The 70,284-nt window shown below is 39.3% G+C and overlaps 1 protein-coding gene and 1 long non-coding RNA gene across 2 annotated transcripts in view; both read left to right on the top strand.

The window, feature by feature from the left end:
• Positions 1–9,903: 9,903 nt before the first annotated feature.
• On the top strand, positions 9,904–48,673 carry LOC137030013 (Fc receptor-like protein 5). The gene is made up of 9 exons (XM_067399926.1): positions 9,904–10,030; positions 16,002–16,037; positions 17,167–17,427; positions 17,538–17,825; positions 25,763–26,038; positions 29,138–29,410; positions 30,925–31,173; positions 33,536–33,645; positions 48,362–48,673. The coding sequence occupies exons 1-9, from the start codon at positions 10,000–10,002 to the stop codon at positions 48,407–48,409; spliced, it is 1,572 nt and encodes a 523-aa protein (XP_067256027.1). The 5' UTR covers positions 9,904–9,999; the 3' UTR covers positions 48,410–48,673.
• A 15,960-nt stretch (positions 48,674–64,633) lies between these two features.
• Positions 64,634–70,284, top strand: part of LOC137030015 (uncharacterized) — a 21,533-nt gene continuing 15,882 nt past the window's right edge. Inside the window, exon 1 of the long non-coding RNA XR_010896375.1 lies at positions 64,634–64,749. This is a non-coding gene — a long non-coding RNA (uncharacterized lncRNA). The remainder of the gene's footprint in view (positions 64,750–70,284) is intronic.

The raw sequence follows: 70,284 nt of genomic DNA, 5'->3' as shown, positions 1-70,284 counted from the left end.
CCCAGCAGTACTTGCTTCAGATTGTAGGCCTTAGCAGGCCTCTCCCTAGCAGCGTGGGTATCTGGCAAACAGCTATTGCTTTTTTTCAGTTTGTTGGCCTTAGCAGGCCACTCTGAGAATTGGCAGGCCTCCCTGTGGGCGAGCCCATGGTTGCAGGCTTTAGACAGCTAGTTAGACTTGCTATCAGGTAGTTGGCCTTAGCAGGCCTCCTTCATAGCCAGACCCTAATAAGCAGGCACATGACTGCTAGCAATAACTAAATTCATCCAGTGAACATTGCCATCAAGATGTTTGCCATCTGAAGCCGAATTCCCCACAGTATGGTTACTACTCTGCCAGTTAAGACTTGATACCAGGTAGTTGGCCACTGTTGGCCTCCCTGATGTGAGTCCCCAGCATTTGGGTATCGGTCAGCAAGGTCTTTTTGTCAGGTGGTTGGTCTCTCTGGCCTCCCTGAGACCGCACGCTACTATGTGTTGCTGGCTTGGCTAACCTAGTTCACCTTTGTATTCTAGCCTGTAGCTTGGTCGGCATAATAGGTCGAGCTGGTACTCTCCTCACTCTGAGGGTGTGTTTGAGTACTTAGCTTCCTAAGTCTGGACAGAGGTTAAAGGGAAGTACATTTTTAATCTCAAAACAAATGTAATATTTCTCCTTCATTGTCTTTTGATGAACAAAAACATGTTATATCGTAGTAGCTCAATTTATCAGAAATTACTACTCTGCTTTGCTCTTTGCAATTTTTTGTTTTTCTTTCTTCTCTTTCTTTCCCTCCTCCTCTTCCTTTTCTTTCCCTCCTCCTCCTACTCTTTCTTGCCTTCCTCATCCTCCTCTTTCTTGACCTCCCCATCCTCCTTTCTTTCCCTCCCCATCCTCCTTTCTTTCCCTCCTCCTCCTCTTTCTTGCCCTCCTCCTCTTCCTCGTCGCCCACCTCACATACTCACTCGTCCTCGTCCTCTCACATTGTTTCTTCTATCTATTCTCAGACTTTCTCCTTCCCACTTTCAACAACCTGTTTGCTCGCCGAATCAATGTTCAATCAATGACATCTGTTCTTTGTGTATTTGATTGTTGCCACTTGTGTTTACCAGTATGGATGACATGTGCATTAGAGTGCAGAATGTGTTTTGAGAATGAGAATGTGTTTAGAGTTTTGCTGAAAAGTCTAAGTGAGATCTGCAAATTTTGTTTTACCATGTGAAATAGTTTAAGGCATTGACAACAGACTGCACAATTAGCTAAATGAGGTCAGGCAACTGAGAACTTTGTTCAGTCAATAGGTTGTGTTTTAGCAATTGAGAAAAACTGTATATTTGTAAAACACAATACATATATTTGTTACTCCTCTGCGTTTTCGCTCAAAATGACCTTTTTATTTGCACATCACTTCTGTTTGTTTGTGAGTCGAGTTTTTCTTTGCAAAGCAGACCGTGTTTGTCCTAAAAATGCTGGATTTGTTTGTTTAATTATGGCACAATATTAACTACATAGGATTTGTGTGTAGAGATTTTCAGTGACAGTTCAACAAATCTGACTCATGTGTCAAAACAGGGGAATTGTGTTCATAGTTTAGAGAAATGGGTGTGCTTTCTGATAAATGGCATTCAAAGGCCCTGTCCCAAATGGCGCACTTCATGTGGACTTTCTGTCTCGTGGACTTAAATTGCGCGTGCTCGCCGAGTCTACGAGTCCGTAGGCCGTCCCATTCAGCATTTTAACGCTCTGAAGTGTGCTCAGTAGCGCCCCCTTTGTACCCTTGAAGTGGTCTTCAGCGAAGCCCGCATAGATGCAGGCTCCGCACACTTTAACTACCCAGGAATCATTGCGAAAGGCCAATTAGACAACGGATGGGAGGAGATATCGCTCAAGAGCAATTGATGACATGGCTGAGAAGAAAAATTTAAGTGTAGGTATCATTACGGTTTTTATGACCCAGGTGTACATTTTACCAGTTGTTACCTACAGTTTTGTAACACTCAGAATGACGTGTACACTAAAATCGAGGGAACCGTTCGTTCTTCTGGAAATAATATGAAAAATGACAGACCACAAACTTTGTTTCAATCACCCAAGTGTATTATACAATTTAGACAAGTCTTGACCCACAATACAACCAGAAAAATGTTTTTTAAAAAGTGTATGTGCAAGCGAAAGTCCAAACGTAGTATGTATGTTACTGAATCAGTCTCACCGGAAAATGTCCATGAATGAATGAATGAATGTCCGTGAGCAGATCCAACGTGACCACCGAACTGTTAAAAATCCTCCCTGGTAAGTAGTCCAAAGTCCCAAAAGCAAAAACACCCAGACAAAACTCCACAGGTGAGGCGGCAGTAAACTCCAAAAAAAAACAGTTCGGCAAATAATCCACAACAGAGAGTGAGGGAGCGAACACAGACGCTGCTCGATGCCGGTTTGCCGGCTAACTTTAAAGTTCCGTGCTTCCCACATGTGACACAAAGGCCACGCGGGACTTGTGGAATCTCGCGAGAGTCCGTTCACATGAGGTCTCACACACACACACACACACAAGCAACGGAACAGAGCACAGGGTGACAATTAAAATAAATGATCAACCATGCATTCGTTAATCCAACATAAGTATAAATATCACCCCTTATGTGGCATTGCTACATAAATTTTCATTTTCTTTATTATTTTTGCTGGACCCTCCCACTTGGGCGCTAGCTTGGCAGAGTATTTGTCGGTGGCTGACGAGAGGGGATGCGTCCTCATCCAGACGAGGTCACCCGGTTGAAACTTCGCATCTTTCCTCCGGTAATTATAATACCTCGCTTGTCTGGCTATTTGCACTTCCACTCTGCGTTTTACCTCCTCTGCCATCATAGTTTGTCTTTCAACGAGATTATATGATGTTTGATTTGGTGCAGGGGCTTTATGGAGGAGTCTTTCCAGGGGTCCCTGAAGTCGACGGCCCAACATCAGCTCAGCCGGGGTTTTGCCAGTGGTCTCTTGATAGGCTGAGTTGATAGCAAAACGAAACTCAGGTAACCAGTGGTCCCACAACTGATGATATTGCCCCACATATGATGCTATCATTGTTTTTAATGTCTTGTTGATTCTCTCTGTCAGGTTGGTTTGTGGGTGATAGCTTGTGGTGAGTTTCTGGATGCTTCCCCAGGTGTTACACAATTCAGAGAGCACATTGGAAGTAAATTGTGAGCCCCGGTCAGACACAAGATACTTTGGGACCCCCCATCGGGTGAAAATCTCCTCTCTGAGTATTCTCACGATTTTTTGAGTTTTACTGTCACGCAGGGGGAACAATTCTTTCTTAGTCTTCCCAGGTGTCCACCCAATGGATTGTCGTGGAAGTAATGTAGAAATCCAGGTATCAAAGCTTGAGGGACAACCATCTGGAATTTGCTCCCATTTTTAATTGGAACTTGCCGATATAATACCCCCTGATGTTCTTCAAAGGTAATTTGCAGGTCTTTAACCTTCCTGGTTTTAGGTTCTGCTTTCAGACAGCTGACTGTTTCGTCGCTCTCCTGGGCCTGCGCTATTTCAGCCAGTGAGTGTGGAATGTTTGAAGAATGTTTAGCAGTTGTTACTGCCAAACATGGTGCCTCTTTTTCCTTTACATTCCCAGGAGCTCGAGACAGCGCGTCCGGTCCCTGGTATAAGCAGCCCTTCCGATGGTGGACCTGGAAGTCAAACTGCTGCAACCGGAGGGTCCAACGAGTCAAACGGGAGTTGGCTGTTAAATACCCAGGCCAAAGCTGCATGGACTGTAAATACATCAAAGTGTTTTCCCTCCAGATAATGTCTCCATTTTTCCACCGCCCAAACCACTGCCAAACACTCCTTTTCAGATGTCGAGTAATTAAGTTCCGCTCTGTGAAGTGTTTGTGAGGCATAGGCAATTACTCTCTCTCCTTCAGGTGTTTGTTGGCAGAGGATGGCCCCCAAACCTACATCGCTGGCGTCCGTATGGACCTGGAACGGCTGGTTGAGGTCTGGTTGGATTAGGACAGGTGGACTTTGAAGTGAGGTCTTGATGTTCTCAAAGCTTGTTTTACACTCTGGGGTCCACTGCCACTAGACATCTTTCTTTTTCAGATTGTTGAGGGGAGCTGTGATGTCTGCGAAGTGAGGTATGAACTTGTGATACCAGCCAACCAAACCGAGAAAACCCTGGAGTGCCTTTAGGTCTCTGGGTGGAGGATACTGAACGACCGCTTTGGTTTTGTCAGCGTCAACCTCAACTCCCTTGTCGGAGACAATATGGCCCAGGAACTTCAGCTGTCTTTTGAAGAAATGGCACTTCTTCATATTGAGGGTAAGATTGGCCTGGGTGAGTCTTTGGAATATCATGTTTAAATGACATATGTGTTCGTGTAAAGATCGAGAGAAGACAATTATATCGTCAATATACACAAAACAAAACTGCCCCCTCAGCTCTGCCAACACCTTCTCCATCAGTCTTTGAAATGTGGCTGCGGAGTTCCTGAGCCCAAACGGCATAGACCGGAATTGGTATAAGCCTTTGGTGGTAATGAAGGCCGTCTTGTCTTTGCTGCCCTCCTCCATCTCCACCTGCCAATAGCCGGACTGCAGATCCAGGGTGCTGAACCATGCAGCTCCTTCCATGGACTCCAGGATATCGTGTACAAGAGGCATGGGATAAGCATCTGGTACTGTCTTGCTGTTAAGTTTTCTGTAATCAACGCAAAATCTATATGTTCCATCTGGTTTAGGAACCAGGACGACAGGCGATGCCCAAGGGGAAAAAGAGGGCTCAATGATCTGGTCCTTGAGCATCTGGTCCACGTGCTCTTCAATGATCTTCTTCTTAAAAGGGGAAACACGGTAAGCACGTGATTTAATGGGTGCTTCATCCTTCAACATGATTTTGTGTTTTTGCACATCTGTCTTCCCCAGGATGTTGGAGGTAGCACGTGGCCAGGCAGCCATTAGCTTCAGCAGCTCCTCCTGATTGTCTGAATCCCAGCTTGGAGCATCTAGAGGCAGAGGGGACAAAAGTGGCATTTCCCAGGTTGGAGGTAATGCTTTATATGGATTTACGGTGGCAGCGTGGAGCCTAGTTTGATCATCAGACATGGTAGTTAACCCCGTACGCATCTGGGTCTAGTAGAAAGGGTAATATCTATAACCTCCTTCTGTCTCCAGTCCATATCTATTATGAGCCAGCTCCAGAATGGCACCCGCAGCCCTCAAAAAGTCCAGTCCGGCCAATAGAGGAAATGCCAGGTGAGCATCTTTCATTATAAAGGTATTCAGTTGACATACCTTATTGTGCCACCTGTATGTGATGTTCCTCTGGTCTACTGCTTGATGAGCCTTGCCATCTGCCATTATGAACTTCTGGGGAGGGTCTGTTGTCCTTGTCGCTACCTCACCTCCTAACTGTTTCCACAGGGTTTCCTGCATTAGTGTAAAGGTGCTTCCGGTGTCAAGCACCGCCTTCATTTCTCTCCCCTGCACCTCCACCGGCACCAATAAGAGAGATGTTGCTGCGTGTGGTTGGGCGATGGATAAGCCAGCCAGGTGTTTGGAGGTATTTCTTTCAGATGGTCTCTTATCTGCCTTTTCCCTTGTATTTTGACTGCCAACCTTCTGCCAGTAATCCTTCGCCCCTAAACAATCCTTCTCCACCTTCGACCCCACTTTTACCAACTGTTCTACTGTCTTCACCGTCCCTCGTAGGCAGCCAGCCACCCCGGGGTTGATGTTATTAAGGATGCGGCTCACCACCTCGTCCTCGGAAATATCAGGTTTCCACTTTAAGCAGAGGGCCCGATAGTCATAGGCGAAGTCTCTTAGGCGTTGTTTCGGCTGCTGCACCATCGACCTCAGTTTGTCCTCGACCTCCGTGAGGTAATCCTCTGGTAGAAACGCAGCCATGAATGGATTCATCAGGTGGATTCGGGATGGAGCTCTTGTATTTGTCAAGTGGATGGACACACGAGAGGTATCTGTCTGTTCTACCATACATGCTGCTTATAGTGGAGATGCTGTGCAGAGGAGGGTGAAATCACAAGGAACATGGAGGACAAAGACAATTCCATGTCCTGCACCTGTGACTGCATACAACCAACACATGGGGGGTGTCGACCTGTCTGATCAGCTGATACAATACTACACAACACAGCACAAAACAATGAAGTGGTACAGAAAGATCTTTCTACACTTCCTGGACATTGCTGCCACAAACGCTTTCATCATACACAAAGACCTTTACGGAAACATGACCCATAAAGAGTTCATAGAACAGCTGATTGCAGAGCTCGTTGGTATGTCGTCACAGAAAGCAGCTCCAAAACGGACCAAAAGTGACCATGTACCGGTTCCAGCAGCAGAGCTGACATCAGATGCAAGGAATAATGCCACCGCTGGTCGTCGGAACTGCATGCTTTGCAAAGTACAGCTTGGTAAAAGGCAAGACACACCTTGGAAATGCCAGAAATGTGACGTTTACTTGTGTCTTCAGTTGAAAAGGAACTGTTTTCAAAAATGGCACACAGATGTGTGACTGTTCAGATTCTCTGTTCACCACCTCCCACTGACCATTGGGCTGCAAAGATTATCTGTGTGTGATCAAGCATGTCAAAAGCATGGGCTTTTTTATAAAGCTTACCTTTATTTGCCTGTATACACAAAATGTGCCTTTGACCCTTGTTTATATTTAAATTATGTTGTTAACTTTATTTCAAATAAAAAAGAAAAAAACAATGATATGTCTTGTCTTTGCATTTTCTTAGTTCACTCAGTCACATTCCTGAGTGAATGGCTCATTATGCGGCTCATTAGGGGCAGGGTCTTAATCTCCCCAGGTGTAAATCGCTTCATTATTCATGAAGAGTCACACCTCTTCGCATATGGCCTACCTAAACAAAAGATGTCTTTGACACATAAAACATTGTATTGATTTTAAATTTCTGAGTAGGGAGGATCATTTTGAAGCAAAAATTCTACACTAAAATATACAATTCTCAAAAGTCTTGTGAAAAAACATTTAATATGCATTTTGAGGCATTGTTTCAGTTACTTTTGTTTTTTCAAAAACTACGCATATACGTAATACTCTCAAAAATACATGTACATACTTGTTGCTCACATATTATGGTAGCCTAGTTTGTGCTGAATACAGTGTAATGAGACTTTTGTCATTAATATTTTTATAACCAACTGAAAAAAGCACAAATGTCAGGACATGTCAAAACTTCTCCAGGGCCCAAAATCAGCCTCAGACTCCAGAGGGTTAAAAGACCGTCAATCGGTTATCTTCCTTTTTTCCGCTTTCCACCAGCACAAAGCCGGCCCACGCAGCACCGTGCTCAGGGTTCCAACGAGCTCTGGACTTGGCAGTGGCCTGATTTCCAGGTAATTCTCGCACTGTTCAATGAAGGCGAGCACATCCGCCGTCTCACATGCATCACCAAAGGTGGGAAACTCCAGTCTAATTGGAGGCTGCGCACAGAAGGACGTTAACAGGGGGCACATCATATGTAACATTGACAAATTTAGTTGCAGGTGTCTTAGTTCTGGCAGCAGGTATCGGAGTCCTAGGGGCAGTAAAAGATGAAAAGGGAGTAGCTGGAGTATATGTGCGTAGGTGGGACAGAGAAGGGGTACTTGTGAGTCTCAGCTTTTTCATCTGACCCTCCCATTTTGCTTCTCTCCGCAGAAAACAGTCTGTAACGGCCCTCTCCAACTTCTCCAGACTCTTCTGGAAATATTCCTCCAGCTCCGCCAAGCTAGCGTCCACTGCCTGCCGAAAACTGGCCTCTCTATTCAAAGCACTTTCAATAGACTGTTTGAAATCAGATTCCCCAGACTGCACTTTTGTGTTCAGGGCCAATAAATCTACCTTTAACTTCTCAATATCTGCCTGCATTGTTTGTATTACATTGACATTATATACACAGCTTGATGTTACATCTTCATCATCACTTTGTTCATCAGGGTCAGAGATATACAAGGAACTTAACATTGATGTTAATTCTGCTGTAGGATTGCGTCGGGTTACAAATGGGCCTGCTGTAAAATCTGTCTCAGGCGTAACACCAGTGTTATCAGTATCATCCACAATATTTTCACCCGTAGCATTAGGCGTCTGTACATCATCAATCATAGCAGTTTGAGCAGCAGTATCTGTATCCTCCATATTTACAAATTATATATATATATATATATATAATATTCACACAAAAGAGAAAAAAAAACAATCCCCGTACGGGCCACCACTATGTAACACTCAGAATGACGTGTACACTAAAATCGACGGAACCGTTCGTTCCTCTGGAAATAATATGAAAAATGACAGACCACAAACTTTGTTTCAATCACCCAAGTGTATTATACAATTTAGACAAGTCTTGACCCACAATACAACCAGAAAAATGTTTTTTAAAAAGTGTATGTGCAAGTGAAAGTCCAGACGTAGTATGTATGTTACTGAATCAGTCTCATGAATGAATGAATGTCCGTGAGCAGATCCAACGTGACCACCGAACTGTTAAAAATCCTCCCTGGTAAGTAGTCCAAAGTCCCAAAAACAAAAACACCCAGACAAAACTCCACAGGTGAGGCGGCAGTAAACTCCAAAAAAAAAAAAAAAAAAAAAACAGCTCGGCAAATAATCCACAACAGAGACAGAGTGAGGGAGCGAACACAGACGCTGCTTGATGCCGGTTTGCCGGCTAACTTTAAAGTTCCGTGTTTTCCACACGTGACACAAAGGCCACGCGGGACTTGTGGAATCTCGCGAGAGTCCGTTCACATGAGGTCTCTCTCACACACACACACACGAGCAACGGAACAGAGCACAGGGTGACAATTAAATGATCAACCGAAGTATAAATATCACCCCTTATGTGGCATTGCTACAGTTTATACAAACATTATGGTCATCGACCAGTGGTTGATAGCTCAAACATAATAGCACGTTGAATAATACGATCGCATTATGATTCATTAAATAGAACCAAATGTCAGGGCTTTACTGAGTCATATGTAAACCTAGTATTTATATAAACCTGTAAATTCATCTGAAACTCACGCAGATGTTTATGGTGTTAAAATTGTAATCTTAGTTCAAATGGAACATTATGTATTATTACAACTGTATACATTATTTAAATAAGCATGTATATATTGTCTAATGCCCAGGTGGCATAAGCAAAAGCAGGCTGTGTAGTTGACATGGAGATAATATTTTGCAAAAGAAATGAAACCTGTTCTCGATGCTAAATATTATAATATTTGTATAAGATATTTGTGATATATATAGGGTTCCCTTACCGAGGTCTGAAAATGTAGTTTGCTTGGGAGGTAGGGGGCATGCTCCCCCGAGAAAATTTAGATTTACTTGCTGTACATATGTGCATTTTTAAGACGTTTCAAGGCCAACAGTATAACGGCTGATTGGACAGTCATGTTAATTTTTCTGAGTTTTACCAACATAGCCTGACAACATCTCATGACATGACAACATGACCGCAGTTCACTGTTGTTCAACTGAAGCTACATGACGTCACCAAAGTGTGGACTCCGAGAAATTCCACAAATCCGGAGTGTGCCATTTGGGACAGGGCCGAATTTTAGTTTATTGCCTGGTTATAGTGTTTAAGCAATCGAGAAAAACTGTAATATAAAGTGCGACCAAAAATTTTAAGAAGCAAAAATTAATATTTTAATATTTATTACATTTATTGACATGATAGATCATGCTGATGTTTCTCTGCACTTCTAAACCACAAGCCTTTTCTCACCTTTTCATGCCGCATTGAAACACAATGTCTATATAAAACAAAAGTGTGGGGGTGCATTCACACTTCACTTTGTGTTCCAGTGACATCATATACTTTGTCTCTAAATAAAGCCTGCCTACACCTGTGAATTTGCAGGGTTACAGGCTGAAAGGTTATTTCTGCATCTTTCGTTTTTGCAAATTGCCATAATACTTGAAATCCACAATACTTGACTTTGATAGTCCATTATTAATAGAATACTATGGAAATTGGTGCACTTTTGCTAATGCTCGGTAAGTATTTTCTATTTCTATTATTTTGTTTATTAAAATAAATATTATTTTAAAATTAACCATAAGTGTTTTATCCAGAGCATCAACATAAGTGATTTATCTTAACAACCCAGTTTTATTTTTATTTTTTAAATGTGTACAACACAACAACATTTTTGTTGACATTCACCATCTGACAAAAAAAAAAAAAAAAAAAAAAGTCTATAAACAAAGCTATTTGAAATATAAATATGTAGGGCAGTTATTGTCTTTTTTCGGTAAAATGGCAATAGAGCGTGTGACCTTAACCACTTGTGCTACACTCTCAAAAATATTTCTAAAATATTTCAAAAATTCTTTATTGGAATTGATGGCTCCATCAATGTAAACTTTCAATTCCACATAAAAGGTTTATGGTTCGAAAATGTTCTTCACTCTTTGTTCACAATGGTTCACTGTAATGTTCACTGAAAGGTTTTTTGGGGAGCCAAAAATGCTTCTGTTCCATGGCATCACTGTTAAAAAAAAAAGAAAAGAGAAATAAATCATCCAAAAGTTTAAGTGTAAATCAAGGAAAACCATGTGAGTAAAATGCATGTTGGCTTTGTGCTTCATACGCTATATGCTTTGTTTCTTGACTGTATTATCTCCCTCATTGTCTCTAAAACCATTTTGAGAGGATGGGCTCCCCATGCTGGTTCTTACTACTCAGTTCTTACCAAACTTTCTTTTTATGACTTATCTAGGATGTATTTCTTTGTCCCACTTACCTGAAGGCAAATTGGGAGTAATAAAGAGGTCATACAATACATTTTAAATATACCTTTTTTTTCCCTCCATTCTGAGGTCCACTTATAATGCTGATCAAGGTTTTTGCACCCCAAATCATAATTTAGTTTTGTCTAAATATTCCACACTGTAAAAAAAGTAATACGCTATATCTATTACATAAAATTTTGGCAACGGATTACAAGCAATTTTATTATTTAAATTCAACAAATAGAATTGAGTTAGAGTTAAAATCAAATGAATTACTGAAATGTCAACCATTTAAAATGAGTAAAACAAAACTTATGTCAGTGAGTTTTTTTTGTAATGGTGTTTGCTAATTGTGCACATTTTAAATGATTGACTTTAAGTAACTAATTTGATTAATTCTAAACTTAATGATTACAAGTGATATTATTAATTAAATTCAACATATAATCTGTTGCTACAATTTTGAGTAGATAGTGCACTGTAAAAAGTAATATGCTCTGTCTCTAACCCTTAAAGGTGCCCTAGAATTAAAATGTTATTTAACTATGCCAAGATAAATTCCAAGAGTTCAGTACATGGAAATGACATACAGCGAGTCTCAAACGCCGTTGTTTCCTCCTTCTTATATAAATCTCATCTCACCTCCGACGAACAGGCGAATCTCAACATAACACTGACTGTTACGTAACAGTCGGGGTGTACGCCCCCAATATTTGCATATGCCAGATCATGTTCAAGCTTTAGACAAGGGCAGGACGTCTGGATGTGCACAGCTGAATCATCAGACTAGGTAAGCAAGCAAGGACAACAGCGAAAAATGGCAGATGGAGCAATAATAACTGACATGATCCATGATATTATGATATTTTTAGTGATATTTGTAAACTGTCTATCTAAATGTTTTGTTAGCATGTTGCTAATGTACTGTTATATGTGGTTAAAATTACCATCATTTCTTACTGTATTCACGGAGACAAGAGCCGTCGTTATTTTCATTATTAAACACTTGCAGTCTGTATAATTCATAAACACAACTTCATTCTTTATAAATCTCTCCAACAGTGTAGCATTAGCCATTAGCAACGGAGCATAGCCTCAAACTCATTCAGAATCAAATGTAAACATCCAAATAAATACAATACTCACATAATCCAATGTATGCATGCAGCATGCATGACGAACACTTTGTAAAGATCCATTTTGAGGGTTATATTAGCTGTGTGAACTTTATGCTGTTAAAGGCAAGCGGGAGCTCAATGGGTGGGGAGCGTGAGAATTTAAAGGGGCCGCAGCCTAAATCGGCTCATATTTAATGATGCCCCAAAATAGGCAGTTAAAAAAATTTATTAAAAAAATCTATGGGGTATTTTGAGCTGAAACTTCACAGACACATTCAGGAGACACCTTAGACTTATATTTAAGTCTTTTAAAAAGACGTTCTATGGCACCTTTAAAATCAAATGGGCCAACTTTGATACTGTACTTTATAGACTTTGTAATGCAAATGTTTTCTTGAAGTGTTAAATGTACAGTGGCATGAAAAAGTATGTGAACCCCTTGCAGAATCTGAAAATGAGAATTATTTTAATAAAATAAGAGAATAAAAAAAATGCATTTTTTTTGTTTAGTACTGTCCTGAGTAAGATATTTTACATAAAAGATGTTTGCATACATAAAAGATATGTTACATATTACCACGCTTGTTTGTACAGCTTATTTTTAACCACTTCCCTTTTTTCTGTGCTTCTAATATGTAAAGCTGCTTTGAAACAATTACCAATTGTAAAAGCGCTATATAAATAAATTTGACAAGACAATAGCTGAATTCATAAGTATGTGAACCAGTGATTCTCAATACTGTGTGTGGTTACCTTATGATCCACGACTGTTTTTTGTTTTGTGATGGTTGTTCATGAGTCTCTTGTTTGTCCTGAGCAGTTAAACTGAGCTCTGTTCTTCAGAAAATTCCTCCAGGTCCTGCAGATTCATGATTTTGCAGATTTTCAAGCATTTTTGCATATTTGAACCCTTTCCAGCAGTGAGATTCATCTTTTCACACTGAGGACAATTGAGGGACTCAAACTCAACTATTAAAAAAGGTTCAAACAGTCACTGATGCTCCAGAAGGATGTTTCCTTCTGGAGCATCAGTGAATGTTTGAACCTTTTTTAATAGTTGAGTTTGAGTCCCTCAATTCCCTCGATGCATTAAGAGCCGAGGGGTGAAAACCTTTGAATTCAAATATCAAGGTAAATTGTTCTTAATTTTTCTGCCGGGAAACATGCAAGTATCTTCTATTGGTTCTGAAGGGTAGTACTAAATGAAAAACAATGGTATTTAAACAAAATAAGAAAAATTGTGACATCTTCATCCTGTTCAAAAGTTTTCACACCCCGACTCTTAATGCATTGTGTTTCCTTCTGGAGCATCAGTGAATGTTTGAACCTTTTTTAATAGTTGTGTTTGAGTCCCTCAGTTGTCCTCAGTATGAAAACACATATCTCATAATCCTACAATCACTGCTGGAAAGGGTTCAAAAATGCAAAAATGCTTGAAAAGGAGCTGGAGGATTTTTCTGAAGAACAGAGCTCAGTTTAACTGCTCAGGACAAACAAGAGACTCATGACCAACCATCACATAACAACAACAACAAAAAAAACAGTTGTAGATCATCAGGTAACCACACACAGTATTGAGAATCAGTGGTTCACATACTTGAATGGGGTTATTTTAATAAATCCAGCTATTGTTTTGTCTTGTGAACTAAATGTAAACATTTCAGGACAGTACTAAACAAAAAATAACATGCATTTTATTAAAATAATTCTCATTTTCACAGATTCTACAAGGGGTTCACATACTTTTTCATGCCACTGTATTTGATCTCAGTAATTCTGTCATGACAACTCTCTGAGTGTTTGGTATGGTAATGGATATGACAATGTAGATATATTTGGTCTTGGTGGAATAGATCGGCTATGCTGCTGCTACTTAATTGCTGCTGCTGCTGCAGAGCAAGTATGGGACTTGCTACTGCCAATACATACATGACCCGCTGCTGTGAGCAAGTAAGACATGCTGCTGCTGTACAATATAGCTTACATAAATAACCCCCCAACAGAGCAGGTGACATGATATTGGACAATACAAGCCCAGAGATGTCAGAGATCCCCCATCAATGCAGAAGGCAAGATGATTCACCCTAACCCTCCAGCAGATCTACCGCCAAAACATATGTACTGCTGCTGCTCTGAAGAGCCATAGGAACAGTGTGTATGCCATCTATGTGTGCCTGGCCCATTTTTGCCACAACAAGTAATTCTGGGCTGTAAGGCTTGGCTCTAGTGGCCTATTAGACTATGTGTGCCTGGGCTACCATGCCGAATGGCTTAAATGGCTTAGCTCTAGTGGCCTATGTCTATGTGTGTCTGAGCCAAAAGGCTCAAACATACCAATTAGAATGCACATTATGTGTGGCTTTAACAAATGGTAAAATGTTGCAGGCTAATAGAGATAAAAAAAACCTGAGCCACCTGAGCAAACAATAGTATAATGATGTAGCATCGTTTGATCGTTTGTCATTGTAACCCTTTATACTCCTAAAAAGTAAACTCATTCGGATGAACGGAAAATTAATGAGCATGACTCCAACATGCATCAGCTGACCAGCCCGAACACGTAGGTACATGAAACATCAGCCTTGAAGAGTTGTTAAAGTTGTACAAAATACTTGCTGTAGCTTCGTTAGAATGCGATACAAAAGTGAAAACTGTTTCCATTTAAAGTTCAGCAAGCTTGTCTCTGTATCATTATACACATGCATATGCGCTAGCTGCTAAAATGCTTAGTAATTCTCTCTAAGCATTAAACAGACTGTTGATATGACATAGAATTGATAAAGCAGACTACGCAAAAATGCACAGTGATATAGCGTAAAACCCATGTACTTATCTTAGATGATTTCTGAAGCACGCTGCGCTACTAAGCAATGCTAACTCATGTATTTAAAGATTAAGCACGCAAGCTCATATACAGCAGGAACCAATCATCTGTGACCTATAGATAATGATGTGATAATTAGCAGGTGTGTTAAAGGACCTATTAGTCTGCACCATCTAGAGTTTCATGCCAGAACTTTGTATTTCAACAGTTCTAAAATGAGCTGGTCACTGGTCTCTTTTTAGCTGAAAAAGACTACTTCAAGCAATGTTATATTAATATTAATAAACCGCTGTAAACCAACATTTAATTAAAGAACTCTGATAAACTGAGCATATTAAAACAGTCAAACCTTGAAGAAATATGATCAATTATTTTGTTATTTTTTGAAACAGATACAAAAACAAGTTAACTATCAAATAGAACTAATTCATGTCAAAAGCATATGGGCTGATGATGCTTAACATTGTAATTTTCGTTTATAGGCAATGTATTAAATGTTTAAAGGTATCCTCATTTCCTGTCCTTGCTTCTTTTCCTAACGTCTTAGCTCCACCCCATTGGGATGCGAACGATACACCTATGTGTCCTCGCTCATGACTCCTCAGCTTCCTCACTCCTCATTCATGTGCTGGAAATGAGGAAATAAGGAAACATCAATTTGAGTAATGAGAAGCACCCTGTGTAACTTTTGACCCTCTAGTGATTTACAACAAACTCTTATAGAGAGCTACTTATTTATCTGTTCAATAAAATACCTGTTGAGAAATAAAAACTCTGAATCTGAAAGAACTGAATCTCTCAGTTCTTGCATCTCCGAAAAGCCAAGCCAATGTTGACTCTCGTTTTATTACGAGCTCTGTCACATTCTCTTTTTGCCAGCAGACTTTCCTCTCCTCTGTTTTTTTTTTATTTTTATTTTTTTTAAATGGGTGATTCCCTGGAGGTTCAAGATTAAAGGGTTAGTTTAGTCAGAACTGATGGACATAAAAAAAATAAAAATAAAAAAAAAAGACAGTCTACCTTTAACAATTTTGAATGACCTATTTGCCTAGGTTTGTCTAGTTAATGGTCCTGTGGAGTGACAAATTATTTTTAAAATGTAGAATCCACATAGCCTCTCAATTTAAGCGTTCATAAAGATGCATGTATAATAATTATAAATTGTCAAAATACTAAAATAGTTCAAGATAGAGTAGCATGCCACACCACAGGATGTCACTAACACATGAATGTGCTTTGTGCTGTATTAATGGAAATGCCTCATGTCTGCATGGGTTTCTCCCACTTTTAGTGCTGATGTCACCCACTCTGTCTGGATACACTCAAGGTGATAATTTATGCCATTTTTATCTAAAATATTCTTGTACACTTCATTTGCATACATAAATATAGACTATTACTATTACTAAGGAGAATTTTAATAATTTTTTTTGTATGTTACACATATTGCATATTATTTATACACTAAAAAATATTTCAGTCTGTCTACTTCAAAATGTCATGTTTAATTCAATGTTACTTATTATATTGTATTATTTGTGAATTTACCAGCCATTTCTGATTGAAAATTTACTTCAGTGTAATATTGTAATTATTTTCACAGTGTGTAACATGCTCTAGATATAATTACACAATAATTGCAGATTAATTAAATATAAGTTATTTCTTAGTATCACTCACTTTCTTGTTTATGATTTTATTAATGCATGCTATCTAATAACATTTAATTAAAATTGTTACTTGCAACAGGTTCTCATCTCAAGACTTAAAGGTGCAGTAAGTGACTTCTGAGAAATGCTGTTGAAAATGTAAATCAACATCTAAACAAACAATTTTGTGAATATTTGCAAGATATCTGAAAGAAAAAAAAGAAAAAGAAAAGTGGATTGGACCCACCGAAACACTCTTGTAGCCAAGCAGCAGTAGTGAATATGCTCATGATGGGGTAGTAGAGAGAGAGGGAGCAAGCAGAACATTTAGAAAGACTGTAGAAAGAGAGGTGGCTGAGATATTACCAATGAGGAAAAGCTAAAGAAATATAATTGGAAAAAGAATGGTTATGTTCAGACAACAGTTAGGACCCATATTAATATTGGAAAAGCTTTCCTGCGCTGGAGAGACGTTAGAGAGCAGGAAGGCCTGGATGCTGAGGTTGCTTTGTTTCTGCTCAAAATGTAACATTGTTTTTTTGCAGTTTCACAGAACCAAGAAATGCTGTTGTAGTTGCTGAATCACAGCTGATTCATCCTTAATTGTGTGAGCCACTTGTTAGTGGTTACCTGTGTTGCACTGCATATTCATTATTTTGGGGCAGAGCAATTAAGGGAAGGGTGTGTTTGTTTGGGTGTAGAGTCAAAAATCAACAGTATTTCTCAGAAATCGCTTACTGCACCTTTAAGTGTTTAAGTGTTTCACAATGTTTGTATGACAAAATTAACCTTAGTTTGATTTTTCAGCAAGACCAAAAGTTCAAGTGACTGTAATGCCTAGTGACCATGTCTTCAGCGGAGAGACAGTCACTCTCAGATGTGACATAGAGGAAGAGGTTGACTGGACATACAGTTGGTATAAAGATGGTTTGATCACCCCCTGCACAGAGAGAGTGTATGAATTCACATCTTATGAGTCTGATAGTGGTAAATACACCTGTAGAGGAGAGAAGAAACAAGACTCGCAACAATCAGAGATCAGCGACTCTGTTACACTGACTGTATCAGGTTAATATAATATTCACCTGCATTTCGCTAACATCATCGTTCAAGTACAAGTGTTTATTTCTGCATTATACACTCACAAATGTTTTTATTTTTATTTTTTTTATTCACAGATCTACCCAGAGCAACAATTATAGCAGATCCAGACAGGTCTGTGTTCATTGGAGAGACCATCTCTCTGAAGTGTTCAATAGAGTCTCATTACAGTGACTGGAGATTTCAGTGGTCTAAATACAGCAGCACATTTGATGCAGGCGAACCAGAGAAAATCACAAGCAGAGAGAATCTCACTATTGAGAAAGTTTCTATGTCTGATCAGGATAAATATCATTGTTGGGGAGATAGAGAGAACAGACCAATGAAATCCCAGCAGAGTGTAGCTTTTTCAATCAAAGTGGAAGGTGAATGCTTTATTGTCTGTAACACTCATTCACTATTCAAACAATGGAATGATATTGTGACTATGTTTGTTAAACCAATTGGCAGATGGGAGGAGTGTATAAGAAAACAGATTGAAAACAATCAAAGAACCCATCCAATTATTAATAGTGAATGAGAATCAGTGTTTTTGCATTTCCATTTGGTGCCACAAGGTGTACAGAAATTCCATGCTACACTCCTTGTGAAAAATTAGTAAGTTCCTGTATAGAATGTGCATTTGTGTACTTCAGATCTTATAAGTATATTGCTATATAACATAAAATTAATTGTATAGAATGTGAAATTGTAGTGTACTTAAAGTCTTAATTATATATATATATATATATATACACAGTATAGCCAAGAAAAAACTAAAACCTCTAAAACTTAGCTAATTGCATTTTATTTAAATGGATACCCAAAAATGAAAATTTTATGTTTATCTGCTTACCTCCAGTGCATCCAAGATGTAGGTGACTTTGTTTCTTCAGTAGAACACAAATTATGATTTTTAACTGCAACCATTGCTGTCTGTCAGTCAAATAATGGGAGTGAATGGGAACTGCGTTCAGCATTCGCTTAGTGAGGTCTGATCATGCTCTGACAACGGCAGTGATGTCTCGCGCATATACTTCAATGAGTGCTAGACATTACTTCCGCTGTCAGAGCGCGATCAGACCTCACTAAGCGAATGCTGTATGCAGTTGGACATAGTGGTGTATTAGAGGTAAAAAATGACATAAATACTGTTTAATTTCCTGCACAAACCCCGATGATTTCGTGACTTAGGACATCAATGTGTCGTCACGAGCCGCAGGGTTTAATTTGGATTTGTCTAGTCAAGTTTTTTCGACTCTTATTGTTTGAGTTCCTATTCACTCGCATTATTTGACTGACAGACGGCAGTGGTTGGAGTTAAAAATCATCATTTGTGTTCTACTGAAGAAACAAATTCACCTATATCTTGGATGCGCTGGGGGTAAGCAGATCAATTTTTAGTTTTTGGGTGAACTATCCCTTTAAGCTATGCATTTTAAAAATGCAATTAACATGCAATTAAGTGTCTTAAAATGTTAAATTTAGTTTACATTCTTTTAAAGTATATTATTTCTGTGATAAGTACTCTTTTTAAAAGTAGGCTATGCTAAAGTGTATCCAACTTCTTTTTCACAAGTTACTGTTGTTAGGAACTGATGCAGTGTGATCCAGGCAGACGAGCAATGATTATGTCAGAGATCAAATTTTAAATAAAGAATAACAAATTAAGAAACAAAATGTAAAATTATAAAGGCAAGAAATGAATCAAGTAAATATTAAAATTGTAATAGCAAATAAGTATCAAGATAAGATATATACATTCATCTTAGTCAATAGATAATAAAATCCAAAATATTGTATCTAACAGATGAAGTTTGTTAAGATCAGAGTATAGAGAAAGAAAGGCTCAAAAAGAAGTAAGATATTTGCAGAATGAATAGAGAGACAAGAAAAAAGTCTTCTGAAACTAAACAGTTTACATGCTGTGCACTGCTTACAGGAAGGAACTAGGGAAAGTACCCATTCAAATTCTTGGTACTTTTTTTGCAACCATTTGCACTCAAGACAAGATGCACCTAGCAGATCTGATTGTGATCATGTTCTTGTAATATTAGCAGATATTGCATCATCTCATGTCTGCAGAGATGAAAACAGATGCACTTTGTTATAATGGTACATCATGCAATCAAGTCTCAAGGAAAAATACACAAAGAAATCAATTTGTACAGGGAAAATCATATAACATAAGGCATAAAATGAATCTAGAATTCATAAAAAAAAAGATTAATAAGATTCATAAGGACAAAATTATAAAATAAAAGAATAAAATTTGAATAAATTCAAATATGATTTATTTTTTTTCTGCATACATCAGGAACCATTCAATGTGTCGGCTGTGGAGGGGAAAGTAACGCAAGGTCTTGAGATGCTTTTTGCATTTTTTAACTTAAGCGTCATGTTTTTAGAATGCTGTGTCATATGTGAGAGGCTGCAAAAGATGCAAGAGCAACAAAGAAAAACAATGAAAAATCATTGCAGTGTTATACAAAAACACAATTTCCTATGTGCGACACGGTTAATGTTATCTTTTCAGCATAAATCTGACATGACAAGCAGTGAAAAGGCACACATTTTGTCAATCATGTTGTTTCGATTTCTGTGGCGTTGTTCTGTGTAACTTTGGTGTGAAATCACACTGGTCCGCAATCCTGCTCTGATTGGCTGTTATTGTGTTACATCATGCTGCATCTTCACACTAAAGCTGCCCATTTCAGAGGCTGCATTAAAGCCACTTGAAGGCAAGCCTGTAATCTAAGCTTAAAAAAGTGTAACTCCTGCTAATGCCAGGTTATGCAGGGAAGGAAACAAGAGGCAGTTTTTTGTTTTGTTTTGTTTTTTTTCAATGGAGGAGAGGCTTCACTATGCTGAATAAATCACTTTTGTGAGGAAATAACTTATTTATTGAATCAAAAGCCCATCAGCTAATCTTCAACATTAATTTTGGATTGATCTATTTTTTAGTTTACACCAAAAAAATGTTGTTTTATAAGAGAAGTCACGACAGGTAGAGTACAATGGGGCTAAAGGCGTCGCAGGGCAAAAAGCACCTTTGATTTTATTTTCCTCTAAACCACTAGATGGCACAAAAACTTGCCACGGCACTTTCCTAAACATCTGTTTTTCAAAATGCACGTGTAAATTTGTCTGATCCTTGATGTGATCGCGGGCAGCAACGCAAAGTTGATTCTGAGGTAGTTTGATCTAATATTTGATTATTTTTAAAATGTTGTTGATTTAAGTAGCAAATGAGAATCCATTAAAGGATTAGTCCACTTTTAAATAAACCTTTCCTGATAATTTACTCACCCCAATGTCATCCAAAATGTTTATATCTTTCTTTCGTCAGTCGAAAAGAAATTAAGGTTTTTGATGAAAACATTCCAGGATTGGCCTCCAGACGGTTCAAGGTCAAAATTACAGTTTCAGTGCAGCTTTAAACGATACCAGACAAGGAATAAGGGTCTTATCTAGAGAAACGATCAGTCATTTTTGAAAAAAATACAACTGTTTATGCTTTATAAACACAAAATATCGCCTTTAACGTATTTCCGGTTTCCGCATTCTTCAAAACGCTTACCGACCGATCGTTTTGCTAGATAAGACCCTTATTCCTCGTCTGGTATCATTTAAGCCTATTGAAGCTGCACTGAAACTGTAATTTTGACCTCTGGAGGCCATTGAAGTCCACTATATGGAGAAAAATCCTGGAATGTTTCCATCAAAAACCTTAATTTCTTTTTCACTGAGGAAAGAAAGACATGAACATCTTGGATGACATGGGGGTGATTAAATTATCAGGAAAAGTTTATTTAAATGTAGACTAATCCTGTAAATGAATGTTTGTATTTTCAGACAAAGGTCTTCTTAATGATATTCAGTTTTGTTTGAGGTAATTCAAGCAACATTTTTTCAATAACGGAAGAATATGTAAAAGTATGGTATTTGGGGTAAAAAGCGCCCCTGCTGTTGGGGCAAAAGGCACAATAATTAACATGATAATGAATAGCTGACTGACTTTTCCATTTGTTGATATGACATGGTTAGATTCACATAGCAAATATCATATCAAATTGGGTATCCATCTTAGAGATAAAACCCATATTTATAATGAAACAATCATATTTTAAAATTAATCATATCATAAAATATAATTTGTTACTACTGTAAATCTATATTAAATAGACTATAATGTGATCTCCTTCAATGCTTTCAGAATCTTTAGCTTTTAAAATAATTGTTTATGTATTTCTAAAATCTATTTTCATATTTTATTTATAAAAATATAATCACAGGCCTATTTTAAGGGCAGTATATTTACTGAACAAAAATGAATTCTTTTATTTATCAAAATGAACAGAAAACTTCTACAAACTTTGCTAAAGTTATTCTTTTGAACAAGTATTAACCTAGTCATTATTAAAAACATTATTTTAGCTAAAGTATTTGTATGAATACTGTGTGCCTTTTATCCCATGTGTGGGGTAAAAGGCCCCCCTCACCACCTCATACATTTATAAGATTTAAACAAAATTAACCACTTTAATAGGATTACACACAAAATGTTGCATCAGTGTTTAATCCAAACATATTGTAACGAAGGGAACTGGATGTTGGAGCGGGAGATCCACGTGCAGGCTTTATTAAAATGAGCGTAGTCGTACAGGCAGAGGTCAAACACCAGCAAACAGATACAGGAGGGCAAGGGAAAAGAGTGATCCAAAACACAGGCAAAGGTCAAGACAGGCAGCAAGTGATCAAACAAAGAAACAGTCCAGGGTCAAAAACACAGGCAAGGCAGGGAACAAAGAACATGGAGACAGGTGTGAGTGTGTGATTGGTTCCTATATATATATATATATATATATATATATATATATATATATATATATATATATATATATATATATACACATATATATATTACATACATACACAACAAAAGATTATTAAAACGTAATGATTTTAAATGTAAAAGTAAAACTTTAATTTGTGCACTTTTTAAAAGAAAGTCATAAAATGCCATAAAATTGTACTCTAAGTGAATTTAAGAGGACTTTTAAATTAAAATTTTATTAATATTATATTATTCTATTATAAGCCCAGTTTTTAAAAATTATACTTTTCAGATCTGAAGTAATGTACATTCAATAGAACATCTCAGGTTTCGACAATAACCATGGCTCCCTGAGAGGGAATGAGATGCTACATCGAAGACGCTGTGGGAATGACTCTGCATGATTGCATCATGGAGCACGTGTGAAATCACTTCAATGGCATGACGGAATGTTATAGGCGAGTGATGTCATGATCAGGAAACTATAAAGCATACCCAAACCAAACAGCACTTGCTTCTGATAGACTGAAGCAAGTTGGTCATAGCTCACAGGCCTGCCGGGAGTATGGCAAAAAAACGCAGTCTCGTTCCCTCTCAGGGAACCATGGTTACAGTTGTAACCTGAGTCTCTTTTTCAAGGGAACTCATGCTGCGTTGATTCTGTGGGAACTATACCCACGCTGCCATAGTACCAAGTGCCTGTCTGTGTGAAATCGTATTGCACACACTAAAATGAAAGCACCCTGGACCCCGGAGTGAAGGCCAGATCCAGGTTATAAAACCTCACAAAAGTGTGCGGCGAGGACCAACCTGCCGGAGGGAGACTGACAACAAAGCTGTGGAAGCAGCCATACTCCTGGTCGAGTGGGCCCGGACCACCAAAGGAGAAGGCTGGCTGGTCGATTTGTACGTGATATAGCCTCAGCTATCCACTTGCTCATAGTCTGCTTAGATGCAGGGTACCTTTCTTGGGATACCTGAAACACACAAACAACTGGTCAGTCCACAGGGCAGTGCAGCTCTGTGGACGTATGCATCTAATGCCCTGATTGGGCAAAGCAGATTCAATTTCTCCTGGTCAGAACACAGTCTTAAGTGTGAGGAACATCTCAGGAACCTCTTCAATAGGCTCAAAGGGGACCATGGCAAGACCTTCCAATACTACAGCCAAATCCCAAGCCAGCACACTCGTGGGTGCTGTCACGGAGGAAATTAGTTACCAAGGGTGTCTACCAACAGATTCACTGCCACTACATACACCTTTAACCCTCTACTGCACACATGTTGATAGCACATGAAAAAAAAAAAAAATCCACAGAATTTTTTGGTTCATTTGGGAACATTTTAATGATAAAAAAAAAGTTTGCCCCCACGCTCCCCCAACCCCAAAATATGTTTACATTGCCAATGTTGTGCGACAATGGTACAGAATCATAGAGAAAAATATCAAAAAAATATTTTTAAAAAATTCAATAAATCATTAAAGGTGCTCTAAGCGATCCTGGGTGGAGTAACTTCCTGTTGACGTTTGAAGTGTTGTCAAACAAAACAGAGGCTTGCTAGACTCCCCCTCCTCTCCATGCTTCCTGAAACAGACATGAACGCGCATTTAAATAATTCTTGTCGGTTATTGGCTGGAGCATGTTTATTATGTTAAGTGGTCCAGACTGCACCAATTTGTTTTAATTGCCATTTTTGGAGCTTGTGGCGAATACAGAGACAGCGTGCACCATGTGCTCCTGTGACCATGTGTCAGAACAGGACATCCCACCTTCAAATGGTGCTTGATACTGACTCCCACACCTTACTGGACTGTTCTTTGGTACTTTCTCGACCTTTCTAATTGGTTGTAATCATTTAAAGAAAAATTTACAAAACATAGGGCTTAAGAAAACATTCTATTGCCTGAGGGCAATGCTGTGCTGTAGAGGGTTAAGTTGGATGGGGATTACCCTGCAGTGAATTGCTCTTGCAGGAACTCCAGTACTATACCAACTGGGCAGTTAGCTGGGTCAAGCAGGCGACTCCCGCATCATGAAGTGAAACTCCACTTCAGGGCATACAGTTTCTTCATGGAGGGAGCTCTGGAATGGAGTATGGTCTTAGCAACTTCGGTTGAGAGACCCGAGCCTATGATCTGGGTCCCCTCGGAGGCCAAGCCCACAGTTTCAATAACTCCAGGCAGGGGTGAAGGACTGAGCTTGAGCTTTTTGACAACTGGTGCATACCTAAAATAGGATGCAACCTCCTCATCCTTCTTCGGAATTATGAAGTATCGAGTGAAAAACCCTGACTCCCTGTCCGGAGGAGGAAAACGTTCTATGGCCTCCATTGCCAACAGGGCTTTTACTTTACATGACCAGAGCCTGTTTGGGGCTTACTACTGCAGATAAAATCCTGCTAAATCTAGGCGGATGAGACCCGAAGTGAATTCTGTACCTTTTTTCTACTCTTTGCAGGACCCAATGAGATATATTTGGCAGAAGCTTCCATGCTGCCAGAAAATCTACTAAAGGAAGCAGTCTCTCGAGGCTGGCCTCTGGTGTTACACGAGTGGCCAACACAGTGCCCTGAAGTGGCAAACCGGCAGGGAACAACCAAACTGACCCCTCTGAGACCCTCCTCAGAGGGGGTGAGCATCTTGACACTGCTACATTTTCAGGCGGAGAACATGAGGCATGAACTTGCCGGAGACCGCTGAGCCCCGAAGCACACAAGGTGGAGGTATTGGCAGAACGGGCACCGTATAGTGAGGTGTAATCTATTTTCCTTCGGAGGGGACTGCCCTCAGAAGCCTGACACCACTGACATCATAATAATGGTTCTCAGATCCGTTTTATCCTTCGAAGGTTTCAATTGTGAGCACCACCCCGATTCCCAGTCTTCCTGAGGGGGAGTGCGGGTGGCGACGCTCAGCTTGACCATAGTGGACATAGTGTATAAAGCAGGCAGTTGCCTGACCTGCTGCCAAATACGCTTTACCCACCAGCGCAGATGTCATTCTAACAGGCTTGGTGGGTAACTTCGGAGCTTTAAGGGATGATGCTGACTCAGGGGAGAGATAACTTGCTAGCGTCTCTTCGACCCTGGGAATTGCCACATAACCGTAATCTTTTAGTTCCATGATGTTGGAAAAGGTGATATGACACTGGTTTCTTCAACTCCTCAGTGGAGAGGTCGGGAAAAAATGGTAAGCCCTGGTGAGGAGACTTGCTAAAGACACAGAAGCTAACGCTGTTTGGTTGGGTGTGCTTTATAGTTTCCTGGTCATGACGTCACCTGCCTATGACGTTCCGTCACGACATTGGATCGATTTCACACGACCCAATCACACAGAGACATTCCCACTGCATCTTTGACGCAGTGCGAGTTCCTTTGAAAGGGAATCAAGTGCTCCTCTTTTTTTAACAGGGTCAGTCAAATGACTCTTCAATGTTCTCAAAACTATTCACTATGGGAAATAACACATAATTTTTCACATGACAGAAAGGGCCCAAGCAGTTTTGATGATTTATCCTCAGAACTGGCTGACTGAGGGAGACTCAGTAACTCTGACATGTAAGGTGAGAAGCTCCTCAAGAGGATGGACGTTCAGCTGGTACAGAGATGATTATAACCTCCTGTCAGACAGCAAGAGAGGAGCTCAAGGCTCTTACACTATCAGTCCTGCTGCTGTAAAGCACACAAGAGTTTACATGTGCCGAGCAGAGAGAGGAGGTTATTACACAGAATACAGCCACACAGAGCTTCTCTGGGTCATCAGTGAGTATTTGTGTTCATGGATCTCTTAATTGTGAACCAGTAGAGCAGGTTTTGTCTATTACTGCTTGCTTTGACATACACTATATTCTGAAAATCAAGTGGAACCAGCTTCTAATCGTCACTGGACTATATAATTTCTAGCTGATCAGTAAGTTGTCAAACTAGTTAAGATGGTTGTGGGACTGAGTATTTATGGCTAGCCACCTTAAAGGAATAAGTCATTCAAAAAAAAAAAGAAAAGTTATTTACTCACCGTCATATCGTTTTAAAACTGTATGACTTTCTTTCTTCTGTGAAACATAAAAGTCTGATGGTTTTTTTTTGGCCAATGAAATTTGTTTCCCAGTGCTCTTTTATGTTCTGCAGAAGAAAGGTTTTGAATGACGCAAATGACAGAATTTTTTGGGGGAGACTATCCCTTTAATCAAGTTTTTTTCGAATTCTAACTGGTTTCAAAAACACAAGCTCATTGGAAAAACATGATTGTGGCGACAATTTTTAGCAAAAATATATTACACTGCTTCTAGCAAATTTCCTGAAATTTGAAATGTCCAGTGAGCACCACTGAAAGGTTAATACTGTATTGTGTTTAAAAATGGCATACCACATCCACCCTGATAGCATACATACACCACAGAAACGTGTGTAGCAGACATACAGTGGGTACGGAAAGTATTTAGACCCCCTTACATTTTTTACTCTTTGTTATATTGCACTCATTTGCTAAAATCATTTAAGTTGATTTTTTTCCTTATTATTGTACACACAACACTCCATATAGAGAGAAAAACACAGAATTGTTGACATTTTTGGAGATTTATTAATAAAGAAAAACTGAAATATCACGTGGTTCTAAGTATTCAGACCCTTTGCTGTGACACTCATATATTTAACTCAGGTTCTGTCCATTTCTTCTGATCATCCTTGAGGTGGTTCTACACCTTCATTTGAGTCCAGCTGTGTTTTATTGTACTGATTGGACTTGATTAGGAAAGCCACACACCTGTCTATATATAAGACCTTACAGCTCACAGTGCATGTCAGAGCAAATGAGAATCATGAGGTCAAAAGAACTGCCTGAAGAGCTCAGAGACAGAACTGTGGCAAGGCAATTCTGCTGCACTTAAGGTTCCTAAGAGCACAGTGGCCTCCATAATCCTTAAATGGAAGACGTTTGGGACAACCAGAACCCTTCCTAGAGTTGGCTGTCCGGCCAAACTGAACTATCGGGGGAGAAGAGCCTTGGTGAGAGAGGTAAAGAAGAACCCAAAGATCACTGTGGCTGAGCTCCAGAGATGCAGTCGGAGATGGGAGAAAGTTGAAGAAAGTCAACCATCACTGCAGCCCTCCACCAGTCGGGACTTTATGGCAGAGTGGCCCGACGGAAGCCTCTCCTCAGTGCAAGACACATGAAAAAACACCTGAAAGACTCCAAGATGGTGAGAAATAAGATTCTCTGGTCCGATGAGACCAAGATAGAACTTTTTGGCCTTAATTCTAAGCAGTATGTGTGGATAAAACCAGGCACTGCTCATCACCTGTCCAATACAGTCCCAACAGTGAAGCATGGTGGTGGCAGCATCATGCTGTGGGGGAGTTTTTCAGCTGCAGGGACAGGACGACTGGTTGCAATCGAGGGAAAGATGAATGCGGCCAAGCACAGGGATATCCTGGACGAAAACATTCTCCAGAGTGCTCAGGACCTCAGACTGGGTCGAAGGTTTAACTTCCAACAAGACAATGCACACAGCTAAAAGCACACAGCTAAAATAACAAAGGAGTGGCTTCACAACAACTCTGTGACTGTTCTTGAATGGCCCAGCAAGAGCCCTGACTTAAACCCAATTGAGCATCTCTGGAGAGACCTAAAAATGGCTGTCCACCAACATTTACCATCCAACCTGACAGAACTGGAGAGGATCTGTGAGGAGGAATGGCAGAGGATCCCCAAATCCAGGTGTAAAAAACTTGTTGCATCTTTCCCAAAAAGACTTATGGCTGTATTAGATCAAAAGGGTGCTTCTACTAAATACTGAGAAAAGGGTCTGAATACTTAGGACCGTGTGATATTTCAGTTTTTCCTTTTTTAATAAATCTGCAAAAATGTCAACAATTCTGTGTTTTTCTGTCAGTATGGGGTGCTGTGTGTACATTCATGAGGAAAAAAAAAGAACTTAAATGATTTTAACAAATGGCTGCAATATAACAAAGAGTGAAAAATTTAAGGGGGTCTGAATACTTTCCGTACCCACTGTATTAGAGACGTACCTGTACTATCTGAGACAATAAACCCTAAAGCTGTTATGTCATGTGAACAAAAGCAAACATAAGATTAAAACGCATTTTCTGAAGCAATCATGTTTTTTTTTATAGCTTGCTTATACAACTCTTTTAGCACGGAGACAAGACTGTCATTATTTTCATTTTTTAAACACTTGCAGTCTGTATAATTCATAAACAACTTCATTCTTTATAAATCTCTTCAACAGTGTGTAATGTTAGCTTTAGCCACGGAGCACTATCAAACTCATTCAGAATCAAATGTAAACATCCAAGTAAATACCATACTTACGTAATTAGACATGCTGCATGACGAACACTTTAAGATCCATTTTGAGGGTTATATTAGCTGTGTGAACTTTGTTTATCTTTATCTTTGTTTATGTGCAGATCTTTCAGTACTATCGCACCCAAACTCTGGAATTCTCTCCCTCGCTCACTCTGTTGTGTAAATAATATCTCTGAATTTAAATCATTACTTAAAATGAGAATTTTGCATGAGAATTTAAAGGGGCCGCATATTTAATGATGTCCCATAATAGGCAGTTAAAAAAAAATTAATAAAAAAAAATCTATGGGGTATTTTGAGCTGAAACTTCACAGACACATTCAGGGGACACCTTAGACGTAAATTACATCTTTTAAAAACATATTTTACGGCACCTTTAAATATTCATAAAACAAGACACATTTACTTGAAAAGTAAATCTGTGATATCAGACTTAATGTCTGAGAATGTTTTTTTTCACCCTACTGTTAAATTGTAATTTTTAAGCATAAACCTCATCATAATTGCCTAATTCAGCTCAATATTTTCAGCTCGATGGCCCCTTGCTTCTCCAATCATCAATCCCAGCAGATCTCAACACTTCCACACTGACTCTCTCTCCCTGAGCTGTGATGGTCAGAGTAGCTCTGGATGGAGACTGAGGAGGTACAGTAAGAGGCTGGAAGATTGTTCATCATTTGACTGGGGGTCAGAAACAGGGTCTACGTGTAGAATCAGCTCTCTTAAGACATCTGATACTGGAGTGTACTGGTGTCAGTCTAAGTCTGGAGAGCACGGTCAACCTGTGAACATCACAGTACATGGTGAGTCACATGACACCTCTTGTGGAAAAGAAGTGTGGGTAATTGTATATTATATGCAAATGTATTGTTTCAAATCTTAAAAGTACATTTTTAAAAACAATACTTTTAATATAATATTAATTAAATAAAAGGCCACTTAATTCTACTTAAAGGTACAATATGTAATATTTTTTCAGTAAAATATCCAAAAACCACTAAGCTAGTGTTATATATATTTTGTTCACTTGAGTACTTACAATATCCCAAATTTTTCCAACTATTTGTATATCGTGAGAAAATTGCAATTTTAACCAAGGCTCCGGGACGTGTGAGGAGTCGCCTGTCAATTGACCCTTCGCCGGCCCCTCCCCCAAAACGGCCATTGTCCAATCACACATCATAGCAACCGTTACTATGTGAGCAGGTCCGTCAAACATTGACTCCAACCAAGATGGTGAAGCGGTGCGCCCACGGCGTTTTTTAAATCGGACACTAGATTCCCCGAGAGATTGTCTGGAGGAGTTGTGTTCTTTCCATTCCCAAAGCCGAAAACACAACGTTAGCGGTGCCTACAATGGATAAAACGGTGTGGACGGCCCCACTCCCAGTTAAATGTGTCGAGCATTACGAAGCATAAATACGTCTGCTCAAAGGTAAGACTAACAGCTAACTAGTTACCGTGTTGTCTAGATCTACGTTACTAACTAGAGGCAAGAACACAAATTGGACCAAAGTTATGATTACCATGGATTATGATTACCATTGTGTTGGGTCTTTGAGCTCCCCAACTTTATTTTTCGTCAGTTTACAACAAAGTCGAACATAGCGCCCCAACAAGCAACTTTAAATAATTTTGTTTTTATCTTTCATGTAGCATTTTATGAACGGAAAACCTACCCCCGAGTTCCCCAATCCCGTAAATGCTGTGCAAGGGCCTAACCCAACTAAGGAGAAGCTTGGAGGCTGTCGAAAGTCGCCCAAAAAACGGTAGCTAGCATACCCTTGTATTTGAACAAAATAGCTACTCGCAATAGACAATAATAGACCATAAAACATGAAAGAGAACTTACCCGGCAGTGCAAGAGCATGACTGGTCCACAAGGCTGTGCTGGTTGCATTTGAGGTACAGGTCATGGGGTTTCTCAGACTTCGCTTGAGACCGGTAAGCATTAGCCTCGATAGTAGTCGTGTCTCCTTCATTTCGTATTTTTATATTTTGAATGTATCCCTCCACTGCATACTGTAACCCCTTTTGCCTCGATCTGGAGGATATCGCGGAGGTATTGCTCCAAAAAAGGTTACTGACAAGCACGGGTATACCTCTTCCCGTCATGGCAATCTGTCGCGCTGGTCGTGTAAGACCATTTGTTTGTCGGACGTAGCAACAGTAACTAAGGGGGACGGGGCTCGGCGAAAGGCTAATTGTGTAATACCCGCGTTACCCTCGGTTTCCGGTTTTATTTTGTAGAAACATTTTACTATTAGCATTTCGATAATAGTGCATTCTTTTCCCTGTTGTTTATACATTTTTTCAGATGGTGATGTGATCCTGGATACTTCTGTTTATCCTGTAACTGTAGGAGATTCTATAACTCTACGCTGCTTACAGAAAAGTACAAATGCTTCAAACCTCAGAGCTGTTTTCTATAAAGATAGATCTCTCCTTCAGACTCAAACTAAAGGAAAGATGATCATCCCTACTGTCTCAAAATCACATGAGGGTTTCTACTACTGTAAACTCCCAGAGGGAGGAAAATCACCAAAGAGCTGGATCTCAGTCACAAGTAAGACTGAAATTCATAAAGCAAGAGATAATATTTTCATTCTGAACTTGTAATTTTTAATCAGGATATAGAGGGTATGCACAATGTCACCGTTGACTGTTATGACTGCGGTCACGCCCACTGAGTGGCACAAAGACTGAGCGGCAGCATTGCTTTTCAGCGTGAATGCCTGCGAAAAACAAAACGCATCCAAAACGAGAAAGAGTTTTGTGATTGACTGTACAAATAGCGTTTGACACAAAACCTGAGGTATATATTTAAAGACTGCCAAAAGCTACAGAAAAAAAGAAGCAAATGGATCACTGCAATTCACAGAAAGAGCTGGACTCCAGGCAGATAAACATGGATTTGCAGATATCATTTTGTTTCAAATTGTTGGATTTTGAGGTAAAATCATACCGTATATATTATATTGTTATATATTGTGTTGACAAATATTTATCATCTTATATTCTGCATAATTGGGTGTTTTTAAATAAACACTGACAAAAACTATACAAGTTTTAGGGGTAGACAACATAACGATATATAACATTGATATAAGTGATGACTCTGATTTAGATCTACCTATATTGTAGTTATATAAAGTGTTCACAGGCAAATTTACTGTATGTGTTTCCCCGACGTCAAAATCAGGCACATATAATTGTCAGGAAACACAACTCCTGGCTGCATGTCAATATCCATGGATAAGGTTTATTTGACAAGTTGTAAGAAACACTTTCGAGTCCAACCTTTTTTTGTAATCGTTTGTTTTACTCGCATTTTCACAGTTTCCCCTATTAAATCCAGTCATGCAGCAGGTTCTTTTACCACTCGGTCTAGCTGAGGGAGCCTGTTCCGGCGGGAAAGTGACGTTGATGCATACCCTCTATTCTACATCAGGGGTAGCAACCCTGCCCCTGGGGGGTTACTTTCCTGCAGACTTAAGTTCAAACCCTGCTCCAACACACTTATGCTGAGTTCACACTGCACGATTTTTTGCACTGATTTTTACTTTTCTTTTTCTCCCTCTTGCTGCAAGTCAGTGCACAGACAATTTTACGGTGGCCGAGAGAGCTCAACGCGCTGCAAATGAGAAAACATCTTGATCAGTTTGACAACACATGCGCTGCAAACTCCACAACACTTACAAATAGTGAAACGCGCTGCAAATAAAGAAAACATCTTCATCAGTTTGACAACACATGCGCTGCAAACTCCACAACACTTACAAATAGTGAAACGCGCTGCAAATAAAGAAAACATTTTCATCAGTTTGACAACACACGCGCTGCAAACTCCACAACACTTACAAATAGTGAAACGCACTGCAAATAAAGAAAACATCTTCATCAGTTTGACAACACACGCGCTGCAAACTCCACAACACTTACAAAAAGAAAAACGCGCTGCAAATAAAGAAAACATCTTCATCAGTTTGACAACACATGCGCTGCAAACTCAACAACACTTACAAATAGTGAAACGCGCTGCAAATAAAGAAAACATCTTCATCAGTTTGACAACACATATGCGCTGCAAACTCCACAACACTTACAAAAAGAAAAACGCGCTGCAAATAAAGAAAACATCTTCATCAGTTTGACAACACACGCGCTGCAAACTCCACATGTTTTCTTTATTTGCAGCGCGTTTTTCTTTTTGTAAGTGTTGTGGAGTTTGCAGCGCGTGTGTTGTCAAACTGATGAAGATGTTTTCTTTATTTGCAGCGCGTTTCACTATTTGTAAGTGTTGTGGAGTTTGCAGCGCGTGTGTTGTCAAACTGATGAAGATGTTTTCTTTATTTGCAGCGCGTTTCACTATTTGTAAGTGTTGTGGAGTTTGCAGCGCGTGTGTTGTCAAACTGATGAAGATGTTTTCTTTATTTGCAGCGCGTTGAGCTCTCTCGGCCACCGTACAATTTGGATTGAAAGCTTCTTGCAGGCTACAATTTTTATTAACACTTCTGGTCTCGTGCATGATCTTGCGTTATTTCCTTTTCACTTCTCCTGTGTGTTTGGTTGTGAAATGTAGTTTGTGGACCAGACAGAGTTGTCACAGATTCTTTTTATTGTAAAGTCATGCAATGTGTAACCCTGTGTTGCTGATCCATCCTGCAACATGCACACAACAGCAACTGAATGCCACCCCAGATAGTCGTGCAGTGTGAAAAGAACAGTGATCGGTTTGACTTTGAAAATCGTGCAATGTGATCTCTGCATTACATGTTATACCTTAAACACCTTGATTAGCTTTTTCAGGTGTGTTTGATTAGGGTTAGAGCTAAACTCTGCAGGATGATAGCCCTCGAGGAGCAGGGATGGAAACCCCTGTTCTAACAATATGTTCTAACAATATGTGTATATTTCATATATTTCAGAGTCACAATCAAAATATCAGATTTCAGTCTTCAAAATGATAGTGTGCTTGCAGCCTCTCCATATTTACTTCTGTCTATCATTCTGGGTGTCAAATGCTACAGAGCTAGAGGTAAAATGTCCTTTTCTTTATTTCCTTCTCTCAAACACTTCTGAGTCATAGTTTCCCACTAGCCAACTTGAAATAAATTGCACCGGGATGTCACACACAGAAAGTTGAACAATTGAGTCAAAGCTTCCATTACTAATTCTAAAACGTCACTTTAGAACTAGTAATGAAGGAATGTTGAGTTGCTTCATTGAAACTCATTGTTATATGTAGAGTATTATGAGAGAGAGAGAGATCGCCTAAGCGAGTGTATTACCTGAATCTAGCTGATATTCTTCAGGTCAGTCTTATACTCAATCAGAAAATCAGTTATCAGTTAACAATATCCGCTGAGGAAAGCAATCTTTGTCCTTTTAACATCAGGCTGTCATCACTCCCATGACAGTGCTAGTCAATGCATTTGTCAGTTGCATCTCATAAGATGTTGTTAAAAGTAAAAACAATTTCTTTGTTTGTCCATTTCAATTTAAAAGTCTTTGCGACTGACTCACTCACTCATAAAGACTCTTTGCTGCCATCTCATGGTGTATTAATGTAACTCTCACTGAAGTCGAAATCACTAACAGATCCTTTCTCAATACCAAAACATACAGCATGTTATTTATAAAATATTTTGAAGAGTTTGGTTCCAAAACGCAATAAATGCCATTTTCAAAAAAATTGAGTTTCCGCCAAAATCAGTATTGTATCTGGCCGGTATTGAAAAGTCATCTATTAATTTTGCACAACATGCGATATCCGTCATGTTATTCTGTCATTTTTTCTCCCTTTCTTTCCAAAATACAATAAACGCCAGTCTCCTTCCTCTGCAGAACGCGATATATCTGCTTAATCAATCACAGCGCAGCATTCCATGCATTGTAAACAGTAATGGCGGCACTCTGACACCCGGCATCCTAGTTTTCCTTATCTGCTTTGTACTTTGTGATCAACAAAAACAGAAAAATGAATAATTCTGACGGCATTGATGAATCTGTGGTGGTTTCTGCGGTGGGGAAGAAACACAAGTCATCGAAATGTAATTATGTAAGGAGATTTTAGAAGATGAGGCACTCGAGTCGGGAGAAGGAAAAATGCCGGCTGTTGCTTGTTCCACGACAGCATCAAACTTCTGTTTGCATCAAAGCGTTTTAAAAGCCGTTTTTAATACCAATGTAACGTTACTCGGCAAATGTGTTTATTTTAACCGTGCGGTGGTGCCAGATACTTAATCGGTAAACGGAGACATAATTCATTTATAACATTAACAAGATGACTTGTTGAATTCATTTTGGGAGCGACGTATGAATGTATTTTTAGTAAAATGTCTGTATATAAGATTAGTATTGACAAAGCGTTTTTGTGAATACACACAAATTTTGTATCGGATAGGCATTTCGTCCACACGGATCCGGAGTTTTCGAAAGGTGAAACCTTTTTGAAACCGGGTTCCCAGAGTGGATAAATCTAAAAACGCTGTCTTTGCGTTTTCGTGTGGACAGCCTATCCGTATATTTTCTGAAACGATGATGTCATCACCCCACATGTCGACCCGAGTCAGACGCCGCTAACAGCACAAAACGGCAACAACAGCAATAACAGACTGTAGATGTTTGTGTTTGTGTTGCAGAAGCTACTGAGCCAAAATAAAGTGTTATTTCTAAGCTTTACTATAGTTTGTATACAGCGCGCAAGGTTTATGCGCATGCTCCAAGTCTTGTTCGCTGCTTTAAGTGCATCTCTGTGGCAGGATTACAGCACCACATAATCGTCTGGCATGTATACTACATCATTTTGAGTCATTTCAGTGGTTTCGTGTATACACAGATATTTTTTGAGACGAGGAAAAAAAAAAGATCGGTTTAGGGTAAGCTCCGGCTTCGTGTGGACGTAGCCTTAGTTTGTTGTGTATTTTCAATATGAAAAATGACTTTTATATTGATGGATTAATTGCATTTTGAAAAAATAAAAAAAAAATGTTGTGGATTTATTGCATTTTTGGGAAAAAAATAATCTGTTTTTATAATTGTAATGAGGCGCAGAGGCAGCGTTAGAATCCATATGCAGTTGTTTAATAAAATCCACAGCAAACAAGTCCAAATTGACAGGCAGATAGCATAGACGTGAGGCAGGCAGAGGTAGACACACAATAAGGCAGACCAGTCCAAACAACAGATCAAAGGGCCCTGGTACACAGTCAATACTCGGGAGAGGGCTCCCTCTGCTGGCTCCCTCTTTTAATGTTTTTATAACCAAAAGATGCAATGTGAAAGTTTGGAACGGAAAATAGTGGTTTTCATCTTGCCACTTTCTTGGTAAAAAACCCCCACTTTTTTACTCAAATTGCGTTTTGGAACCAAACTCTTCATTTATTGAACAATAATATTTAAATTAACAACAATAGCCGGGTCAATATATAATTGTGGGAGATTTTGAGTTTGAATAATTCTGGGAAAAAATATATTTATTTACAAAATATTATTATCTTCCCTGATAAATTATCCCTGAAATATTTTGTTTTTAGTAATTGCCAAGCTCAGGCATAATTGATTTCAGATATTTAGTTTTAAAAACAAGAAGTTTACTCATTATTTGGTCAACTATGTTACGGACAAAACCTATAAGTTTTAACTTTATGTAAATGGCAGACATTTAAAAAAATCATTACTCTTGGAAGAATATGTGTCTATTTACCTACCTTTTCAATTAAAATACCCAATTAATTAAGAAAATACACATTTTGTTCAATTGAAACCCCAAATTTCAAGTACTGAAGTAACCAGTCTGTATATTTTGTTTCCAAACTGCTTGATTCATGATAATTTTCTTGATTAAATTATGCTGAGGTATATATTTGACAGCTACTCAGTTTCTAAATATTTACTTGGAGATTAGGGAACCATTGAAATACATATATTTTTTTAAAAAACATAATGGTAACTTAATTGACAGCCCAGTATCATAGTTGACAAAAGTAACATAGTTGACTGGACATGACAAAGTAGGATGATGTATTTAACAAACACAATCCTAAACTATATCAATTATTATATGTTAGCTAATCTTTTATTGCATTTAATCAAGACCTGTTGAATATTTCATGACATAAAGGAGAAATACAGACGCACATCAGTTTAAACTGTTTGTGTCAAAACTAAATTTCCTTCTCATTTAAACAGTCAGTGCCCCCAAAATGCTTAGTTCCTTTGGCATTGTGTAAGCACTGCAAGTCAAAATGTTTAGATGTTTTGTCACTATGGCAAATATCCCTCATGTCCACCTTTCAGTCTTAGTCCAGTCCTTCACTGACAATGGTTACTGTACAGTTTTTGTCTAGCTAACGGAATACAATTGTGTGTAAAACTGAAAAAAGACAGGATTTTAGGGTAAGAGTAGCCTCCAAGGTTTGACATCATATATTGCACTCATACTGCCAAGGAAATTGTAACCATTATCATTCACACACATAAAGTAACTTCCATACATCAGAGTAAAAGGAAAATGTATACAGCATAATATACTGTAATATAAACACACAAACAAAAAATAATGAAAATTATATGCAGCCTATAGTGCTGTAAATAAAGCTGGAGTTTCACAACTAACAGTTCTTCACTGGTCGCTCGTTTCCTTCCAATGCCATTATTCTCTACAATAGCGTAAAAAAAGAAAACATCAAATCAGTCATACAGAAGAGTCATACACTACATTACAGACAATTACATAGGAATGTTCTATGTTCTCCACAACTTCATTATACTACTGGCCACTACTCCAGTGGTTCCAAACCTGGGGTACATGTAGCCCTATGCAGAGGTACTACAGGGGGTATTTGACAGAAAGGGGAGGGGGAAAATCATCAATGACTAGACTTACTGAAATGTTACAGTAAAACCCACAGTATTACATTTACATGGGAGGCACTAATTGCAGCTCTTTGACCCTTTTTCTTATTGTATGTTATATTCTTCAAAATAAGGATTATAATGATAATTGCATCATACAGTAAGCTGCAGTTTTTAGGCAAAATGTTGAAGTCAGATAAGTCAAATACTTTCATACCTGGATTACCTGGATACACAAGTGAGGTAAAGTGGGTACTGAAGCCAAACAAGTTTGGGAACAACTGCTTAATTGTAAAAAAGTTATAATGATGGACAACCAGTAACTGACTTACATGTTACATTTTAGTCAAGTTCTAGTTTCACCTGACTGTCAATTGCTGTAATAATTTATCAAATGTTCCAAGGATTCATATATGGTATTCATGGTATTATGTTCTTGACTAATTTTGACAATTGAACAAACTATTGTGCGTGTGATGACTTATACAATGAAATGACGCTGACACGTTTTGGAGCAAACAACCATTAGACTGAGAATCGACAATCAGTTTAGATCAACAAGATCTATTCACTTGGAAATTGTGCTAAATGTAGGCTACCTGTACTTAATCATTTGCAAAGATGTAGTGAGACATTGAGACATGTACTTAGACATTTGCAATTTGCAAAATGAATGAGAAATTCAATTCTGTTGTGAACAATTGCCAAGTGGTTTAGAGGTTTGTCCATGTAGTTTTGAGAATGTAATTTCTGTTTCAAGAAATGAGCCAAACCAATGGAGAAAAACTGTAAGATATGATTTGGCAATATCTTCCCACACATCTCTTTTTATTTCAACATGACATGCTGTCACGTGCTGTGGGGCAGGAATCAACCTGAGCACATCTTTTCTGCAGCAGATAATCGTGGCATTTGCCTGAAAACAAGTTTACTTTTATAATATTTATTGCAAAGTATTTTATAGTTACTGTACAATTAGAATATTAAATGAACTCCTGAAAACTATAAGAACATGTCATGAATGTCAACTATGTTACTCTTGGTCAACTAAGTTACCTTTGCAGAGTAACATAGGTGACTGGTAACTTAGTTGACATTTTTGTTGTTTTTAGGGATAAAATCAAAATGGTTGCCTAGCACCAGACACCACATGGCATTTTACGGAGAGGTTCTTCTAAATAGTATATGTACAACTGAGTTGAATTGAAATTCAAAGTTATTTATGAATTCATTGTAGTAACATTGTTGACATATGATAAGTACACATTTGCCCTAAGCACTACTTTAGGTGAAATAACTGAAAATGTGGAGGGAGAACATACCTTGGAGTCTTGCTAGTTTTCTTTTCAGGAGGAAATGACATCATGTGGAGCAGGTCATGTGATTTGGAAAACACACTCTTCCTTGAGGGGTGTATTTGCTATGGGTAACTTAGATGACAGCGACTTCTCGGACATATATTCAATTTGTCAATTTCTATTGAAAATGTGACATATTGCCCAAAAAGACACATTGTTCACAATTACTTCAACTTAATGTAAATAATATAATTAAAACTGTTTTTAAATAAGTTTTTTAAATGTTTTTTTAGGTAATGAGATTGTGGTTGTAATTCATTTCGGACGGTTATTTAGTTGACATTTTAGGGATATCTAGTAAATTTTTATAAATATATGATTATTTCCATAATAATTAACTATGAAATTTGTAAAGACAAGATCATGAAGAACACTGAAGACTTTTAAAATTTTATTTTAATAATCATGTTTGCGAGATAAATCTCATGGACATGAAAACTCCCTCAATTATATATTGACCCAGCCATTATAACAGTATAAGAAGTAAAATAGGAAATAAACAACTTAATTTCAATGTAAATAAAAGTTATGAAACTTAATATAGCCCTTAAGCCGAATCTATTACCTGGAACAAGTAATAAAATAATAAGACCAAAGATTGCCCGTTAGATATACCCAAAAAAAATACCTCATGTTTAAACACTTTCTACATAAGTGCTAACAGCAAATTCCAGAAGGACTATCCAAGATAAAGCTGTTCTCTGCAGTTACATGAGCACTGAATTGTCACTGACGGCCTGGAGCTCGCATCTCCGAAAGCATCCAAACAAATTTTCAAATAGATGCTATGTTAACATATAAATCACATATCTGAGGTCTAAACAACTATATTCTCACTGACATGTGAACGGCCCCTAATATTATATTCTTTGCAAACAGTGACAACTTCGTTTCAGATAAGACGGATGAACGCATAGTTGTCTTGATCCATTCTTCTTTGTATGCCCTATTTTCGCTGTCAACTTTCCTCTTTTGACTCGTATGCCATTTTGTCTCACCAGAGCTTAAATGTGAACATCACTCTGCACACGAGGCAATGGCGTACCTTCAGCACGCAAACAATTTTTAAAAAATGCACTTTAGTACGTGAGGCTGCCAAGGAATAATTCTGAGTGTAAAAGTATGTTATGTCGAATAATTATTACAATAAGTTAGGTTCCATTGTGTAACAACAAATTAAAATGATACACATTTATGATTCACAATATGGAAAGAGGAAATGATACATAGTTCGTTAAGAGCATGACTCAAACATGCCATTAATGAGCTTATTCAGGTCTCCTTTGACTATGTTTTGGCCTGCCATCTGATAATATTAATTGTCATTTTTTTTTTTTTTTTATTTGAAAACTTAATTGCCGACCCCTGCTGTAGGCGATCTATTGTAATTTGGAACTGTAATTCCCACTCCTGCCCAGTTGATGGCGATTGCGTTTATTAATTAGGAATTATCTTGTATTGTCTTGTCACCGCTGCATACAGCTGCAAAAATATCATGGCAACTGAGTGAGGAGTTTCTTCAAAAGGCCAAATAGTTGTGATACTGCTAATAAATGTGAAAAAAGAGGAAGTGATGCATTGGAGGATGAATGACAGACAGACAAAATTATTCAGTCAGCAGCTGTTATGGGGCAACCAAGCGGCAGCAATGAGGTCAGGAGGGAGTACCGGGTTCAGTGGGAGCAGGAGTTTACGTGGCTGAGGAGGGAAGGTGGGAAAATGTTCTGCTACATCTGCAGAAAAGCAAACATGAATAACGGATTTGTCCTGGGGTGCACAACGATGCAAAAATCAGCACTGAATTATCATAAAAATAGTCACAGCCACATTGAAGCTAGGTCGTCAACCAGAGCATGGCAATGGCTAGGCAAGTTAAAAATCACAGGCTGCCTGTAACGAGGCATTAAAAACACACCTTAAGGTTGTATTGCATATGGCATAATACCAACACCCCAGGCCACCTATATGCCAACCTAATGCACCTCTTACAGTCTGCTGGGTGTCCAAACCTGAACAGTGCACACACATACACCCACCACGACAGTGTCAGTCAGATGGAGGAGGCTATAGCAATGACCATAAGTAGCGCTGTTGATGATCGCATTTCCAAAAGGCAGATACGTTGGGCTAATAGTTGATGAAATGACAAATATTACGGTTGAGAAAATGCTGATCACATACCTGACAATTCAGCAGAGAGGGGACCCTGAAACTGTGTTCATTGGAAACCATGTAATACCCTTGGCCATTGCAGAATGCATCACCGCAAAAATAAAAGATGTGTTGTCAGAACGTGGTGTAGCTATGGGTTAGGTAGTTGGACTGGGAAGTGATGGAGCGAATGTGATGGTGGGTCGAAAGGCCGGAGTTGCACAGCATCTTTGTCAGAATGACTGTCCCTACCTCATGAACATTCACTGTGGTGCACACAGAACAGTGCCGGCTGCTTGTGATGCCTCCAATGATGTGTGTGAAATAAGTGCATATGTCACCACTGTTAATAACATATACACATACTACAAGAATTCCCCCATTCAAACAATCCGATTAAATAAACTCCAAAATGAAATGGAGGCACAAGACCTTTTGAGTCTAAAACAACCATCGGCAACACACTGGCTCTCATTGGAGAATTAAAGGCATACGTGCCAACTGGGTTTCTCTAGTATTGGAATTGGAGGAGGAGGAAAACTTGAAAAACTGTCCGGTAACTAAGGGTATTCAAAAGCACATCCAAACATACACATTTCCTGCCCTAACTCACCTGTTGTCTGACGTCTTGGCCGTTGTGAACCGCATGAATCTCACGTTCCAAAAAGATGATGTTAACATCTCACACATCCAACCTGTTGTGAACATGACCCTTGCTAGCCTAGATGACTTGATGAATGGGCCAGGTGAACCGGAGACAGAATTCAACAAGGACTTACAAGACGGCAAGTTCTGTGGCATTATTCTGACAAGTGCAGATGCGCAGAGCTTTTCAGTGTTGCGCAAAGAGTACATAGCAGAGCTCACCAGATCTATAAGAAAAAGATTTCCTTTGGAGCATGTGGGTCTCATCGCTGACCTCGACACCATACTCAATGCATCTCGCTATCTGGGCACTGACAGTGCGTTGAAGAGCTATGGGCTGGATGCTTTGGAGCGTGTTTGTGACCACTATGGAGCGCAGAAGTGCGCATCTGCGCCCCTGGTGCAGAAGGAGCGCGTGCTGCAGGATTTCCTCCCAATGAAACAAGTGCTTGCAGGATTGGGAAATCCCACATTCAGAGAGTCCTGCAAACTTCTGATCACTTCCCTGGGAGAAATGTTTCCTGACTACAAAACTCTGGCTGAAGTGGCGCTACTAATTCTGGTCTCCAGTGTGGCAGCAGAACGCGGTTTCAGCTTCCAGAAAAAAAATCTAAATTGTCACAAGAAGTTGTCTTTCTGAGGCAAAGATGCAGAATTTAACGACAATTGCCTCTGCATCTGTCTCCCTTGATGCGTTTGATTATGCACAGGCGAGCACCCAATTTGAGTCGATGCGGAACAGGAGGAAGATTTGAGTTCAGGCAGGTAGGCCAGAACAACGATTGAAATATTTTGTTACGTAGTTAAGTTATGCAAGTTGCGTTGTTTATATCTGCCTGTTCTGGCTCAAATGGCCATGTTTAAATTGCCTCCGCTGTCAGTGCGGAGAAAAAAAATTAACTTGTTAGTTGCAGTTTTGCAGTTTTTGTTCAGTTGTTCTGTTCATAAATAAATAAATGAATTCTTTAGGCTATGTGCTTGTTTTCGTGAGTAAAATGTGAATGAAAATAAAGGCTATTAGAAAATATGAAAATTTAAATGAAGGGTAATAATAGATTATGACGGAATTTTACGACCCTGGCTGCTGAATGCTTGAATCTGATTGGTTGACCAAGGTTCTAAAGTGTACAATTATTTTCAGGGAAATGCATGGCTAAAGTAGTTCTAGCAGGTTTGACCGCATTGCAGTTCCGTATCACTTTGCCAAATGTTTTCAGTTCCCATTCAGTAAGTCACGTTCGATGTTACGCCGATACTGACGTAATGGGGTCTCGCCTGGGAGCCCAATCACCTCCAAGTGGTACAAAACGAGCTAATCGAGATTGGTCAGTGATATTTGTATGCTGAGCCACACCTACCTGGCACATATGGGTATAAATAGGACCGGTGTAAGGGAGGCCAGCTAGTAGTCGCTGTGCGAGTAAACCTCACTCCTCTGATCTCAAGAGGCGCTCTAGCGACTGACGCTAAGGATTGCAACCTTTAGCCTCCTTGCTAGAGCGTCCGACTCCCACGCCGGAGACACAGGTTTGAGGCCCGCGCAGAGTGGGGAGAGTAGGACCTGGGTAGAGGGGTTACATCGTCATACTCATTTCATTCATACTTTTGCTTCGGAGCTGAGCGGTTGTACAGCGATCACTCTTTCCAATTCACCTGACTGATTTTAATTTCTCAATAATTTCTTCAATTTTAATGGCCATCAGGAGAACACTCCGAAAACAGCTATTTTATTTGCTATTTTGCTTGCACCTCATCATGGGATCTCTCTGCAGGTGTGATGGCGCATTCCAGCTTTGTTTGCATCCAGCTTGCTGGGCAGCATTCTCCCCTGGGTACTTCGGCTAAGAGTATTTCCCTAAAAGAGCAAGCACGGCAGGGAGCGTCTTTTTAACGCTCTGGAGTCTGAGGCTGATTTGGGGCCTGGATAAGTTTTGACATGCCCTGACATTTGTGCTTTTTTCAGTTGTTCATAAACATATTAATGACACAAGTGTCATTACACTGTATTCAGCACAAACTAGGCTACCATAATATGTGAGGAACATGTATGTACATGTTTGTGTTTTTGAAGGAATAATGTTTATGCGTGGTTATTGAAAAAACAAAAAACTTAAGTCACTGAAATAAGGCCAAAAAATTATATATGTGCTCACAAGACTTCTGGGTATTGGTATATTTTTGTCAAAAAACACAGTATGCGTGGAGGTGTGAATCATCATGAATAATGAGTGATTCTCACCTGAGAAGACAAAATAATCGCATAATAATGACCTGAAATGACTTGCATAATAATGAGCTCTTTCAGTCAGGTAGGCTGTGAAAAAACCCTCTGTGATCATGTTTCAAGCTCATCATGGTGCATATCAAACATACAGAAAAAACAGCAATACTGTGAAATATTATTACAATTTAAAATAATGGTATTCTTTAAAATAATGTATTTCTGTGATGCAAAGTGTCTGATCAGTTATGTTACCTCAATGGCATTTCATATAGCCTTTAAGCTTAAAAGCATGCACATTTGGAGAAATATTGATGGATTCTCATATGTCCTCTCTGTCAAACCCCAGCGTCACTAAGGCATATCCTCATTGGCTGCAAAACTAGTCTTTCCCAAGGATGTTACACCTGGAGGCACAATCAGGTTCTGAAACAACTGGCGATTGTTCTGGAAGGAAGGAGAACCACCACCAATGCCCACCCTCCTCCAGAGCCTAGATTCTTAAAAACCACCGCCTTTGTAAGAGCAGGTCAGCTTTCAGGTAAGCCAACAACAAAAATGGAAACAACCCTGCTGGACACCGCTCGGGACTGGAAAATGCAGGTTGATCTGGACCAGAAGCTCCGTTTTCCACCTGAGATAATTACAACTAACCTCAGGCCAAACCTGATACTATGGTCAACCTCACAAAAATCCCTGTTCATAGTGGAATTAACTGTGCCTTGGGAGGCTACAATTGGTGAAGCAAACGAACGTAAAAGGCTGAAGTACTCTGGTCGTGGGCCTATCAACAAAACACCAAGGAAGGAGGGTGCCCACTGATCACCCAGTGATTACCCCTTCTCCCCACTCGCAATGTCAACAAAGTGCCAATTATTCTAAAGCCGAGTTCAGACTGCACGATTTTAGCCCCGATTTTGGCTCGCCGACAGGTTTTGAGAAATCACCGACAAATGCCTGAAATCACAGGCAAATCGGTGCTCGTTCACGCGAGTGACAATCACGCAGTGTGAATGAGCAAAGACGCGATATGAGAGAATCGCAGACGAGTCGCAGACACCCGTGAGATATTTGGCATGCTAAATATCTGGACCTGTCGGCGATTCAAAATCATGCTGTGTGAAAAGTGTTCTGACTGAAAACTACATCGGCGATGACTGACAGCCAATGAGAGAGCAAGATACAGAGCAGTGGGGAGTTCAGGGAGGAGTTATAGACCACAATATCAGCAAGCATGTCTTCGTTTCAGATAAACATTACAATTATATCAAACAAAAACAAAGCACAAACATTTGCTTGACCATCCGCAACAGCAGCACATTGAAAAGTTATTTATTTAGTTCCAACTGTCTTTGTAGAACACACAATCCACAGTCTCCCCAAACATTTCCTTCTCCATATTCTTCTTTTATTTATGTTGTTTTCGCTGCAAATCAGCACACAGGCAATTCATATTTCAAGCTTCTTGCGGACTACTATTTTTAATAATAATCCCACCGTGTGTCTCAATCAGCTCCCTAGTTCAGTAGTCAGGGCACTGATGAGGGTATCAGCCACATTCACTTTCATTATATACTGATTCACTACCTAGGGAGCTGATTGAAACGCAGGGCCAGTCTCACATGAGAACTCCGGTCTTGAACGCGTGATATCGCGTTGTTTCCTTGTCACGTCTCGCGTATGTTTGGTTGTGAAACGTAGTTTGCGTGCCAGACAGAGTTGTCGGCGATTCTTCCTATTGTAAAGTCACGGAGTGTGAAACCTTCTATCGCCGATCCATCGTGCAGTTTGAACACAGCAGCGACTGAATGCTGGCCAAGATAGTCCTGCAGTGTGAAAAGAACAGTGACCCGACTGCTTTGAAAATCGTGCAGTCTGAACTCGGCTTAAGGGATTTTGTACTATCAAGTCCTATATGCTCAACTAACTGTTTGTCAATTTTCTATACAGCGGCAATGTCTTCTAGAGGTCGCTAACCATGGCTTTACCATCCAGATAAACACTTTTCAAGACAATAAATACACGATTGAGACAATGTATGCATGTATTGCCTCAGAATTTGCCTCAGAATAGCACTGGCTCCGTGGGCGTGGCCGCATTAGCGGATAATGAGCTAAATCACAGACTTCTGACATGTGTCTATTTTCATACAGATTACATAAACACAGAATGTTTGTTTTCGATTTGACTTACACGATTTAAAACCTGACATTTCAACGTTTCTTTAGACATAAGTCAAATTTTTTTGTCATTAGTATTCACTAAGTTACAGTTAATTTTCTGAGAAATATCAGATTGGACTTCGTTTAGAGGGAGACGAGAGATCACGCATCATGTTATTTTTCTTTATTTTACAAAAAGCACAACATTTTGTTTTTAGTTTACACAAATAAAAGAAGACATTCTATAGTTTCAACTGATATATTATTTATGTCGCTATGACAAAAAATGACGGAGTATGTTCAGTCTGTTTTGCTGTAATGTGAAAAAAATCCTGCAAAACGTGCCGGCGCGTTACCCGACTCCAGAGAGTTAAAGACACCCCTCTGTCCTTTCATTCTTGGGTGCAGTCAGTTCCTGTTTTCATCTGATGGCCATGATCCCTGAACATGATCTCATCAACACGCAGGTCATAACTCTCCTTTCTGTTCAAAGTTTTTGCCCTTTCACTTCCCCCTGTCTTAGTCTTAGGGTGGTCAGGAGGTTCATGGGGGTTCCTCAGGTGGACTGTGCAATTACGATGCATTTATGCCTGCAAAGTGCTGCCACCTGGAGGAATCATATGTGGATCCCATCTAGTGCCTGTGAGGTGATGGCAGCTCTAGCTGTTAAGCCTCATGGTGCTGCTGGACAGGCCACCTGCTTCTTGCATGCAATGGTCATCCTGCTGGTCAAAGCAACACACGAGGGTGGTTTTGAGCCTAGGTTGATGCAGGGCCTATGCATGCTGACTGACCTTGCCCTCTGGCCAAGAGAAGTCGCAGCACATGCCCTCAGCCTGACGATGTACACCTTAGTGGTCCAGGAATGCCATCTCTTTGCAGAGATGCGAGATGTCAACAAAGTGCGCTTTTTTGACACTCCCATCTCACAAGGTGATCTCTTGGTGACACTGCAGATTGCACAGCAGTTCCCGACAGTTCAGAAGCAGACATTTCTGACCATTTCTGACCAAGCAGTGCTCCGCCCTAGCTCAGCTGCGAGTCCAAGCCCTATGCAGAAAGGTGATGCTACCGGTCCCCAGGTCACTGCTAAACCTAAATGGTTAGTGAGGTGGCCCTGGGACAGGTGACCTGGAGTTGCAGGGAAAGGCTCTTTCTCAGATGTTGGGCCGGGTGGAGAATCTTACTACTGTTCCACCATTGGCCCAATTGGCCCTGCAAGAAAGAGCAGTTTCCTGACTGTCCAGTCATACAGGGTGTGTGTGGGCAATGAGCGACACGCTGCTTCCTCCTTTCCAGCCCCTGTTCTTTCGCCACAGGCATGTGTGTTAGAGGACATGCTGCTTCCTCATGCCTCTCTAGCCAGTCCCTCACAGGACCCACAGAGCCAGGTAAGAACACCACACTCACTGCCTCTACTTTGGGACGCTGTGCTTCCCGGGTTAGACCGAAGAGCCCTCGCTGCCCCCACGGGTACGTCTGTGTCCCCTTAGTGCCACTCGTACAGGCCTTAGGAGCCTTGCTAAAGCTTCCCAGACCGTCCCGCTGGCCTATTCAGACAGTCAGATTTAGCTCTGCGATTCAGTTCGCCAGGCAGTCCCTCAGGTTCAACGGTGTCCTGTTTGCCTTGTTCTTCTTAGTTGGTAAAACATATATGTGTTGAAACAGCCCATAACAGAATGTGACAATTTATTTTGTCTCATATTCATCTTATAATCATATTAACAGATTTATTGACTCCACAGCAAAAATACCAATTTTGTCTTTACTGTTCTAATACTTATGGAGGGCATTATATTACAGTTGAACCTGCTGAAAAGTACACACTGAATATGCAGTGACCTGGCGGACAAGATAACATGACACTGTTTGACACTCTCTTTTATTTTACTGTCCACTGGCCTGTCTAATACAAATTAGAATCTAAAATGTACACATATAAACTCAACAATATATGACCTGGTTTCACAGACAGGGTTTAGATTAAACCAGTATTAGGTCTTATTTCAAGTAGGACATTTAAGTAGCCTTTATAAACATGCCTTAGAAAAAAATAACATTACTGGTGTAAATCTTGAGACAAAATAATGGAATTGACCTATTTTAAGATATATTGGTGCAAGTTGCTTTCAGTTAAAAAAACTCAAACATGCATTTTAGTCTGGGATTAGGCTTGTCTGTGAAACTGGGGGTAAATGTTTTATATTTAATCTTTATCCCTTACTTATATATTTCATTAATGACCATTGATGTTGTAACAACTGTACATATTCATGTTTTACAATGGCTTAGTGTATTTTATGATTGTTAAAACCGATTAATTTAATTAATTAATTAATTTTTTATGTATTTTCACAGTTACACCTGTTGAAGACCGCTTTTAATTTGGCGGACACATCAGCATGACAGTGCTTGGCATAGGAATCCAATGTCAGATGAAATTTAAACTAAATTGCTTTTGAATAAAATGTAACTGACATTTTAAAATGTCCTAATTATCTATAAATGTATTTGTAATTATTTTACTTGCCCTTCTAGCTTGCTTTGAAATTTTGTATTGACATAATTGTAAAGTTATCATCTCCATAATTAAAATCATTGTATTAACCTATTCTTCCACATCACTTTGGCTAAAAGCATCTGCAAACATACTGTAAATTAATAAATAAAAATCTGGTTACAAATGCATACTGTTTACAGTGCATTCAGAAAGCATTCAGTCTCCATTTTTTCTCATGTTGTATAGCCTTAAGCAAAAATGTATGAAGGATTTGTTGTAGTTAAAGTTTCAACACAGTCCACAGTGACATGTTATGCTCACCAATCACAGAAATGTGTGAAAGCGGAGAAGCATGGACTTTTCTATACATTGACCTGCAGTACTGGGTAGTTACATTTCAGACTACAGTTACTTTTAATACACATGATTACATATTATTCACACAAGGGCAGTAAATCATGCTTAAATTGTGTCTTCTAAATATCTTATATGATTTCAAAAAGTCTTATAGTTTTGTGAAATTGAACACATAGACTGCCACCAGTCAGGTGGCTATAATATAAGAATGGAATAAATTACTCCTTCATATAACTAATATATATACAATTACAATATTTCCAGAAGAGAAATTAATGCAAAATACAATACACAATACACACTGTTCTACGTGCAGAATTGGCAGAAGACAACCTGGTGACTGACCAGCGGTGAAAATACTCAGGGCTGAGATTGTGCTAGAAGTGAGTTTCACAGCTAGCCTACACCTGCTAACGTTTACGTCAAGGCTATAGATTCATCAATTATAGTCGTATCGGTTACTGTCGTGTTCATTATTTTGCATGGTTTTTGAATCCTCTTTTGTGTTACTGATGCACTTGCATTATATGGATTCACAGATTATTTTTCTAAAAATCTTAATTTTTGTTTCAATTTTTATTTTTGAGTGGGATGGGGTGTCTCTTTAATAGACATGAGATCAAAATTTTATGTTTGAAAGAAGAGCAATATGGATTTAACTATCTAAGAGCACTGGTTTTGAGGAAACAAAAGTTGGCACGAAACTGAAGTTGCAATAGTCTTTTCTTCCCTATTGTAACATATATCAGCGTGAAACGCTTCTGGATCAAGAAAAAACTGAATTGATTTTGCCCATGGGGAAATGATTGGACCGGACCAGGTCCAAACAGGACCGACTCGATGAGCTCCATAGCTCCTTACTTATAAGGGCTAGCTCCCTCTTCAGACTATACCACATGAACAAACAGGGTCCATACATACAATACATTATACACAAAATAAAAAAAAAAAATGAATAATGAACATAACACTATACACAAATATCAATCAGTGTAAACCCATGAATACTTAAACACACAACATAAAAATTAACATGGGAAAGAAAAATAAATAATCATTCTGCTGCTATTACCCTTCCCCCCAGAAAAAAAACTACAAATGGTACAGTCCAATTAGGGCATGCTAATGCTATAAAAAACATTTTGATCCACATGGTCTGTTTGATGGAGCAGCATTAGTCTGGAAGGCCAACAGCCATCACAAAAGTTTTGGGGAAAATTCTCACAAGAAAGAAAAGGTAATTTCTAATTGGAATTAAACTGTGTTGTGACATTCTTTGAAAGAAAAAAATATATATAATAATAACTGAACAAAATGTTGGCCAACAAAAAAAAATACCCAGCAACAACATAGTAACATATTCATTTGAAACCGGCAAGCACAACACCGTAATGATTTAAAAGATGGTAAATGCCGGCTTAATCATGTAATGGTGTGTGCATATGTATCAAGTCCATGGAATTTCAAGTCTGTCACCAAGCTTACCTTGTGACAGGACACATAAATAATAATAATTAAAACTACAAGCAGCGATGAAAGAGCCCTCACACCCGGAACAGTGGGTGATAATCATTTAAGATAAATAGAGGAGAAATATGGCAAAGTCATTTTGATGCACCACACTTCCTGCTGCAGAGAAAATTCAAAATATCTGACTTCCTGTTGGGTTTTCAGATTTTGCACTTTTTTGCTGACTTTTTTTTTGTAGGTATTGGGCTGTTGCACGTGTCTACCGAATTTCATACCTGTACATGAAACGAAGTGTGAAAGTCGCTTAATTGAAATTTTGTAGGTGGTGCTATTGAGCCATTTTGACACCCCTAATTCTGAAACCCATATCAGACATACATTTTCACCACTTCTGATGTGTGTGCAGAGTTTTATGAGTTTAAGCATGTTTAGGCCCTAAAAAATGCAATTTTTTGATCATTTCAGAGAAGAATAATAATTGACTGAGCAATTACAATTGGGTCCTCGCACCACCAGTGCTCGGGCCCTAATAATGTGCATGGATAAATCATAATACTGCAATATTCCATAAAAAGTAAGAATGGTCATTTTTTTATTTCGTCATTTTAAGGCAATCAGAAAATTGAACATGATTACAGAAAGAAAACAAACTTAAACTATTTAGAAAGCAGTCGATTTAGGACATTTTTGAATATTACTATCACTTGGACATTTTTCATGTGAGAAAGGTGGGATCTTAAAAGAGCCATTGGGTTTCTATATGTGCTGTCATTTTAGGTCATAGACTACATCCATGATGGTGATGGTCTTTCTGTTCAGTGTAGATAATAGCATTTTTATACACATTTTAATATAGTCTAAGCAGTTTCACCTTCTATTTCATGCACAGCTTAATAGTGTTGTACTTCCCTTATGTTAGTAATTAAAGCAAGACACTCCAGGTGAATAGGGTAATTGATTACATTAAGAATTGCACACATTTTATTTTATTTTTTTATTTTTATTTTTTTTTGTGTGTGTGTCATTTGCATACATTACCAGAACATACATCTGAACATTTGATAAAGCCAGATTAAAATTTTGTGTTGTATTTTGTTGACGTATTATAGTCAAAGGTTTTTAAACTAGGGATTTTTTCTTTTTTTTTATTCTGTCAGGGTCAGGGTTAGGGTTGTCTTTGTCACCCCATAAACTAGAAAATAGTCAACAGTTTTATTTTTAAGAATAAAACAATGTTTTGTGTATGTAAGTACTGCAAAAGTGAAGAGTGTCTTAGTGCTCAGTCTCAGTTGTACATCTGCTCACGTCTATTAAAACAGCTTATGACTCACTTGTGGTTTTCACACGTTTTACATCAGAAAGAGAGCATGGTGGTTTTTAATCTTGCAGTTGGAGAGCTGAGAGGAAAAGGCACATGTTCAAGCCTCCGTACAGGTGGAGCACACTCTTATGTTATAGGTCATCAGGCTCAAGGTTGGCCCACACTAAAAATGTTTTTAAATGTTTATCAGAAATTCCAAATGCGAGAGACCCCAAACATGAAGGTGTTCCTGGAGTGCCTCGATTTGACCTAGACAGCACACCACACACTAAAAGATTCCATTCACAAACAAGATTCTCTCGGTAAACACAGTAAACTCTTGCAAAATCTATCATGGTGAAACGTGACTTTAGAGTAAAGAAACATGGTGGAAGATGGTAAAGAAGAAATGTCAATAATCAGGGCTTGACCTTAACACCCGCAGACCCACCAAATGTGGGTGGATTTCAGCAGTGGTGTTTAACACATTCACTTCTACTATAGCCACCTTTGCAGATTGAATTTAATATATAATATATAGGCTATACATTTTTTCAATTGTAGTCTTTAAAAAGGCATATAAAATAATAAAACGTGAGCAATGTAAAGTTGTCTTTGAACAAGTATTCAATATCTAGTGATGGGCAATTTTAAAACACTGCTTCATGAAGTTTCAAAGCTTTATGAATTTTTTTGTTTTGAATCAGTGATTCGGAGCGTGTATCAAACTGCCAAAGTCATGCCCCTCTGAACCAGTAGTGAACCACTGAAATTTTGAAACGCTTTTGACGTAACATGATTTCTTTTACTGAAATCATGTGACTTTGGCAGTTTGATGCAGGCTCTGGACCACTGATTCGAAACAAAAGATTCGTAAAGCAGTGTTTTAACAGTGTTTTTTCGTAAAGCACTGTGGAAATGTGTGCTGTGGTCAGATGAGTCCATGTTTCAGCTTGTTTTTGGAAAAAAATGGACATTAAAGCCGCGTTTCCATCGAAATTACCCGGAACAATTGGAACTTTTCTCCCAGGAACTTTTTGTCCCCCCCAGACCTGTTGCCTTCTGCGTTTCCATGCGGTCTAAAGTACCGCGAAGATTAGGCTAATTTGTCCGGTGACGTACTGCGCGTGACTGTTTCTTCCTGTCAGTGACGGACCACTCATTTCGTCTGGAAAAACATGGTGTAAAAAAGTTAGATTGATTTTTTTTTTTTTTTTACTACAACGACATTAAGACGATATAATTTAGATGTGATATATACATATATTTATTTACCTTCAACCCACTGTTCATCAGATTCCGGCATGGCTTCCAACAATGTAGTAGCGGAGTCTTTTGTCACCGCTGAACCAGAAAAGGATGGTCTGTGTCCTAGCAACGCATCCAGGCGGTCAAACCACTTGTTAGTACGCCGATCGGAACCACTTCTATTGTTGTGATCCTTTATTTGCTTGTAATCTTGTTTTAGTTTTTTCAACTTCTCTCGGCATTGTTTTCCAGTGTGTACAATCCCAAGCTCGCATAACCGACTTACTGCTGCATGGAGTCGACCAATCAAATGCGGCGTGAATCCGACCAATTAGCATGTTCAGCACCTAGTCCCACCCCCGAAAGTTCTTGAACTTTGAAAACATACCACCTCGCCATCAGGGACTTTTCTGAGGGGGGAATTTTACCCGGAACTTTATTTAGTTCTTGGTTCCTGCGGTGGAAACACACCAAGGGTGCTTCTCAATATCCCTCCTCGTCTCCTCGCTCCTCCGTCCTCCATCCTGTGACCCGGAAAACAATCGAGCTCAGCCATCTTGAAGGACATCTCAATTCTCTAATCGCACCGTGAGGAACAAGGAGTGAGGAGGCTTTCCTGAGGAGTCATGAGCGAGGATACACCAGTGCCCAAGGAAGTCGACCGGAAGTTGAGGTCGGCCACGTGCCGCCATCTTGTAGCAGAACTTCACTTGCGTTAGCATCCCATTGACTCCCATTCATTTTGGCGTCACTTTGACAGCGAATAACTTTACATCTGAGGTGTTTAAACACTCCATTTGTCCATTATTTAAATTCTAAAGATACACGACAATGTATAAAGGGCTCCATTACCTTCTATGTTATATTATGGCCCCGTAGAAACAGTATTTTTGTAAAAAATAGGCTAACGATTGCATCATAACCACTCGACTCTCTGTCGCACAGTAGAGAAATTACCATGCAGCCAGGAGGAGAAGCTCGCAGGCAATAGTATGCATTAACTTAATATGGCATACTGGCGTTACATTTTAAAATACTATACAAAATAATTAATCAGAATACTTACTCCTGATCACTCACGCCAAAGAACTCCCCGCTCAAGCTCGCCGTCTCTGCAAGATTAACGATGGCAGTTTGTACACACAGCTACTAGAAGATTTACATCTGTCAGACAGTTTGCTGACGTCATCAAGCTTAGTGTGAGTCTGCGCGTCAGAAACGGAAGTGCTAAAAATCGCTAAAAATGGGCTTCACTTGTCTCAATTGAGTTCCAATGGGGTCGCTGTGTCCATTTCTTTTACTGTCTATGGGATACACAGGTGCATCCTTTGCGGAAGTCTTTCTCATCGAGTAATCTGACGCACGCATAAATTCTCCTCCCCCTTCTTATCTGTCACAATAATTTAAATGTATGCTTTACTTTTACAGATTAAATAAACTTTATATCTCATAATTTCAACTAGGCATCTTGCTTTATTAATATTTAGTATATTTTTTTAAATAACCAAACTTTAACAACAAGTGGGTAGATCCCTCGAGCGCAGCTGATGACGCTTTGAAGTGACGCTAAAGGGAGCGAGGATTTATCATTTCACTTGATTCAATTCCTCCGTCCTCTCGTCTTTTCCTTGCGTCCTTCCCTCGCATCCTGGAGGGGTGGAGCTAAGACGCGAGGAAAGGAAGCAAGGAAAGGAAACGAGGATGCACAAATAAGAATTGAGAAGCACCCCGAGTACCAGCCCAAAGTCCCTAGTTCCTGGGTAAAGTTCCTGCGGTGGAAACAGGGCTTAAGTTCTCAGTCACAAGGACAAGAGGGACCATCCAGACTTTCATCAGAGACAGGTGCAAAAGCAAACCTCTGTCATGGTATGGGGGTGCATCAGTGCAAACGGCATAAGTGACTTGCGTATGTATGAAGGTACCATTGATGTGGAGGCGTATATTGGAATTGTACAGAGACACTGCCATAAAGATGACATCTTTACTGGAAAGTCTATAATTATTAGAGCATGACAATGCAAGTCCTCATTCTACACATGCTACAATATAGTGGTTTTATAAACACTCAACACCTGCTGTCCAGATCTGTCTCTTATTGAAAATGTATGACCCATCATGAAAAGTAGAATCAGACAATGATGATCATGGACTGTTGAGCAGCTTCTTGTATCAGGTAAGATTAGGCAAAAAAATTCAATTTGCAAAACTGCAACAATTACTATCCTCAATTCCCAAATAATTAAAAAATGTAAGGAAATGTGATGTGACAGTGGTAAACATGCCTCTGTCCCAAATTTGGTGGAGTGTGTTGCAGCCATCAAAATAAAAATGTGTTAATATTTTCAAAATACAATTAAGTTGGTCAGTGCAAACATTGGAATTTTTTTCTTTGTACTTTTATCAGTTAAATAAAGGTTGAAGAGAATTAAGAAATCAATCACAGATTCTTGTTTGTATTGCATTTTACAAAATATCTCAGCTTTTCTAGAAATGGCATTGTAAGTTAAGTTAAATTAAAAGTTATAATATTTTTAATGTTTTGTAATTGTGTTACGTAATGTGGTAGTAGTAAATCTCACAAAGAGGAATGATATTAGGAGATAGGATTTAATAGCAAAAATGCAGGAACATGATAAACACAGGAAAAATACATATAAGTTACATTAACGAGAATGGACAAAGACTGAGGGAGAACACAAGGTAAAAATACACTGACCAAACAAAGGAACTAATGACTGAGTTAATGATCACAAGTGGAAACTAATTACATAATTAAAAGACTGACAGACAAAAAGGTAAAACTAATGCTGCCTTCATGTGCAGTCGGATATTCCCACAAAACACAAAACAGCAGACAAGTGACAAATTGTTAATTAATGATAAATATAAAAATCTGATAATTTTAGGCCTATTAAATGATAATGATTGATTTTCCTTAAATGTTCAATTGCTATAATTACCAATTTCACCTCTAGAAACTGAAAAATAAAAATCCATTTAATATAATACTTAATGTCTTAAGCTGCATTAATTTGGAGATTATAATGAAATTGTAAATTGTACAGGAAAAAAATGTGATTAATTAGATCATTTGTTTAATCAATTGACAGCAGTCATTTAAAAATATCTAATTTTATAGTCAAAATATCATGACATCACAAACAGCCCATCTTCAGACTAAAAAACAGACCTCCTCAGACTAAACTAGTCCCTTCATATGTTTGTGATGTCTGAATACTGAGATTCTGCCTGCAGACCAGCACACACAGGAGAGGGTCTGAAATCAATCTCACACTCACTAAGAACCAAGGAATATGCCAAACTGGAAGAAGCTTTACTATATATGGAGTATAGTATGAAAAGAAGCTAAAAAGATTTAAGGGCAGATAAATCACCAGCAGATTGAATATGAAAACAACCAAAATATGATGATCTGGTTTCCTGGATGTGTGAGAGTGACGATCAGCAGAAAATGAAGCTCCACAATATATTATCCCTGTGATCAATGACACAATGAACATAAAAAGATCAATAAAGAAATATTCCTGCATAAACAAAATCTCAACAATAATGATACAGAGAAACACAAGTATGTAGAAAATGATCAAACAAGGTGAAGAGAAAACAGCAGCAGTATACAGTGGAAATCTCACTGAGAGAAATCCCTCTAGCGCCACCAGCTGGTTTAAGAGGAGACCATAGTCACATGACGATGACCATAAAGAATACAAAATCCTCCATGCCCAATCTGTAGACCAGGAGATCTCATTTAAGAGATATTTTATCAGTATGTAGGGACTCAAGAGAAGCTCAAAAAAGTCAGTGAGGAGGAGGAGGATGATGAAGGTTGAAATACGGTGTCCGTTCTTTCTGTGATGAATTAGATTGCTGACAGACCAGGCAAGAGCTGGAAGACATGCGCACACACAAATGATGGTGAAGATGGAAAATCTGACCTTCATCTCCAGTTCTTTAGCCCCTTGCTTCCAGTAAAATGGATCATATTCCATATTGTACTCTCTCTTTGATCTCTGCGATATCCAGCTGAAAATATGTAAGTGTATAAATAAGTGAAAAAATTATATCTGTGCTGAATAAATGCTTAGTCACAAAGCTCATAATGGCATAAGCATACAACTCAGAATCATCAGGTCGAAAAGATTAGTCAGTTCATATTTAATAATTTAAAGTGAAACAACAACCATGTCTTACCTAGATATATTCATGAGATTTCTATACAGCGCTGTGCTCCAGACTTAAGCAAACATTCTACTGCTGGTTTCAGGTTGTTGGTTTATATGGTGGTTTGATCTCAGCTTTTATATCTTATATCTCTTACATTTGACTGTGGTTTCAGTAATAAGCACAAATAAGCTTTACTTAAACCATAATGTTAAACACATGGTTTCACAGACAAGGCTTAAGCATAATCCCAGACTAAAATGCACATTTGATCTGTTTTAACTGAAAGCAAATTTTGTGGAAATTATGTTGCTATCATTGTTTGGGCTCGAGATGCACACCAGTAATGTTTTTTTTCTTTTCTTTTCTTTTTTTCTAAGGCACATTTATAAAAGCTGGTTAAACATCGTAATTGAACAAAGGCCTAATCCTGGCTTAATCCAAGCCCTGTCTATGAAACTAGGCCTAAAAGTATTAAGAAAAGGCTTAACATTTACACTGAGATCTCATTTCTTAACATCATTTCTTTTATCATTTTTTTTCCTTGTTATGAATCTTATTAAACTTTTCCTTATGAATTCAGATCCTTTTTATGCCTTATGTTCAGTGTTGGGGACATTACCTTAAAAAAGTAATTAGTTATAGTTACTAGTTACTTCTCAAAAATAGAAACTGAGTTATTAACTGAGTTGCATCATTCTAAGAGTAACTAATTACCAGGGACAGTAACTATTGCATTACTTTTTTTTTTTTTCAAATATGTCAAATAACTTGGATGCCCCCAATATTAAATATGTTAAATGAATGAAACAAATGTACACTAATGAATAAAACATTGTACACTAATCTAAACCATTTTTATGTTGCTGTGGGACAATGTGAGAGACACATATCAAATTCAATATATTGTAAATATTATCATTACTATAGTGGAACAATAAAACATATTGCATAAGATAGGATATACATCATGTTACACGATTTCCCTTGAGTATGTTATTGATTTTTTAAAGTATATTTTTCCTTCAGAATTGATTGCGTGCACTATGTTATCATCTGTTTTCATCTCTGCAGAGTGCAGACATGAGATAATGAAAGATCTGCTAATATTACTAGAACGTGGTGACCTAATCAGATCTGCTAGGTACAGCTTGTCTTAAGTGGATCCTTAAATGGTTGCAAAACAAGTACCAAGAATTGTACTTTCCTTCCTGTTATGAAAGCACAGATATAAACATGTATAATGTTTAGTTTCAGAAGACTCTGGGCTTCTTTCTTGTCTCTCTTGTCATTCTGCATATATCGTCTTTTTATAATTTTACATTTTATTTAATGCAATTTGTTATTCCTTATTCAAAATTTGATATTTGACATAATCATTGCTCGTCTGCCTGGGTCACACTGCATCACCAAACATATTCTTAATGCATTAGCCTGAACAACTTCCAGTTTCTTTAAAACATATGATGTTGCTGACCCATATGCCAGACGTCCATAATCAATATTAGACCTAAGGCTTGAAAATCAACAACAACATTGTTTTCTTGTTCTAACCCATCTTTCTTAACAACAGGGTTATTTGGTGTTCCAAAAGTGGTGCTGATAGTGATCAAGTGAGTGTACATCAGGGATCTGCTAATTGTCACACCTTTAGTACATAGGAGAAGCTGTAATCTGCTGATTGGTCAGTTTGAATGACTTGCATTGGGTTTTAGTCACATGGTCAACAAACGGATAAAAGAAGGTTGTAACTGTTGCTCTGTCTTTGGCTATTTTTTTTTCTACTTCTCTTTGGCTCTCTTCTCTTTCTCTAGCTCTAGTCTTGGGTCTCTTTCTTCTTTCATTCTCTCTCTATCTCTTTCTGGCATCTGTTGCATGTTGGGATGTGAGAGTGTGTTGTGGGGTGTGAGATCAGCATGACTGAATTTGTTCAAGGTCCAATATTTATTTTTATTTCTTTATTAGATATTTATTAGATATTTTGGTACCACTTTACAATAAGGTTAATTAGTTAAACATTAGTTAATGTATTAACTAACACTAACTAACCATGAGCAATACATTTGTTACTGTATTTACTAATCGTTAATGTTAGTTTGTATATATATATATATATAAAATGTATAGCCTATATATAAATACAGTTCATTGTTCATGTTAGTCACAGGGCATTAACTACTGTTAACAAGATTTTTTTTGTAAAGTTTCTAGGAATGCTCCAAATGATTGGCCACTTATCCGAAAATGTTTTCAATTACTTCCTTCGATTCTATACGTGGTCTCTCACATAAACGATGCATTTATATGAATGCATTTCTGAAGGAACTGACTTACAAGAACCAACCAATCAGCTTTGGCCTTTCGGTAACAAAACATCGAAATCTCAGCTGGTTTTTATAGCTCATCTCCATAAATATATCTAGTAGTAAAGCTAATGCAAGGGCTAGAAATCAAGTTATCCTTTGCTGAAACTTTGTACTCCTCATGGAAAGCGCAGTTCATGGATGCATAGCAACGGCAGACACCACAGGAGAGCAAGCGCTTTGAAAAGAAGGAGAAAGCAGTGCGGCCACGCTTTCCACGCGTTTCCAAGCGTCGACCCTGGTGATGAGGAACTGCCATCCTCATCACCAGCATATGAGGAGCTGCTGAAGGTAGTGATGCGGGCGGTCGATAAGCTCAAGATCGACTGGCCCGTGGAGAGGAGCGACACAAAACAGAAAAGCAAACTCGATGATCGCTTTCTCCCAGCCAGGTCACTACCACACAGTCGGGGTCTGCCGTTTTTTCACGATCTCCACACCGTGGAATCGCCCAGTTCAATATCATGTTTTCAGCCCCCAAACATCCACATATAGTAATATTACAGGGCTGAAACACCACGGCTATGGGGCGATGCCTCAGGTAGAAAAGACGCTTGCGAGCTATCTCTCGCCTGAGTCAGCATCGTCCCTCAAGGCCCCGACACTGCCCACTAAGCCCCTAACCCTCTACCACATAGTGTTGACAAATGGCAACATACACTTTGTGTTCATTTCCTTGCCACTGTCTCTTTAACAGAACATTCTCATTTTTTTTGTTGGTAAGAGAAGACCTTAGTTTAGCCAATGATGTGCTTTGGTTAAGTCACATGACATGCAATTTTTTTCTGTGGCGCGATTTTCTGACAGACTGCCGTCTCTTGTATGTAGTTGCTGAAAGCAAACTAATACATCAGTAACAAACAAGGACCCGCCCATGTCACATTCACAAAAAAATTGTTAACATCATCTCTGGTAAGTTATGATGACATATTCACCACTCAAAAAATTTTTTTATGAAATTAGTTTTTGGTAAATCGATAAAATGTCTGTGTTGCCATATGGCAACACTGCGCAATAATGGAATTACTTTATTATAATAGGTTAGATAGCTAGCAAAGGCCAGCTGCAGTCTGTTAAGCTATAACAATAACAACATTAATGCTAGTGATGTAATGTTCATTAGTCATATATGACTGCCATGGCATTTATATTATGGATTAAATCAACATCGGAGACCTGCCACCACAGCCATGATACTGGCCCAGACCAACCACTGGCCTACCATGGTGTCTCAAAAAGGCAGGTGCAAGTGGCTGTAAGTGTATTGTTAGGGTGAAGTGCACCAAATGTAATGTCTACATGTGTCTCACCTCTGAAAAAACAAATGCTTTTTGAAGTTTCGTACAGAAAAAAGGTGAAGTTTCAAGGATTATGGGGGGTTCATGTTCATAACCTTCCTCTCATAAGATTGCGTAATGTTTAATTTTCATGAACTACAATATTTTTGGTTTTATGTCAATGTTTTATGATACATGATGAACAGTATTAGATTTGTTTTTAACTGTCTACATTTGCAATTTAAATAATATTCACAAAAAATGTAATGAAATTTAAAGAATATAAAGCATTATTCTGCAAAAGAATAAATTCCATAAATTAAAGCACAAGATGTTGGAAAATAAGTATAAGGCGTTGTTTATATTTACTGCTAAAGCTTATAATAGCACCAATTGATTCAATAAACAAAATTTCTGAGGAAAAATATTAACTATATACACTTACACTTATTTTAAGTTATTTCCACTATTGCACGTTGCTGCCATATGGCAACATATCACAAAGTACCTTAAAATAATATTTTTTTTCAAATGTTTTTTTTTACAGCACTTCAAGTTAAGCCATTCTAAGAAAAGAAAAAGAGTCAAATATTTTTTTTTTTTTTTATAAATTTATCATAATGTGTGCGGTAGAGGGCTAAGAACAACAAAAAATAATCATAAAAATTCAATCGGACGCTCTATGGCAGCCCTGGTGGCCACTGAGAGGCATCTGTGGCTGAATCTATCTGATATCAAGGATAAAGATAAAATTGTCCTCCTGGATGCGCCGCTGTCTCCTGTGGGCCTGGATGGAGCTACCACTCAGACAGGATCTCCTGTCACAAGCGGGCGGTACGATACTCCATCCTCGCCCGGAATTATGGAAACTGTGGGCCTGGCCTCTGAGGGGGCCAGGTTCATTCTCAACTCCAGGTTCATTCTCAACTCCAGAGCTCCCTCCACGAGGAAGTTATAACTATATAAATGGAAGTTGTTCATTGCTTGGTGTAATCAACACGGAACAGACCCTGTCCACGCACCTGTAAATTTGGTGCTTCAGTTCCTCCAAGAAAAATTCTCGGAAGGGTTAACTCACTCAATACTAAAGGTTTATGTCGCAGCTATTTCTGCATTTCATGCTCCTTTAGGGGGTTCCTCGGTGGGTCGAGACCCCCTAGTAATACGCTTCCTCCGTGGTACTCTAAGACTGAGACCTCGGGTACATTCTAGGACTCCAGCCTGGGATTTGGCTGTAGTGTTAGAAGGGTTAGCTGAGGCACCTTTCGAACCACTAGAACAAGTTTCTGCGAAGTTCCTTACACTCAAGACCATATTTTTATTGGCAATCTCGTCTCTTAAAAGAATTGGAGACCTGCAGGCGTTATCAGTTTTGCCATCATGTTTGGAATTTGCACCAGGAATGGTGAAGGCATTCCTACACACTAGACCGGGCTATGTGCCCAAGGTCCCCACTAATGTTCCGGGTCCTATTGTACTTCAGGCCTTTTGTCCTCCTCCATTTAGGAGTGTGGATCAGGAAAAACTTAATCTGCTTTGCCCTGTCCGGGCCCTAGATACTTATGTTCACAGAGCTGCCCTGTGGCGTAAGACAGACCAATTGTTTGTATGTTATGGGTCCCCTAAGAAAGGGGGCCCAGCGTCTAAGCAGAGGATGAGCAAGTGGGTGGTCGAGGCCATTTCTCTTGCGTACAAAGCAGCCGGACAACCATGTCCTTTGGTGGTCCGGGTTCATTCTACAAGGGGTATGGCGGCCTCTAAGGCCCTGGTGTCAGGAGTTCCCATGTCGGATATTTGTGATGCAGCTGGATGGTCATCCCAGCACACTTCTATTAGATTTTACAATCTAGATATTAACTCCACTCCAGGTTCAGCAGTACTGTCAACAAGATAACAGACATGTATTTGGCTGTACTGCCTAGTTGGGATAGCGTTCCCATCACGCCGCTTCGACGTAGCGTCGATAGTTCCCATGAAAGGGAACGTCTCGCGTTACTTGTGTAACCCTGGTTCCCTGAATAAGGGAACGAGACGCTACATCACGTTGCCGTACCCCCGGCATACCTATGAGCGCTTACTTCAGACATATTCCAGAAGCTAGCGTTCTTTGTTCTGGGTGTGCTTTATAGCTTCCTGGTCCGTGACGTCACCCGCCTCTGACGTCTCGTCTCATCATTGGTTGGATACAGAAGTGCTTCACGACACAATGCGCAGAGGGTTCCCATCACGTCGTTTCGACGTAGCTTCTCGTTCCCTTATTCAGGGAACCAGGGTTACACAAGTATGCATCTTTTTTTTTTTTTTTTTGGTGCTTATTCCAACTAAAATTTGACATTTGTCTTATGTTGGAGCTTGACGTCAAACAAATGTTGGGTTTAGATGTAAACCTGATTTTCATTTTCAACCAAAATTTGATGCCTGACCGAATTTAGATTAGTTTCTTCCGGGCGTTACACTGATGTACTCTGCTTTTAATTCATCTAAGCGAGATGGTGAAAACAAAGTAGGCCTAAATGTTTTGTAGGATGTAGTTGATTCTGTCAGTGATAATGAACATGGTACAGGTGATGAGGTTGATAGTGTTAGTGGTTTGCAGTCTACTTTGCTAGAGAATGAAGATAGCGATGGGGCACAGATGGAGGAATGTGATAGTTGCTCAAAGGTTTCTGAAATTGAATGCAGTCAGTCGATGCATGACGCTTATTCTGTGGACGAATTAAATAATTTCTGCACCAAACTAAAGGGAGAAATGTTGATGTTGTAAAACACTTCCCTAATTGTAAGAAATTTGTTAAATCAGTTTTGAATGCTCAGGATTGTTGGTTACGATGTAATTTTCAAAACAAAAAACATTTAGCAAAAAAATAAAAGCACATGGGTGTGGGTTCTATGTTTTTTTTTTTTGTTAACCACAGATCTTTCAGATTACATCTGGAATGACTCAACATTCAGATTCATCATTAGCTGGAAATTTATCTGAAAAGAAACAAGATTATCAAACGTTATTGCAGGTTCAGCCTAAAAAGGTGCCCTAATAAGATCTTGTTTAATGATATGGATGCTCCCATTCATTCGTTTGTTCATTCAATCATTCAATCAAACATTCATTAGAAAAAGTCTCAAAGCAACAAAACGAAATGTACTGCAGATTAAAGACTTCTGATTCAAGACGAATGCAAAAAAATTGCAGGTTTTTTATTTATTTATTTTTATTCAGAACTGTATAAAAAGGAACACAGTGATACAGGATGTGTATCACAGTGTATTACAACATTATTAATATATTACAACGGCTTCCATTTTGGTCAGAAACCAAAATATTAATATTACTATTAATACTACTAATTATTATACTTTCTAATATCTGCAAAACTCAAAGGTAAAACTGAAGCATTTTGGTGTAATGATAAAACAACAATGCCTTTACCAGTTATTCTTGTAAATGTTAAGTAGAAAAAAAATATGGTTCTGAAACTATCAAAGAAAAGAAAAAACTAACTTGGAAGGTGTAAATGACAAAGTGCCAGGTTTTACAAAACTGAATTGGATTTTGCTTCAACTATCCTATAGGGGAAGAGTGCTGGTTAATAATCTTGCCACCTCTATCCTACGGCATAAATTAAACGTATTGAATCCACAAGAATAATTTATTGGAGGAATCCAAACATTTATTGAATTTTTTTCTAGTCTGGACAGCATTGGCTATGAGAGTTTTGTATCTTATGGACATTAGGTCTAAAGTGGCTGCTTTTAAACTGCAAGCTGTTCAAAGATTACTCTATCATCAGTCCCAGAACTGGAAGACGCATTGAAGATCTACATGGTTGCACCACACCTCACTGTAATCTGGTTGGCCACCCTGATGCCTCCCTAACAGATCTCTTGTGATAGGCTTTTTTTTTTTTTTTTTTTTTTAAATGCCAGTAGCTTTATAACTGCTTATTGAAATTAACAATTCAGTGCTCAAATCTAGCAACTTTCAGAGACATTGCATGCAATTTCACCAACGTTACATTAGCATGACTGGAAAGACAAAAACAAGAGAACAGGTATGTATGTGTTTTAATATGTAAGGGATAATATACAATCAGCCTGTCATTATTGCCAAATAAACCCTGCCATGATGATCAGGACTTACTGCTACTCAATTACGTGGACTTAAATTAATCTATATATATATATATATATATATATATATATATATATATATATATATATATATATATATATATATATATATATATTTTTTTTTTTTTAAATACTTCAAAGTAAAATGTTTATTTTGACTACTACAAAGTGCAATTTTAAAAGTGTACTGAAGAGTTTTTAGAAACATCTGCAAGTACAGATTTTATATATATATATATATATATATATATATATATATATATATATATATATATATATATATATATACTTTAAAGATCTGAAGTACACTTCAAGTGCACATTCACACAGCTGAGGAGGGCACTTGTTTTTCACAGGGGCAAACATATAAAAATAGCTTTTTTAGGTAACGCTTTAGATTACAGCCCGGAAAGTACTGCGTAATTACAACGAATTTACAGCATAACTTTAAATAATTATAGTGTAACTATACAGTAAGTATGTGTTAGTATAGGGGAACAATATGTAAAGTATTGGGAATAAAGGGGTAACAACCAGGAAAATAACAAATTATTTATACTGTAAATATTTTATATCTAAGGGGTACTTATGACATATAACTAAGGGGTAAGTATGACATTACGGGCCGTAAATTAAAGTGGAGCTTGTTACCCTCTTATTTCATGTAGTTACAGGGTAAGTAATTAATAAAATGCAAACAATCTGATAGCACTGACTCCGAAACCTTTATTTGAAAAACAAATTTATTAAAAACAGGTCTACAACACTTATTATTCATTTTTTTAAATCAACTTTTCATTTCAAACTCTAAAGTCCTGACAGAAAGTAACAAGTTTTGTCCGTTTTTTGGTTGTTGTTGTTTCTCGCTTGGCTTCCACCTGTTCTTGTTTCTCAGCTGATGAATCTTAAGAAGGAATCCCGTTGCTATTCTGTATTATAAGAAAATACAGTACACCCCGAAATTTTCTCATGATTTAGGCTATTCATCTTTTCGCTGTCACCGACCAACTGTCACCAGCGCCTGCATGAGAGTCGACTTCGCGTTCAATAAAGCACATTGAAATGAGCAACGTGAAGCTTTCATGACGTTCTCGCGGGAGATTTGTGTGAAACTTGTCTTTTGTGTGAAACGTCTTGTTTGTTTCTCATTCTCATTATCTGTTATTCTGTGTATTTTGTTGTGAGCATTACTAAAAAAATAAGTAAAAAAAAAAAAACTGACAGCATTCAACATCTGCGTGAGTTTCTCGGCACGCCTACGTCACGCTCCAAGTTACGGCAAGCATGAACTCTCAACCCTCGGATGCACGCGCAGAAGACAGCTGGCCGAAAGTTTTAAAAATATTCAAATATTTGGTATTTTTCTTACAAATACATATCGTTTCACTTCAGAAGACATCGATTCATCCATTGGGGTCGTATGGATTACTGTAGTTATTGCTGTTTGTGCTGTTTGATGCTTCGACTTTTAGGAACACTTGAGCTTGCATTATAAAGCGTTCCCAGATGATCTTTTTTTTTCCTAAAATCCTTTTTGTGTTCATCTTAAGAAGGAAAGTCATATACATCTCAGATGGCATGAGGGTAAAAGATGAGTAAACGGTGCGCACATTTCCGGGTGTTCTGTAATTTTTAAATACAGAATAGCAAATGGGATTCCCTCTTAAGATTCATCAGTGGAAAGAAAGAAAAAGAGGAACAAGAGGAGGAAGAAGCTAAGCAAGAGAAACAAATAAGAAGTGTTGTAACTTTAAATCTGTTTTGAGATAAGTTGTTCCCTTTCGTGGGAACTATCGACGCTGCGTGACAACGCATTGGGAACCTTCTGCGTGATGTCGTCACTGAAGCACTCATGTATCTAACCAATCGCGTAGCGAGACGTCAGAGACGGGTGACGTCACGGACCAGGAAACTATAAAGCACACCTGGATGCAGAGCACGGTAGCTTCTGTGTCTTCAGCAAGCACTCTATGTTATCGTGTGTCTTATTTGGTGTTGTTTGTCTTATTTCATATAAACAAGTCACGATATCTTTGTCTGAGGACAAGAGTATCTCACACCAATCCATATATATATATATATATATATATATATATATATATATATATATATATATATATATAAAAAAGACACGTATTATGGCGAGAAACAGCAGTTGAATGGGAGTTGAGTAAGCCTGGGCAGCTCTCGAGGGAGCCGTCTGTGTGCACTATAATAATTAAAAAAAAAAAACTCGCTCTCAGAATACTGTGTTCCAGTGTTCCCCGCGGATCGCGGAAAAGAAGCCATTCGTGGGGTTCACAAATGGATCTGACAGAGGGGTTAGAGACGGGCGTTGCCCTTTCTCTGCCCTTACCTGCCAGGTTCAGTGCCGTCTCCCAGGTGGAAGCACGCTCTGCGGTTTCTTCCCCGGGTTGAGGCACCGGTATTTCACATGCCAGCTCTGAGGAGGTGGATATTGTGATATCGATCTGAGGACTCGCCACCTCACACACATCGTGTTAGGGAGTGGAGCATGCACGTCAGTTCAAAAACAAAGCAGCTGACGGTTCATTCATAAAAATGTCCCGGAGTGTAAAAGAAATGAACTAGCGGGAGTTTTTATCTCCACTCCTGTTGGCTTTATTCTCGAGGGAATAAAAGTCTAACACGAGGCTTAGATCTCGCGTTTGCCGAGGCAGCGCGTGGATTAAGCCTGCAATAAGGAATATATAGCTCGAATCTCGCGTTTGCCGAGGCAGCGCGTAGATTAAGTGTGCAACAAAAAAATATACGGCTCGCTCGGATCTTGCGTTTGCCAAGGCTGCGCATAGATTGCGTGCACGTAGTATATATTGTATATAATGTTTATACATAATATATATATCTGGAGGGAACTGAGCAGACGGGAGTTTCCCTTTCTCTCTTTCCCTATAATACCTTGCAAACTATTACGAGCTATAATTCTCTTTGTATTCTAATATATTCAGCCTGTCATTTTTGACTGTTTTGGGCTGCATTTAATTTAATGATTAAATGAAATATTGAATACATTAAATTCTGAGGAATTTAAAGGAAAAAAGGGTGTCACCACCCTTGCTCCCCCGCAGAAAGCTTGGGGACCGGGACAGGTGACACAGCTGAAGTCCTTGTGAAGTAGGACAGATCTGCGGACTGTTATTACCACCAAGAAGGCTTCAAAGAGGTCCTGACATCTGTGGGCCAGGATCCATGAGGGCAGCCCCCTCCGGAGGGGGTCCTGTGTTAGAATATCTGACACCCGTCCCCCTTTGGCGCCCTCAGGGGGCCGTTATGCTAACCCTGCCACCCAGTGTGCGTCAGGGCACAACGGTCTCCACCGACTCTCCGAGGAGAGCCGGTTATGACTTGATTCGTCTGTTTTCTGCCGGTGCGCCGCTCCAGAACGTTGAATCGAGTGCTCAAAAACACCAGAGGTCAGTCTCGAGAGACTGGTTCCCTTAGTAGATTTTATGGTAGAATGGAAACTTCTACCGAATATATCAAAATGGATGCTGCTCATCAGAGGGTTACAGGGTCTCGCCCGCCCAGATTCAATGGGGTCTTTCCCATAGTGGTGACCCCCAAGCAGTCTCTGGTTATGGAACAAGAGGTTATGACACTCTTGCGAAATGGAGCTATAGAAGGGTTCCTCCTCCCAGCAAGCTGTCAGGCTTCTACAGCCGCTACTTCATTGTTCCAAAGAAGGATGTGTCCTATCATAGATTTACATGTGTTAAATCACTCAATACGAAAGCTCAAATTCAAGATGCTTACACTTAAACAGATTATCCCACAGATCAGGTCCAAGGACTGGTTTGTGGCGATAGACCTGAGAGAGGCATACTTTCAGGTGTCCATCCATCCTTCCCATAGGAAGTTCCTCAGGTTTGCTTTCGGGGGCAAAGCTTACCAATACAGGGTTCTTCCTTTCGGCCTGTTATTATCACCACGCACATTCACGAAGTGCGTGGATGCAGTGCTGGCTCCACTGAGACTCCAGGGCATCCGCGTACTGAATTACATAGAAAGTGATTCTAGCTCAATCAGAGCAACTAGCAGTTCAGCATCGAGATGCTGCTCTGTACCACATGAAAAGGCTCGGGCTGAGGCTCAATGCCAAAAAAAAAAAAAAAAAAAAGAGTGTGCTAGTTCCGGCTCAGACTACCACTTATCTAGGTGAGTTCCATTCTCGCAGCCGTGAAAGGGGTGAAGTTAGGCCAGTCACTCACTGTAAAACAGTTCCAGCAACTGTTGGGTCTTATGGCAGCTGCGTCCAACGTCATACCTTTTTGGCCTTCTGCACATATGACTCTTACAGTGGTGACTCAGGACCAGGGGATTTTCTCAGAGGGGAAATCCTTTTCGCATGATCAAAAGTCGCGCGGCAATGCCTTCGTGCTCTGGCCATGTGGAAAGAACCCTGGTTCCTGTCCCAGGTACCCGTGCTGGGGATTTCTGGTCGTCATGTAATGCTTACGACAGATGCCTCCCTCACGGGCTGGGGGGCGATCATGAGTGGTCGCTCAGCTCAGGGTCTATGGGAGGTCCTGGAGGTGTCAGACAAGTTCTTGACACTTAAAACTATCTTTCTCCTGGCCGTCTCTTCTTTGAAGAGAATTGGTGATTTACAAGCGCTGTCAGCAGTTTGCACCTGGTATGGTGAAAGCCTTTCTGCATACCAGGCCGGCACATAAATCGGTTGGAGATGATGGGGGTGTTTCTAGCATTAAAACACTTTCTCCCAGACCAGAGAGGCCATCACGTGTTGGTCCGCACGGACAACACGGCAGTGGTCTTATATATAAACCATCAGGGGGGTCTGCGGTCTTGCCAACTTTACTACTTGGCCCGTCGGATCCTCCGATGGTCCCTAGGGAAGCTGCTCTCTCTGAAGCCAGCTTTCATCCTGGGGTATAAAGGGAGCAGACGCCCTGTCGAGGCAGGGGCCGAGGCCCGGGGAGTGGAGACTCCACCCAGAAGTGGTGGATCTCCTATGGAAAAATTTCGGTCGAGCGGAAGTCGACCTATTTGCTTTGGGAGAGTCAACCCAGTGACCACTCTGGTACTCCCGAACACATCCAGCACCTCTGGGTCTGGATACCATGGTACAGACGTGGCCGAAGCTACGTCTGTATGCATTTCCCCCGATCACCTTGCTCCCGGGAGTTCTGGAGAAAGTACACCGGGAAGGGGTCAGCCTAATACTGGTAGCCCCCTTCTGGCCAACCAGAATATGGTTCTCGGACCTAGTGTCCTTACTAGACGGCTCCCCAATGGAGCTTTCCTTTAGACAGGACCTCCTGTCGCAAGCGGGCGGCTCGATAATACATCCCCGCCCAGAACTGTGGAAGCTATGGGCCTAGCCTCTGAGGGGGCCAAGCTCATAGATGCTGGTCTTCCAACTGAGGTTGTGGAGACCATCCTTAACTCCAGAGCTCCCGCCACGAGGAAGCTTT

Source organism: Chanodichthys erythropterus, chromosome 11, assembly GCF_024489055.1.
Source record: "Chanodichthys erythropterus isolate Z2021 chromosome 11, ASM2448905v1, whole genome shotgun sequence".
NCBI lineage: Eukaryota > Metazoa > Chordata > Actinopteri > Cypriniformes > Xenocyprididae > Chanodichthys > Chanodichthys erythropterus.
This window is presented reverse-complemented; position numbering and strand designations above follow the sequence as displayed.

Bases quoted from the DNA above. Each gene is read 5' to 3' on its own strand.
- LOC137030013 (XM_067399926.1), top strand. From the start codon at position 10,000: ATGGAAATTGGTGCACTTTTGCTAATGCTCG. The intron at 10,031-16,001 runs GTAAGTATTTTC...TCCCACTTTTAG, and splicing joins TGCACTTTTGCTAATGCTCG to TGCTGATGTCACCCACTCTG. The intron at 33,646-48,361 runs GTAAAATGTCCT...GTATTTTCACAG, and splicing joins CAAATGCTACAGAGCTAGAG to TTACACCTGTTGAAGACCGC.